At 39.8% G+C, this 72089-nt stretch overlaps 1 protein-coding gene, 1 non-coding gene and 2 pseudogenes across 3 annotated transcripts; 2 read left to right on the forward strand and 2 right to left on the reverse strand.

Annotated features, from left to right (window-relative positions):
- Window positions 1-31303: 31303 nt before the first annotated feature.
- Window positions 31304-31737, forward strand: LOC115898202 (annotated as a pseudogene).
- A 970-nt stretch (window positions 31738-32707) lies between these two features.
- On the reverse strand, window positions 32708-32933 carry LOC115898533. Its single transcript, XR_004058247.1, has one exon. It is a non-coding gene; the product is annotated as a small nucleolar RNA U3 (small nucleolar RNA).
- An 11199-nt stretch (window positions 32934-44132) lies between these two features.
- Window positions 44133-45060, forward strand: LOC115898385 (annotated as a pseudogene). The gene has a single exon (XR_004058117.1). The product of XR_004058117.1 is annotated as a prostaglandin E synthase 3 pseudogene (transcript).
- A 1266-nt stretch (window positions 45061-46326) lies between these two features.
- Window positions 46327-55391, reverse strand: LOC104671238. Its single transcript, XM_030932026.1, is given in 5 exon segments — window positions 46327-46594; window positions 51582-51704; window positions 54358-54854; window positions 54857-54923; window positions 54925-55391. Coding segments are annotated over 5 exon segments (1422 nt in total).
- Window positions 55392-72089: the final 16698 nt, after the last annotated feature.

A 72089-nucleotide genomic window follows, 5' to 3' on the forward strand; every position in this document is an offset into this window, starting at 1 on the left:
TGCCAAAGATAAAATCTGCAGAGAGTAAGGAAAGAAGTTGGTGGAACTGAGGCCCGATGACTTTGGACGACTTCAGAAAACCAAGAGGCAAACTCAGCTTATGACTTTCTTAAAGGTATGAGTTCATTTTGGGGTGAACATAAAGAGGGTTTATGTGTATGTTGTCAAGGAGTCAAAGACTATAAAAGATTCCAAACCATCTAAGCACATATGTGCATGCACGTATACCCACACAGCAAAAATGCAAGCCCTTCCCAAAACTAGGTAGCCCTGCTTATTGAACTGCTCATAGAACCAACTCATGACCCTTTCCCAATTTCTCCTTTCCCCTTAAGAGGCTCTTTCTAGAAAACTCCTGCCCATCTCAAGCAGGACAGAGCTGAGCACCAGCCACATACAGAAGTGCATAAGAATCAGCACTTGTCTGCATACCAGGGCCAGTAAAGGACCTACTTAGCTCAAATTAGTTGTGGAAGGCCAGACACTTTTAAAGAATTGGAAAAAACAATGTTAAAAAAAAGAGGGAGAAACAAATTTTACCTCACCAAATAAAAAAATTGGTGTACTTTCTTATCTAATTGTATGAAAAGAGGAGGACAGTGTGAACATGACCAGAAGGATATATGGGGATACTATTTCAGACTTCTGACCGAAAAAAAATCGACAGTCATTCTTTTATATTAAGAGGAAATTGGAGAGGATTGCAAGGGTATACACAAAATCCCAAGAGCTCTTTACTTAAAGGGAATTTTTAAAAAATTAATTAGAAGAAAATAAAGTGGTGATGTGGGTGAGCACAGAAAATTATTTAGGGAAGGGAAGAGTCAAAAGCATGAGCAAAAAGGTAACCAGAACTCACAGAGCTATTTTGAGCATGAAAACCAAGTGAAAAATATCAAGTATAAGATTATTCTTATTTGACATTTTTATACAGCAGCAACTTATAAAAACATCAAACACTGACATAATCCTTCCTCTAGCATTTTAACACATCATTATACTGTTAACAACGTCAAATGGCTGTAGCTATTCATGTGACTTTTTAATAGATTACTTTTATCATAAAAACGTCATTTTTAGGATAATCTGCATTCTCACATTTTTATGTTCAGCTACAGTCTTAAAATGTCAAGTATGGGAGATACCTGTGCCTGCAATTCTTGAAGTTGTCCTCGAGATCTTGAGACTATCGGTATAAAACAAGCCTTAATCTGATGTGGCTGCTGTACTCAAATTATTTTTTTCTACAGTTTTTCTCCTTTTAAAAATAATTACAAGGTACAATGATTTGGTAAAGATGAGATTGTAGGTTAAAACCAGAATAGGCTGGAAATTAAGCCTGCTTTGGCCCACATGAAAAGCATCTTATAACATGTCCAATCATCCAGGGTTACATTCCCATAGGCGTGATTATATACGCAGCATTTGACCCTCTTGCTCTGTTAGCAATGATGGTAATGTATCATTTCACTTCCAGGGGCTAACGTGTGCCAAATGTCCAACCAAGTTTCTTTGATCATTCTTCTTAAATGTGAGGAAAACAAAGCAATTAAATAATGTATCAAAGATTAGGCAGCAAGTCGGCCACAGAAGGGAGATTAGAACTCAGCTGAGTCAATAGTCTAGTGCAAAGATTGGCAAACGTTTTCAGGAAGGGTGAACAGTCAGTTTTTTAGATGTTGCAGGCCAAACACACTCTATCACAGATACTCATCTCTGATGCTGTAGCACAGAAGGCAGTAGGGACTGTACATAAACAAATGGGTGTGACTGTGTTCCAATAAAACTTTATTGACAAAAGCAAGCAGTGGACTGTATCTGGCCCATGGGCTATAGTTTGCTGACCTCTGATCTCGTGGACTGATCTATACACTCTGTCAAAGATTGCAGCTCAATCCTAAGCAAACAATAACTTCCTTTAGATTCAATAACAATATCTAACGTTACTGAGATCTTATCAAATGCCAAGCACCATGCTAGGTACTTTATACAAATTATCTCATTTTCTCCTGTTTCACTAGGTACTGTTACTATTCTCACTTTGCAGATGAGGAAATTCAAGTTCAGAGAGATTATGTGAATTGCAGAGGGTCACTCAGCTTAAGTAATACAGACAGAATTTGAAACTGGGCATCTGGATCAAAGCCTAGATTCTAACCACCCACTGCTATTCAATGCATGTAACGTATAGGTGTGAAGAAAACACGAAGCCATAGAAAATATGAGCATTTTCCCAAAAAAGGATCGTGATGTGAAGTGACCTGTCCTCTTTAAACTGACAGAGCTAGACAGGAAACACTCTTACTGTCTAGGCATCTTGAGTTGGCCCCATCCTGATCTCCCTAATCGTGACTGTGCTACATTAAGCCCATAAACACCACACTGGAAAACAAGACCCTCCACAAGTTGAATTCTGCAGCCAGCTGATGCCCAGGTCAGTAGATGCTCTCAGCTGCCACTAGAAAGAGGCTGTTGACTAGGGCAGCAAGAAGAAACACAGTAATGAGTTTAAACAACAAACAAAACTGGGGAAGAACATAACCCAGTACAGATACCTACAGAAAGTCTTGTGTGCTAGATCTCTCACTTCATCCTCCACCACTCCATAGCCCCATGGAGATAAATGAAAGACTCTCCACATAACTGGCAACCAGTATGTGCGGTTTCCAGCACCTATTCATCTAGCACATTCCTAACTCACAACACCCTCTGAAGCTGGCAAGTGTTATTTTAACATTGTATTACAGATGGAATAAGAGGGGTCATTATGATTGAGTGAATTGCTTAAGGGCACATGATAAGAAAAGATTCAATCCTAACCTTCTAAGTCAGTTTCGGGCCTCTTTCCACTCAGACTGCCTTCTCACCTTCCAAGGTGTCCCATGGTGATAATTCCGAAAGGCCGGCCATATCAAAAATCGAACGGCATTATACAAACATGGATATTTGTTCTTGTTCTTGAACTGAAAGCATTGAAAAGACATGCAGAGTAATCCAAATCTTAGGTGATCCCCTCATCATGGTGAATTTCAGGCAGACTGCCCATCATAATGAATTAAGGAGGGGGGATCTCTGGTTAAACTGAGCCCCAGAGGCCCAGAATGCACAAGATCAGCTCTCAACCCTTTTCACCCAAAAATACTCCTGGGATCAGGGCGACCTTAGTTGCCTTGGTCATGTCATGTCCAAGCCAATGTTTGAGTTGGAGGTCATAGGAGGAGGAGGGGAGCACCTCCACTCAGCCTCCCTGCATCTTTCCCATCATCACAGGAATTTACTCTTTGCCTACCTTCCCCAGCAACTCACTTCACTCCCAGACCCAAGGCAAAGAACACAAAACGTCAAAGCAAGATCTACCTTTTGTCAACTAGATTATTTGACTATTCCTTCAAACACTGAGACAAGCCTCTAGTCTAAGCAAAGTTAGTGGGAGCTGCATATAAATAGCTGAGGACAAAGCTTGTCCCTATTTATACAAGATAAAAACTGTTTATCATTTCTCCTTAAAGCAGATGTGGGTGCTCTTTACATGCACACAGAGGCATTGCTTTTTCAAGTTTCCTTATTGAAGAAGAAAATGCCTAATTTACATGTACAGCCCACAAATTATATCCATGCCAGACAAGTAAGCAGATGAAGATTGTGATTGATATTCCAAAATTTCCATCCTGATTCCCCCATCCTCAGAATTAGCCACTCTATAAATCAAACCGACATACGAACATCTGATGTCAAAACCAATAGGTCACATCTGCAAAAAGCATCAGAAACAAAGAACTACATTATGTTCTTTTGAGTCCAAAAACTACTCCTACTATCCCCACCACCATTTCCAACATTACCTTAAAATACCCTGTCTCTTCTCAGGAAATATAGGTTTTCATATGTATATGGGTATAAACAATGGCCATTTTCTTTTTCCTTCCTTGGTGAGCAGAAAACTGGGATTGGCACTATTTTCCAAGGTAAACCTGAATGAAACCTCAGCTGTTTCTAGGTAAACAGCCACTAGTGAAACACACATGTATATTGTTGACCAGTAACCTAACAGAGATGAAAATCCTCATCTATTATTATTTGGTAACAAACATTGTCTATTTCCCATTAGACTATGGATTCAATCTCTGAGGTCTATGAACTTTGACCCCTACTAACTGTGGAAATTCCTCATTTTTCAAGAGCATTTCTGCTGACCTGGATAGTGAAGTATTTTAAAGTTAAAGGCACAGACTACAAATACAGGAGCGTCCCCTTAGGAAACTCACTTAGTGATTCTGAGCATCAGGTCTTCTCTCTCTAGAGGCTCTAAGCATGGAAAGCTGGGCTGTTTCTCCTGCATGAGCACAAATTGCTGACCTGCCATCCTCAGAGCATGTGTTCTGAGATCTTTTCTAGTAGCGGTGATGGGTTTATAACAATAAAATTTTTAAATTTCGGTCCTCTTTCCACTCAGACTCCCTTCTCACCTTCCAAAGTGTCCCACAGTGATAATTCGGAAAGGTAAACCACATCAAAAATCAAATGGCATTATACAAACATACTCACAGACCATCACAACCAACTTTCTCATTTACAGCTATGGAATCTGAGCTATGAAGAAGGTGATTTCAAGGTCATCTACCTTGTAATCAAGCCACCCAGGTCTCCTGATGTTCAAGTTCCATTCTTCCTCTCCTCTTTCTCCATTTTCAGCTGAGTTATCTGTACACTCACAAGGCCTCCTTGATGACCTTGGCACACACTTGCCAAATGACTGGTAAGGATGAAAACAAGCTTTGGTCTTTCTGAAGCTAACTAGCCCCCAAAGGCATCATGAGGTGGTCCATGGCTCACTCCTACTGCCTGAGCCAAATGACTATAGCATGATGCACGTAGTGTGAACCCAGTAAATACTCGTTCAGTAAATAAAATAAGCTGGTTAGCCCGGACCATAGAGCCTAATGGTTTATTTGGTGGTTAAAAGAGGCCAATGTATTAGTTTGTTCTCACGCTGCTAATAAAGACATACCCAAGTCTGGGTAATTTATAAAGGAAAAAGGTTTAATGGACTCACAGTTCTACATGGTTAGGGAGGCCTCACAATTATGATGGAAGGCAAAGAAGTAAAGGCATGTCTTACATGGCAGCAGGCAAAACAGCATGTGCAGGGGAACTGCCCTTTTATAAAACCATCAGATCTCATGAGACTTACTATCACAACAACAGCACAGGAAATCCCGCCCCCATGATTCAATTACCTCCCACCAGGTCCCTCCCATGACATGTGGGGATTATAGGAGCTACAATTCAAGATGAGATTTGGGTAGGAACACAGCTAAACCATATCAGCCAATACATTGTATTAGAGCACATTGGAGAAATGAATATACCTTTCCCCATGTTGGGTTGGCTGTGTAGGAGCCATCACCAACTTCAGGGCCACAGAGGTCCTTGCTTTCTCATTTTATGGCTAAAGTTTCACCTGTTATGGGAGAATTTCTCAAATGCTGCACCTTTTTCTGTAGTCTTACTGATTTACCAGAGCCTTCTGCTTATTGACCCTACATGACTTCAGCCCTCTATCTGAAAGACCCATCTTTTTTAATATGTATGTCTTATGTTGACCTGCAATGTAAGTGTTGTCCAACTAGATCATCCCAATCAACCTAGTGATGAGTGGAGTAACGTCTTGCATCTAAATTGTTCTCATGGTCCATTGGTTTGCTAACTGGCTTAAATTTTTTTTTAAGTAGAGAAAAAAATTCTACAGAAATAAGGTCAAGTAGGAAAGAACATTCTCGTGTTTGAGAAAAAACTTGGCAGTGTGGAGTCAGCAACCTGGGCTGCAGTGCCAACTCTATTAGGTAGTAATTAATAACAACAGCCAAGCAGAATGAGTGTGATGACAGGTGGCTTCATTTATTGCATATTACTTACATGCCAGGCTACATTCTTAGTGCTTTACACACAATCTCCTTTAATCATAGTTTTCAATGTAAGCAAATTGGTCTAATGCCTTTCTCTTTCTAAGGCTTTGAGTCTCAGATCTGCCATGCTGAAATAATAGTCACATCACAAGGTGATTGTGAAAATTAAGTGAGATAGTACAGACAAATGCAATTATTAAACGCTAAAGTGCCTTAAAATATTCCTTAGTGTTACCTTTATTATTAGAAAGGTTCCATTTCTTCTAGGAACATTCAAATATAAAGTCCCCAAGCCACCGCTGAGTTCTGACCGAGTGTAGAGACCTTTGGGTTAAATGTCTCCTGGCAGTGGGCCTCAAATACAAACCAAGGAGGCCAAGTACCATATTTTAAAAACCAGCTTTCACAACATTTGACAGAAGTTTCTAAATTGATCATTCTAACATCAAGATTGGAAAAGTCAGTCTTCCAACGATGAAGCTAAAAGAATCTGCTTGGTTTTGGCCCCCAGTAGATGTTTCCATAACAGTAGAAGGAGATACCAGCATCCAAGTGGGCTTTGCTCTCTGGAAACATTCCCAGACTGACCATGCCCTGGAAACCTGCTCCCTCCCACAGGCTCCCTCCAGCAGGGAAGGGTCTCTTAAAGAGGCTTCAGGCCTGAGTGCTTCTCTCTGGGCTGCTTGCTCTAGAATAGAGTGTCCTGGTACAAAAATACACCTTGTTTTTAAAACTGTTTTTAATGGATTTTTTTCCCTGCTAGTTATGATTTTAAGTGTTTTCCCAGGATTTATTTTTAAAAATAATCCCCTGTCCCTTCAAGAGCTGAATTGAAAACTTTTACATTTTCCCTTGTTCCTCCCAGCACTGAGTTCCTGAGAAAGTGCCTAACTGAGTGATGCAGTCCTGCCCGAAGAGGCACTGCACTACACTGTGTTCTCAAAGGAAGGAATGCGTTTCACATGTCTACACCTCTGCAACTTGGGAGAGTGTAGCTTTCCTATGTAAGTTGCTTGTTTAGGTAAAATTATTCACTTGAAGACATCAAGCTGTATGTTCTACTCTGTTGGATTTTCAAGAGGCCTCATAACCACCGCCTTAAAGCACTGAACACCATCAGCTGTGGTGGACAAAAAGTGTTGGTCCCCCGACCAACAAAGAAAATACCACACAGAAGTATGATATTCTGCCACCATGATACTGATAGGGCGGAGGAAGACCTTAGAGATACATTGTTTTTAACGGGGAGGGGACTCTGGATTTGAATCCTAGTTTCACTCCTTATTAGCTGTGTGACCTTGGGCCAGCTATTTAACTAACCTCTCTGAGCCTGAGTTTTCTTTATTATTATTATTATTATTATTATTATACTTTAAGTTCTAGGGTACATGTGCATAACATGCAGGTTTGTTACATATGTATACTTGTGCCATGTTGGTGTGCTGCACCCATCAACTCGTCAGCACCCATCAATTCGTCATTTATATCAGATATAACTCCCAGTGCAATCCCTCCCCCCTCCCCCCTCCCCATGATAGGCCCCAGTGTGTGATGTTCCCCTTCCCGAGTCCAAGTGATCTCATTGTTCAGTTCCCACCTATGAGTGAGAACATGCGGTGTTTGGTTTTCTGTTCTTGTGATAGTTTGCTAAGAATGATGGCTTCCAGCTGCATCCATGTCCCTACAAAGGATGCAAACTCATCCTTTTTTATGGCTGCATAGTATTCCATGGTGTATATGTGCCACATTTTCTTAATCCAGTCTGTCACTGATGGACATTTGGGTTGATTCCAAGTCTTTGCTATTGTGAATAGTGCCGCAATAAACATACGTGTGCATGTGTCTTTATAGCAGCATGATTTATAATCCTTTGGGTATATACCCAGTAGTGGGATGGCTGGGTCATATGGTACATCTAGTTCTAGATCCTTGAGGAATTGCCATACTGTTTTCCATAATGGTTGAACTGGTTTATAATCCTACCAACAGTGTAAAAGTGTTCCTATTTCTCCACATCCTCTCCAGCACCTGCTGTTTCCTGACTTTTTAATGATTGCCATTCTAACTGGTGTGAGATGGTATCTCACTGGTTTTGATTTGCATTTCTCTGACGGCGAGTGATGATGAGCATTTTTTCATGTGTCTGTTGGCTGTATGAATGTCTTCTTTTGAGAAATGTCTGTTCATATCCTTTGCCCACTTTTTGATGGGGTTGTTTGTTTTTTTCTTGTAAATTTGTTTGAGTTCTTTGTAGGTTCTGGATATTAGCCCTTTGTCAGATAAGTAGATTGCAAAAATTTTCTCCCATTCTGTAGGTTGCCTGTTCACTCTGATGGTAGTTTCTTTTGCTGTGCAGAAGCTCTTTAGTTTAATTAGATCCCATTTGTCAATTTTGAGCCTGAGTTTTCTAACCTGTAAAATGGAAATAATGATAGTACCTACTTCATCACATGGTCATTAAGAATAAAATAATGAATGTGAAAGTTATTTAGGACTTGCAATAAATATTAGTGCTGCTGCTATACCCACTGTATTAGGTTCCCGTGGCTGCTAAAACAGATTATCACAGACTAGGTGGCTTAAAGCAACAAAAACTTAGTGTCTCACAGTTCTGAAGGCCAGAAGTTCAAAATCAAGAAGTTGTCAAGATTGGTTCCCTCTGGAGGCCCTGAGGGACTGCCTCCAGGCCCCACAGTTGTAAAGATCACCCCCACCCAGTTCTCTATAAGCCCATGGGGGAGGCCAACATGTTTCACACCTTACTCTATGCCCCTGGTTTATTCTAAAGGCCACACTGATTTGGCCATAATGGGGTTCAGAATGCATTACCCCAGAATATGGCACTTTGACATTTGAGAAGCAGAAGAACTCTCGGACCTCCTCCTGCCCTTCTGCCATGGACCAGGCCATAAAACCTAGAAAAGAGTCTTCTGACCATCTCCTAAAGTAGGTAGGTGAGAGGTACCTGTTAAAAGAAAAACTTTAGCCAAATTAAATTTAAAAGAGTTTAACTGAGGAGGGGCACAGTGGCTCACACCTATAATCCCAGCACTTTGGTAGGCCGACGCAGGTGGATTGCTTGAGCCCAGGAGTTCAGACAAGACTGGGAAACATAGGCAGACTTCGTCTCTTTAAAAAAAAAAAAAAAAAAAAAAAAAAAAAAAAAAAGAGTTTAATTGAGCAAAGAACCAGGCAGCCTCCTGAGCCAGAGTAGGCTCAGCTACTCCAGTGTGCAGCCATGTGGTGGGACAGAAAAAGGAACATGACAAACAGAAAACGGAAGTGAGGTACAGAAATAGCTGGATTGGTTGCAGTTTGGTGTCTGTCTTATTTGAACAGGGTTTGAACAGTGGTCACCTGTGATCCACTAAACCTCGGTGGATCTCGGCATGAGAGTAGGCTACGGTCTGTAAACAACTGCATTTAGGTTATAGTTCATGATGTATAGAGAAGCCTTTAGGCCAAACTTAAAATATGTAAGGAGGCAGCTTTAGGCTAAACTTGATTTAACGTACCCATCTTATACAGAGAGGAAAGGAACATTCTTATCTCTGAAGACACAGAGACAGAAGAATCTGAATTGGCCTCAATTCCTCTCCTCCACCCCAGTTTATTACCATTAGATCATGCTCCTTTTGCCCACATCCTACTTCTCCACAACTATCCACTTTTTCATCAAACAGCATGGAAATACACAGATTTCCCTATTTCTTTGGGTCCTCATTTCTGAAGGCTTTTGTGTCACATAAAACTTGTATCAGATAAATGTGTATGCTTTTCTCTTGTTAATGTGTCTTTTGTTATAAGTGAGAAAAATAAACATTTTTCATCCTCTACAGTTTCTGGCACCCAGCGAGGGACAGCGGAGACACCCCATTCACTCCAGATTCTGCAGATGAGATCTGGGACAACTGACAAAAAGCTGGAGAAAGGTAAGAATTCTTGCCAAGGTCAGCTCTACTGGATCTTTATCTGTGGCACCCCATGGAGAGAAGAAGGTTAAAAAATTTTTCTTGTCCCCTATTTCCCAAATTCTGGTGATCAAGAGAAAATCATTTGTTTGAATTGTGACTCCTATGTAAATGTGATTTGGGGTACCCATTCATTATTGATCCTTTCCCTCCCAGGGACAGCTATAACTTTCCTATTTGTCTTGTGTCCTGAGAGCTTAGCTTGACTTTCTACCTGTCAGGGCATGCAAATTGTTGGCATTGTAGTCCATAAAATTAAGCTGTAAAACGCTAAAGTTAGACCAGCCAGGATGCCAATCAACTTCTGCTTTGCTTTGCTTTTCTGCATTTTGGGGTACATGGAGAAAGTTTGGAAGATGCTGCCCTGTCTACATAAGGACATTACAATCTTGTAACCTCATCTGAATCTTTGGTCATACAGTCTCTCATATTCTGAAGATTCACCCGGTACCCCAATTGTTTAAAACTCAAATACTCTGTTCTCTTGAATCGATGTTAACCATGAGTAAGTTACTAGGCTACAGGCCTTACAAAACCATAACAACAAAAAAGAAATCAATATTAACAATAAATAATTATAGAAGGAAAATTTAAAATAAATTAGAAAGGTAATTCTTTTATTAATTTGCCTGGAATTTTAGCTTGAGGAAAAATGGACTTAATGAAAGGAAAATGAGGTGGAAGAAGCTTTGAGTAAAGCAGATGAGGACTTCTGGGTATTTTCAAGGCTTTAAAGGTCAATTTTATTCTATTCCATTTTGAATTTACAGATTTTTTTCCAAAAGAAGAAATATTTTATAGCTCTTTACATTTTTTAAACTGCATTCAATGTAAAGTTTCATTTATGAGAGCAACCAAATGAGTGGAGATTTTATAGAGCAACCACACTAGTTGAATTCCAGCAACTGATAAATTGGCAATTGGGAAGAGATTACTGCTGCCCTAGCTCAAAACCTCACTACCCAGAGTTGGTCAGGGGCATCAGCATCACCTAGGAGCTGGTTAACAATGCAGAATTGCAGCTCATGGTCCTAGGGAATCGAAATCTGCATTTAACAAGATCCCAAAGGGGTTCACAGGCAGTTTGAGAAGCAGTGCTTCTGCCACTGAACAAGGGTGTCTTTTTTTTTTTTTTTTTTTTTTTTTGAGACGGAGTCTCGCTCTGTCGCCCAGGCTGGAGTGCAGTGGCCGGATCTCAGCTCACTGCAAGCTCCGCCTCCCAGGTTTACGCCATTCTCCTGCCTCAGCCTCCCGAGTAGCTGGGACTACAAGCGCCCGCCACCTCGCCCGGCTAGTTTTTTATATTTTTTTAGTAGAGACGGGGTTTCACCGGGTTAGCCAGGATGGTCTCGATCTCCTGACCTTGTGATCCGCCCGTCTCGGCCTCCCAGAGTGCTGGGATTACAGGCTTGAGCCACCGCGCCCGGCCAAGGGTGTCTTATGAAATAAAATGTCTAACCAAGGGAAAGTGCTCATGAAGAATATATACTTGATTTTCATTTCCAACAACAACATCGCAAATTGAGCTAGGAAGATCCTCTTGACAAAGATACAAGAGGTGTAGATAAACTATTAAGTGTTTTCTAAAAGCCAAACTCAAAAGACAAAGGGAAATTTCCAGATACCCCCCAAAACACAATGAAATTCATAGCACATGAACTAATGCAGCAGAATCCCAGGGGGTATCAGACATGGTGAGAGGCTCTAACAGCAAGGGACTAGAATCATGAAATCCCCATGAAAATCAGAGATGAGGCCTTGAACCCAAGTGTGAGCTAGAACTCACACAATGCCTGCCTTGTGTAAGGGAAACAGGAGAACTTCCCAAGAGGGCCCAGGGTAGAAGCAAAGAAGCTTCTTTGGGGTCTGGTGGTCCCCAAAGCCCTAGTGTGTGCCACATAATCAAATAAATATCATCCACATGGTGTTGGAATCTTAAACTCATAAAATACTGCAAAAATTCATCCTAGACAAATGAAACCCTTGGGATACCCAGCCATGGCAAATATAAAACCTCTAAAGATATTTCCACAGAACTGAACATACATGATTCACACAAATCAAAAATAATTCCAGTTGAGAATGAGCCCACACGCAAAAATTAAAGCCACATAAAAAAGGGATTCATTATAAAGGGACATTATCAGGTACTATAAGCAGTGGATTAGCATGCCCCAGAACATGAGATAATAGAACAATTCAAAAGGGACTATAGTTTGAGTTTAGCTTCAAAGCAATTTACTAGCAGACAATTGACAAATTTTTTTAAAACGTGAGGCTAATGGATAGCTTACAGATGAAGAAATTGAAGCTGAGAGAGACAGAGTACTAATAAGGATTGAGAACTTATAATAAATTTAGTCCCAGTACCTTTTCTACCACATCACATTATCTGTTTGTTTCTTTGTTTGTTTGTTTGTTTCTGTCTTGTTTCATTTTTTATTTATTTATTTTGTAGATACAGGATCTCACTATGTTGCCCAGGCTGGTCTTGAACTCCTGACCTCAAGCCATTCTCCCTCCTGGGCATCCCAAAGCGCTGGGATTACAAGTGTGAGTCACCATGCTGTGACACATTATTTGTTTCTAATAAATGTGTAACTCATACCTACCAGTTGAATCAACTCTTTGACTTATGTAAAACAAAAGAGAGAAGTGATTCTTAGATGTAGAAAGGAGAATTCTCATCCAATTTATTTGGTCTCCATCGATCCTATTTCATATACACAGAAAGCAAACAAATAAGTAGGAATCTTTGTGTGCCCAAGAATTTTTGTTGAGAGAAAAAGGAGGTGACAACAATTTTAAGGCAGTTGAACAAAATGGGAGGTAATAGGTAAATAGACACCTGAATGTCCGGGATATTTAAACGACAAGGATTTATACTTAGGAGTTGCTTTTATTTTTCCAAAGCAGAATGTCAGGTAATCACTGTAACCTGAGCTGAGCTGAACTGAGCTAAGCTTTTGCCTTTACTTCCAGAGCATTGGCATGGTGTCTCTGAAAACCTACTGCAAGCAGCAGCTCTGACCCACCAACCCTCACCCAGGGTGCTAAGGAATTGTTGTACAGCTCAGGGATTGCTGCAAAGCTGTAATTTCTCATTTCTTACCCCTTCACTAAATTATAATTTAAATTCCATCATTCAAAACTGCCTGATCTTGGGCCAGATGCATATATCACAAAAAGGCATTAAAATCTGACCTTTTATATCCCCAATAAGAAATGTCATGAGTCCATCACAGAATCATAACTCCCTCTTGAATTAGAGCTAAGAAAGATTTGAACTTCAAAGGGGAGCTCTTCAATTACAGGCAAATCTGAGGACTTTTCTGGTAACCTCTTAAAATTCTGAATTCAAAAAAAAAAAAAAAAAAAAGATGATTTGTATTTCAGAGCAAAAGCAACCGTGAGTAAATAGCAGTCTGTCAAAGGATGCTACATGTGAAAGCGAGAAAAGAGCTCATTGGTGCATTTCTTTGAAGTCCGTCCCAGGATAACTGGCAAGTCAAAAATCAGTAACATTTCAGCAGAGGCCCTAAAACCCAAAACAATTATCCGCAGGCTCTTCTGCTGGCTAAGATTTACATCTAGTGGGTTCATCAGGACAGATATCACAGAGGCTCTGCAAAGATTACTATGGGGCTTAGTGACTTTAGAGCTTGCTCTTGGAATATTTATCATTTTAGCTCAGTCAATAGCTAGTCCTTTGCCAGTGGGGAGATACGCAAGCAGTCTGATCAGACTTGATCCTTTCAAAAGATTTTTGTTCCACAGAACACTGGGGAGCAACCATCTTCCCTCCAATGCCTGTCCAAGCCTGGGAGAGTGAACGGGAGATATTTTAGACCTTCATAAAAATGATTCACTTAAATAAGAAAGAAAAATCTTAACTAAATAGGAAGACATCAGGATAGAAAGCATCCAGAGAGAGAGGTTTAAGAGCAGTACCAGTTTGTTTTGGCATGATGGACAATAAGGCAGCTTATTCTAATTGTGACTTGTGGGGCAGTTCTAGTTGAGGAAGGTAGACCGAGGCACTTCCACCTACAGCCACATAAAAGCAGAGCTGGTGTCCAAGGGAAAACTATGACAAAGCAGGATGGTTTCTCACAATCCATTTTTGTCTTCATTCATTTAATAAATAAAGCTCCAACTCTGTATAGATTCATCTCTGACATATGTAAAATAATATTTGAGCTGAGCTTTAAAGCATAGGTAAGATTTGGACATACAGACAGACTACTGGAAAGTACAGTATTTTTCTCTGTACAACAAACAAGAAGCCAACTAAATCACTGGGCTAGAGTGTTTGCCACCTTCACTGCATCTATGAATCCCCTGGGGAGAATGTTTAAAAACCAATGCTTGGGCCCCACCCTCAGCTATTTTGGTCTAATTAATCGGGGATGAGACCCAGGCATGAGTAGTTTCATGTTTTTGAGGACTGCCCAGGTGATTCTAACGTACAGCCAGCACTGAGCATCTTGAGCTAGAACACAGCAAACATGGAACCAGTATTTACCTTTGGAAGTCAATATGTTCCTACTAAAACTTGACAAGAATCCAGCTGCCAGTGTGCCATGGCTCATGAATTGACACAATTTCCTTATAGATAAGAGTAGGGGGAGAGAAAATAATAAAACACTGACTTCAACATAGCCAAAGTCCTCTGCGAATTCCTTTTCTCAGAAGAGGCAATAACACAGAAACTTAATGGACACAATTTGGTGCTCTGGTGGACTTGCCGCCAGAACAGCTCCTAGTGAGAGGAGCTGAGGGAGGAACTGGCCACGTGGAGTCACAGTGGGCAAGCTCAGGGTGTGCACATGCTGCTTTGAAACCAGAGTCAGGAGCACCTGATGGTCTCACCATTGCAATGGCCTCTGTGACAATTTAATAATGAAAACATGGGATTTTCTCAGTGAGAAGGAATCTTTCAAAGTTTGAACTTTAAGAGGTTATAATGTTCCAATCTTAAATGAGTCGAGTGCTTGCACTGGGCAACCACAGGGAGTCTTAAGTGTGAGGCTTGGGACCATGTCTGCAATGGATTCACATTGCTTTCAAGTGGCCTCCTACTATAAATAGGGTAGCTTGTGTTCTAGTTATCTATTGCTACATAACCATCCACCCCAAACATTCAGTGGCTTACTATGTTGTTCTCTCTGAGTTCTGTGAGTTGCCTGGCTCAGTTGGCTAGTTCTCCCTTGGTTCTGTTACACAGCTGTGGTCAAATAGTGGTTAGAGTCTTCTGAACCCTCAACTGGACTGGACATCCAAGATGAAGCACTCGCATGGCTGGTTAGCCATTAGCTGGGAACTCAGTGAGAACTGTCCACTGTAGTGCCCATGTGAAGCCTCTTTATGTGACTCAGTTCTAAGAGACGGGAAGTAGAAGCTTCCAGTCTCTGAAATCCTAGGCTCAGAAACTGGCAAATACTGCTTCTACCATATTCTATTGGTCAAAGCAGTCACAGAGCCTGCCCATATTTACAAAGAAGAGATGAGATACAGACCCCATGTCTCAAGGGTGAAATGTCAAAAAATGTATAGCAGACTTCAATTCTCCACAACTTGTGAGTAGATTAGCCCTTCTTATTCTCAACACTGTATATTTGAGCTTTAAAAAGATATTTTTACATGGTTCTCTGATAGCAACTCCCACAGCAAATATAAAAGGGCAATAACTATACTATTACTCATTGCAGATGCGTTGCCTGTAAGTTTGAGTTGTTTTTTTCCAGCAGTCAGGATGAGTTGGTGTCAAGCATCTCTTCTCTCTGTTCAGTCCCCTTGGTGGCCAAAAGCAAACATATGCAAAGACAGGTGACCAGGATGAGAAACAGTCAGTGAACCACGGCACAGGTCAGAGCCACACACAAGGGCCAAACCCATAGCTTGGGCCTTATAGCCACTCTAGAATTTTTCCACAAGTTGTGACTGTTGGAATTCTGCCAACGTCAGCCCCACAGTCCATAATGATCCAGTGCCCAACAGTTTCTGCATCACTAAATGTTTGTGGGCTCAGAAATCAATATTTAATCACACTTAGCCAGAGCCCAATATTCTGTGCACTCAGCAGTGTATGTTTTTGGTTGCTGGGTATATAAAAGTTAACATGAGAAGCAGAACATTCATTGGAATGAACTGCATTAAAAATATTACCACTGTGGTACAAATCACTGTTAATGACATTTATTGAGTGCTCATTTTGCAAGGGTCCCACTCTACCAAGAGTTTTAAGATGGTACAAAGGAAATGGAAGACAGTTTTTTTTTTAACCTCAGAAGCTAATGTTTCTCCTTTTCTTCCCTCAGCCCTTCACTAGAAACATAACAGCTGGATTACTTCCCAAAATCTTTGTCAGTTTTAAAATCCTGTTCAGAGTAATGAGAATATCAGCTACACCTGATTTCCTGGTAGGCAATTGCTAGTTCAGCGAGGAGCACATTGAGAGATCAAATAGGCTTTCTCAATACTCAAACCTTCTGAACTGTTTGAAAATCACAAAGATCTAAGAATCCTGATATTACAATCTGGTCCAGGGCTGGTTGGCACGGGTGTTTTAGGCAACATGCTAATGAGGTAAGTCTAGTCTTCAAGTGCCTTAACCCAAAATTCACATAGCGGGTCCTATAGTTAAAACATAAATGAGGGGAGTCTATGTGAGGAAGTGAAAGTAATTAGTACAAGGGCTCCACTGTGCACAGCAAACCCACCCAAAATTCACACTGCCCAACTGCAGATATTGACATGGAGATCAGTGGAAACACACACACTCACAACTTTGGAAGTTATATTCTGCAACTTTGCCTTGTTTCTCTAAATAAATTCATCCTAAGAAAGAGAAAAGTAGGTCTCCAACATCCCAGGAGATAAACTAGTATGATTGGGTAGGGCTTGGCCTTCTCCTGTTGACCATAAACAATTTCACAGGAAATCAACATCAGACAAGACCACTCCATGGCCATGTTAGAACAAGATGAAACAGGACCACTCGGTAACTACATCTGAACAAAAGCAAACCACAAATACCAAAAATCCCTCTCTCCCTGCTTATGTGAGTGAGTTCTGCTCTGTTCCCAGTTAGAGCTTTAGCTTTGCTGCTCTCCCTCAAGATTTACTGACAAACGTCCAATTCAGAGTGAACTTCCAATCCTTGGATCCTCCCCAAGTTACCCAACTAAAGCCCAGATCCTACAAATCATTTCCAACATTCTCTTACTGAAGCTTGCCAGGCTCCCCATGGAGAGATGAGTAATAAACACAACTTTTTCAAGTACAGGTATGGTCCTTCACTAGAGAGCATTGACAAGAAATATAGATTTGGAGTGAAGGTTGGAAAAGTAGAACCATGGATGTCTTGCCTTTGGGGCAAGACACAATGGGGCACTATTGATAGTGTAGCATAGCTGGTGTTTTAGTCAGGGTTCCCCAGAAAAATAGAACCTATAGGATACATAGTGAAATATCAAAGGGGGCTTATTAGGGGAATTGGTTCACTTGATTATGAAGGCTGAGAAATCCCATGATAGGCCATATGCAAGCTGGAGAACCAAGAAAGCCAGTAGCATGGCTCAGTTCAGGTCTGAAAGCCTCAGAACCAGGGAAGCTGGTGGTGTAAGTTTCAGTTTTGATGCAAGTCCCAGAGTCCAAAGACCAGAGAACCTGAAGAGTTTACATTCAAGTGAGGAAGGGCATCCCAGTTCTGGCAGAAAAATAAAGTTCACCCTTCCTCTGTCTGCCTTTTTGTTCCATCTGAGCCCTCAGCTGTTTGGATGCTGCCTGCCCACATTGAGGACATATCTTCCCCACTCAGTCCACCAACTCACACATCAATCTCTTCTAAAACACCTGCACAGGCACACTTGGGGCACATTAGAATGACAGCCCAGTCATTCTAATCTAATGCAAAGCACCCTGGTTTCCCTTTCAGCAGAAGTATGGGCTCAGTGCCTACCGAGTATTGGGAATAATTATTGCTTTACCAGCTATCCAAGTATTCCTTAACCCAGCCAAGGAGGCATGCAAAATCAACCACCACAACTGGAAAGGTGGCTATGTAGCCATTTTCTTCCAGGTTGCCATTTTACAACTGCATAAAAACATCAGTACTACCATTGATACAATCTGTATGAGTCTATGTAAACATTGGCTGTGCTGTTGGAATCTGCCTTCACCCCTTAAAAAGTAGATGTTCTCTTCAGTCCAAATTGGCTTTCCTTACACATATAATCTCCACACCTTACATGCTATATGTATCTTTATACTCAAAGACTTCTATATTTTTCATTTTGAATACAAAATAATGACATCCAGACTCTCATTTGAAGATTTGTGGCAGACTAGAGCACCACCTGTTCTTGACATTTTTTCCCAATCAATTAAGCATTTAAATTGTTTCTCATCTAAATTGAATTTGTCTTTTTTTAAAATCCTTTTTCTTTCCCACAGCCATCAGCCATATCTTTGTAAGCAACTGTTTAATATGCCTAAGAATCAAAAGTGTAGTTGTAGGGAGGTGGAAATTAGAGAGGATAGGATAGAATGGTGAAGAAAAACTGTAACCCAGTACTAGGCCTGGAACTCACCTTGTATAAGGTGAGCTTGGACAGGACCCTTCGCCTCTTTGGACTTTAGTTTCCTCCTCCATAAAATGAGGTGAAGATGAGGTCACTAAACTTTCACAAGGTAAAATTGTCACTGTACTCTTATTGCACACTTTCACTTCCTCATGTCTCAGAAGAAGAGCAGGAGCCCCTTCTTCATTCTAAGACTTTCCCTTCCATTTGAGACCCAAGTTCATCCTCCCTGGCTTCCATCAGGATGTTGTTCTTTTTTTGAATCTTTAATTCCTTTTTTTTTTTATTAGCTTCTTCTCTTTTTCTACCAAAAGCCCAGCTTCCAATTCACTATCAAGAACCACTAACAAACCACTAACCACACCTATGGTCTGTGGCACACACCTGTAATCTCAGCAGTCTTCCAAGCTGAGGTGGGCAGATAACTTGAGGTCAGAAGTTTGAGACCTGCCTGACCAACATGGCAAAAAGTTCACCAGGTGTTGTGGCACATGACTGTAATCCCAGCTATTTGGGAGGCTGAGGCATAAGAATCACTTGAACCCAGGAGGCAGATGTTGCAGTGAGCCAAGATCGCACCATTGCATTCCAGCCTGGGCAACAGAGGGAGACTCTGTCAAAAAAAAAAGCAACCAATAACAGTTGACTTCTACGGCTTCTTTCTCCACAATTCAACTAGTAGATTGCCCACTGGTTCCACATTCCTTCCTTCAGAGCAGATCCATTTGAAACCACCCCAGTTTTCAAGTGACTGGGAAAACAGGAATCAGAGATTCTGATGGCTCAATTTAGACTCAAGGAAACATTTTGTTTTCAAATGTTGGAAATGAGTTAACACAGCAGCATTACAAGGTATAGTAATCAATATATAATTATGTTCAATTACTTGTTTGAAACAGACCATATTTCTATTTTTCCATTAAATTAATTAGAAGCTTAATGAAAATCTGTTTGGAACACATAATTTGGAATTCAATTTTTAAAATTTAATTGGCATTTAAGCAAGTGGTTTTTTTTTCAACCAGCTACCAATTCATTTCTCTTGGTTTATGGTTTTCTTTATGGTTGATTTTGTTAGACTAGAAAATTATGGTAATTTAGCTCTTCCCTAAAAGAAGCTAGGTGGAACTTACAAGGCCTATGCTGGTGAAAGATACCAGAAAATCCAGTTTTTTATAATTTTCTTTAAGATAGAAAGTATGGCATTTACCCATACCTATATTTTGGGTGTTATCCAAAATAGCAGGTAAGGAAACTCTAGGTTTGTCACCTCTGCTCCCACACTAACCAAGCCCTGGATCTACTTTCCTGACAATACTCAGAACTACGGAATTGGCAATGAACAGGACTGGCCAAAGCTGCAGCAGCTTTCAAATTGCTTTTGGTAAATGATCTCATTCTATCCTCATTACCCTGGGTAATCAAAAGGGGCAGATAAGTAATCGATTTTCTCTTCCCAGTTTCCTAGTAACATATAAAAGATCATCTTCCTCACCTTCATTCATGAATTCCAAAGACATTTATTGTGCATTTACTGTATGCCAGCAGCTGTTCCAGGTCAGTGGTTCTCAAAGTGTGGTCCCCAAACCAACACCATCAACAACACCTGGGAACTTGTTAGGCACATTTTCAGCCCTACCCCATATGCCAGGCTTTGAGAATGGCTATTCTAGACTTTCAGCTGCAAAGGTGAGTACTCTTGTCGTGGCTTCAAAAGATAGACAAGTGAATAAATCACTGCAGTATAATGAGCTACATCCACAGTAATAAGAACGTAGAAGAAAAGCAAAGTGAGACAACCAATGGCATTCAAGAGAAGGCCCACCGACCTAAAGCATGCCCTGTGAAGACCACAAAAAAAGGAGTAGAACAAGCAAAAGCTCTCTAACCAAGTGTGGGGTCTCAGGTAGACATCTACCTCCCTGGGTCCCAGGGTGCTCACCAAGGAAGTGATGACCACATCAAAGGTGCTGAAGCAGAATCTAGTCCAAATAGACAATCTGTGAAGCTCCTTCCATGTTCTGTGACTCTCTGCCCCCATTTCCAAGGAGATTATGGTCAAACCTGAAGTCAAATATCAAGAATACATGAAAGGATAAATGAAGAGGTTGTTGTGGTTCATTTTCTTTGGGGAAATCCTCTGTGTGGATGGAAGATGAGAACCAGAAGAGCCTTTCACTTTGTTCAATACCAGTCCCTTATAACACCAACAGCTTCCTATTGGGTAAAAATGCAGTGACCATCTTCATCTTTCTGACCTTGGCTATCAGAAAAGGGGCCTGAAGACCTTTCTGTAGTGTTCCTCCATACGGACTTCCTGGTGGGACACTCCATGCAAACGTAAACACATATTTCTTAGGAACAGCTGCCATCTGGATAGTGCTTTTCCATTTGGAAAGTGACTCATCTGTGTTATCTTTTTTATGCTTATCAACAGTCCTGTGACCCAAACATCTCTTTCATTTCTCACTAAGAAAAAAACTAAAAAAACTCTGAAGGAGTGGTGTTATGAGTTCAATTGTGCCACCCCCTCCAAAAAAAATCATTCATATGGGGAAGTTGTAACCCCCAATGCCTCCGAATGTGACCGTATTTGGAAAAATGGTCATTGCAGATATAATTAGTTAAGATGAGGTCATATGGAGTAGGGCGAGCTCCTAATTCAATGTGGCTGGTGTCTTTATAAAAGGGAAGATTTGAGCACATATGTGCACACAGGCAAAATGCTATGTGACAGATGAAGGCAGGGATGGAGATGATGTTTCTGCAAGCCAAGGAATGCCAAAGATGGCCCGCAAACCACCAGGACTGAGGCAAGAAACATAGATCAGATTCTTCTTCACAGCCCTCAGAATGCATCCTGCCCACTCCTTCATGTTGGACTTTGTTCCTCCAGAAGTGTGAAATGATAAAGTTCCGTGGTTTAAGCCACCCAGGTTGTGGTACTTAGTTACGGCAGCCTTCACAAACTAACAAGCAGATTCACCAAAATCTCTGAGGGACATTGGGCACAAATGGCTTTTGTGCTGCCCCATTGGAGAAGACACAAAGAAGAATCAGTGCCCCCAGTTCTGCTGCAGGCCACACAAAGCTCCCGTGTCTCAGGGACTTCTGTCATTAGCAGTGATGCCCAGGCTCATACTCAAAGGAAACAGCAGAACTGGCTGGCACACTGGGATGCTTGAGAGACCTAGCAGTACCTGAGAAGGAAGAATCCAAGTTGAAGGGAAGAGGGAGTGCTGAGGCTGCCACTTGTCTGGGAAGGCGTGTGACAACCTCATGCCCCATGGGAGTCCCATGAAATATTTGGGGGTCGTTACTTAGCAGGAAGCACAAATTCCCCATCAATGAATAGACTAAAAGTCACTGAAACAACCAGTTTAATCTGATCAACATTTTAATGAGGAAAATGACCCACAACTGTGAGTTCTCTGCTGGGATTGCTCTGTTCATCTTGGGAAAAGCAGTATACTCTCACTTCCTATATCATTAAGAGAAAGTTGTTAACCGGAATCTTTTTGTGTCTGGAGAACACGGCAGTTTGGCAGGATTGCAGAGAGGATGGGAGGAAATGCATTCTGAAAACATTAACAACTTCAGTCAGCTATTTTGACCACCAGTCAAGTATAGCTTATACAACGATTTCAAGATGAAAAATGGGAAATAAAATGAGAAAAGGAAAAAAGAAAAACTAAAATAAAATTATGATGTAAAAATATTGAGTCAGTCGCTTGCAATTTTCTATGTTTCCTAAATAAAATGTATGCTTCATTGCAAAGTAGGGCATTTTTTAATAATGCAAGATCTTGTTCCTTTTACAGAGTCTTAGAGCAGGACCATAAAAAGGAGTGTGGGAAACATTCAGATGGAAGCAACAGGCTGGATAACTAAGCTGTCAATAAACGTAAAATATATTATGTATGTATGTAAATTCAGGGCCCCCCAAATCAGTTTGTGATCAGAGACTCTCATGGAGCACTTGAGAATATTAACTTAAGTTCACAGCAGACACATGGAGAATGGAGATTCTGGTGGTTTAAAAGAAGATATAATTTACAAATATTATTAAAAGTATAACATTCCAGGGTGTGTATTAATTATATAGTTTTAAAAGATATTTGAAATTATTTATTATAACTATATAATACTATAAGAAATAAATATCATAGAGGTTTTCATAACCCAGTACTGAAAAATTGCTAAAAACTATCAATTCTGGGTGTTAGAAATATTTGTTGCTTATATTATTCTTTGCCATTTTCTGTTTTTAAAAACGTATCTCTAAAGCATTTTTATAAAGCTCTCTTATCCTCATGTCTAACAAACATTCTGACTGCAGATCTGACATTTACTAGCATTGTGAGTTGGGGCAAATGTTTTACTCTTTCTGCATTGGTTCTTCATCCACAAAGTGAGGCTCATGATAATGTAAGGTTACTATGAGGATTAGATGTGTTGTATATAAAGAGGTGATGGGAATAGCAAGCATGCCCCAAATAGTGATTACTCTTATTCTTGAATCTCCTCCCCAGTGTATAGTCATTCAGCCCAGCCAGGAACACTTTGAACTCTGATGAGAAAACCTCACCTTCTAGGCCAGTCTGTTACGTTTTTACATTCTTCATTGTCAGAAAGTCCATTTACTGGTCTTCCTATAACCGTCACCAATGGTCCTTGGGGTTACAAAATTCTTCCACTCAACATTCTTTTGGCATTAACTTCAGCTAAGAACCTTCCACTCCCCTATACCTTTCCCTATCTCCAAAGCTTCTCTTTTCCAGGTTAAAATGTCTCAATATCTTTATCATCTTAAAAGACATTTAATTTTGAGTTCCTGTACCATCATGGTGAGTTTCCTCCAAGCATACTTCCTCTGACCTTTATCTCTTTAAATTGCAACACCTGGAGCTCAGAATGAAGCTGAACTTGCCTCTCCATTCCATATCTTTACTCTCAATCGTGGATGGGCAAACATTTTCTACAAAGGGCCAAATAGTAAATACCTTCAGCTTTACCACCCATACAATCACTATTAAATTACTCAACTTTGTAATGCAAAACCAGCCATAGACAATACCCTGATACATAGGCATGGCTATGCTTCAATGAAAGGTTTTGGGTTTTTTTGTTTTTTGTTTTTTGTTTTTGCAAAAACAGTAGGCAGGCCGTATTTGACCAACAGGTCATAATTTGCTGACCTCTGTGTTTGATGATATTCTCCCAGTAAAGAAGGAGTCCCAGTGGCCTTTTTCAATAGCTTCATCACACTATCATATCTTTTGTCATACTTGCCACTGAGCTATGTCTCCAACAACATGGCATCAATCTGAGCGCCCTTCTAAGTGCAAAGAAGGACATAGATAAAAGAATAAGAGTTCGCCAACCTCATTGTTGGTACATGTAGCAGAGAGGAGCATGTCAGAACACTGCAGAACAGATCCTTACTGCCAGTTTCTGCACAGATACAGCAGCAACTAGTCTGCACATACCCATCCAGATGCCACCATAACTGAGCTTAACACAGACAGAAGTTAATGAAAGTTTTCTACAGATATGCAGGAGATTCGGAGATCACAAATGGAGACCTTTGCCTTCATCTGTTACACATTATCTTGATAGATTCAGTTCACCTCTCCAAACTGTTGGGTCGTTCTTGGATAATCATTGTATTATCTAAATGTGCAGAGTCACATCTGTTCTTCTCTGTTGTTTATAAATTATTTTCTTCATTATTCATAAGGTGTTTGCATCATTCAGGTATTTATATGGTAGTAATTAATTAGTTGCTAATGAGGCACAAAAAGTCATCCAATTCCTTTCAGCAGTAGTTCATAATTCAATCCAATATTTTTTGTTTACTCTGACTCAAGAATGCCCTTAATTAAGATTTGCTGTAATTTCCTACCTAGATGATTCAGCTTCTATAGCGTCACCACCCTATTACCAGCACGCAAGTAAAAAGAACACTGGAGTGTGAGTCAGAATGCAAATACCAGTCACAAATACCAGTCCCATGTCCGTTATTTTTTAAGTGGAGAGTTTAAATAAGCTAATTAAGTTCTCTTCAACTGTATCTCTTCATGCATAAAATAGAGAAAATAATACTTTCCCTTCCTTCCTCACAAGGTTAATTTAATTGTCAAACATGGACATGGATTTGAAGATTATTTTCTCCGTATATGTAATATGCTTATTATATAGAAAGATACTTACATATACTGTTAGTAGAGAAAGTAGGTCACAGACCAGTATTACCATATAATCTCAATTTTTCTAGAAAGAACCACAAAAAAATGTTAATAATGGTCATCTCTCTGTAGTAGAACCATGAGTGAAATTTATCTTGCTGCATTTTGCTTATTTGTAATTTCTGTTTTCCTACAATGAGCAATTACTGCTTTATAAAAATAAAAGGTCAAATTTTAGAAGAACTGTTTATTGAATTATGAAATAACACATGTTAATTCTATAACATTAGCAAAATACAGAATTGTATAAAAAATCACAGATATTAAAATGCCCTTGCTGGACTGTTTATACAACCCAGAAAAGAGTTGCAGTAAGCCATCTCTAAGGCTGAGTTCTTACATCCCACGGTTCTTGATACTTGGTGAGTTATCCTAAGCAGCTGAATAACTATATGCATCAGTCAACATTTCTGGTAAATTTCCACGGCAGTTTAAATAAGGAATTAAAACTGCCATGGCCCATATAATTAGAGTTGAATCATAGAGAGCTATTTGGGTTGGCACTGCTAAAACTTCTGTTGTGATGCTCTTAAAATGAACAACAAATAAGAAGGTTGGTTTTTGGAGGACCTACATTTTAAATAATTTGGAATAAATAAATTTAAATATATAAAGAATATATTTTTAAAAACCAGAGTAAACAAGACACTAATTCCCTTAAAGAGAAGTGAGTTAAAGGTAAACTTTGAAAAAGTCAGATCTTACATTCTGTGCTGGAATTTTTTCAAATGGCTTTTAAAGCCTAGCTATTCCATCAGAGTCACAGTCACAAAGTCTAGCTATTCCATCAGAGTCACTCTAAATCAGTTTCTAAGATTAAATATGGATAAAAACACTAAGACTAACGCAGAGTAATATGAGCTTACATATGGTGCAAACAAATTTCCTCTCCCTCTTGTATTATCACCAAATGGGAAACAGAATGAAATTTGTGATTGACTTTTTTAATAGAAGAAGTGCACTTTTCATTCTCCTTAAACCAAAAATCCCTGAATGGAAGAATTACAGTGTGATCATAAATGCAGATAGAATCACAGCATTTTTTTTCTTTAATCTTTTCAGAAGGCTTTCTGCATTAGCTAAAGCTATTAACTAAAAATAAATCCAAAGGGAGAAAATATTTGCAAATTATGTATCTGATAACAAACTTGTGTTTAGGTACGGTGCATTAAGAAAAACCCTTACAACTCAATAAGAAAACAAATAACTCAATTTTAAAATGAGCAAAGGATCTGAATAGACATTTCTCTAAAGAATATATACAAATGGCCAGTAAGCACACAAAAGGATGCTCAGTATCATTGCCCATCAGGGAAATACAAATTGAAACCACAGTAAGACACTACTGGCCGGGCGCGGTGGCTCAAGCCTGTAATCTCAGCACTTTGGGAGGCCGAGACGGGTGGATCACGAGGTCAGGAGATCGAGACCATCCTGGCTAACACGGTGAAACCCCGTCTCTGCTAAAAAATACAAAAAAACTAGCCGGGCGAGGTGGCGGGCGCCTGTAGTCCCAGCTACTTGGGAGGCTGAGGCAGGAGAATGGTGTAAACCCGGGAGGCGGGACTTGCAGTGAGCTGAGTCCGGCCACTGCACTCCAGCCTGGGCGACAGAGCGAGACTCCGTCTCAAAAAAAAAAAAAAAAAAAAAAAAAAAAAAGACACTACTTTGTATCCACTGGATGGCAATAATCAGTAATATGGAGAATATCATGATGGCAAAGATGTGGAGAAATTAGAACCTGCATACTCTCTGCTTGTCAGAATGCAAAATGGTACAGCCACTTTGGAGAACAGTCTGGCAGTGCCTCAAAAGGTTAAACATAGAGTTACTATCTGACCCAGCAATTCCCCTTTTAGGTATTTACCCCAGAAAAATAAAAACTTATGTCTGCACAAAAATATGTCCACGATGTTCATAGCAACATTACCCACAGTAGCCAAAAGGTGTAAACAACTCCATCAAGTGATGAATGGATAATATGTATAGCCATACAATGGAATATTAGTCTGACACTAAAAAGAACAATGTACTGATCTATGCTAAGACATGAATAAACCTTGGAAATGTGCTAAGTGAAAGAAGCCAGTCACAAAAGACTACATATTGTATGATCCTATTCACACAAAATGTACAGAATTCATGCCATTGCACTCCAGCCTGGGAAACAAGAGTGAAACTCCGTCAAAAAAAAAAAAAAAAAAAAAGTAAAATGTCCAGGATAAGAAAATCTGTATAGACAAAAAAAATTAGTGATTACCTAGGGCTGGGAATTTTTTTTTTTTTTTTTTTTTTTTTTTTTTTTTTTTTTTTGAAACGGAGTCTCATTCTGTTGCCCAGGCTGGAGTGCAGTGGTGCAATCTCAGCTCACTCCAACCTCCACCTCCCGGGTTCAAGAGATTCTCCTGCCTCAGCCTCCTGAGTAGCTGGAATTACAGACATCCGCCATCATGCTCGGCTAATTTTTGTATTTTTAGTAGAGATGAGGGTTCACCATGTTAGTCAGGTTGGTCTTGAACTCCTGACCTCGTGATCTGCCCACCTCAGCCTCCCAAAAGTGCTGGGATTACAAGCGTGAGCCACCGCACCTGGCACTATACAGGAGTCATCTAACTTCTTTCCCTATCTTTATTCCCATTCTCCATACTCAAAAGTTCCACCTCACTTACCAACTATAGAGTCTTTAGGACCCACTCACTGAGGAGCTGGCTTCCTCTCAATCCTCAGTATAAGGGATTTAAGATAACCCCGTCTCTGTTCCCATGGAAATACAGACTTCTTTTTGAGAAAGGAAAATGTCATTTGGATCTAAAATTAAGTATTTTGCTTATTCAGACACTGTGCTATAAATCCACCATCTGAGTTTATAAAGAAGCCATATTTATGATTAAGGAATCTCAGCAAAGACTAAGGTCAAGGTCTCAAGTAAGATTAAATTGAACACTCTGCTCTATCTTACGTGGCAAATTTTCCCTGTTACATATCCCTGTAAAGAGATTTGGATACCCCTATGGCGAATTATTTTACTACGGAACTTATGTTTACCCATTTGAAATGTAAACTTTATGTTTATATGAACATCCATGTCAAGATTTGTATCTACTGCTATAAACAGTAATAGCTCAGGAACTGCTTTTTAATGCGCATGTAAGGTGTTACTGAACTTACAGGTTTATTAAATTATTATTATTATTATTATTATTCATTTCCTACCTAGCCCTAAGCCCTTTGCTTTTTTTTTTTTTTTTTTTTGAGACGGAGTCTCGCTCTGTCGCCCAGGCTGGAGTGCAGTGGCCGGATCTCAGCTCACTGCAAGCTCCGCCTCCCGGGTTTACGCCATTCTCCTGCCTCAGCCTCCCAAGTAGCTGGGACTACAGGCACCCGCCAACTCGCCCGGCTAGTTTTTTGTATTTTTTAGTAGAGACGGGGTTTCGCCGTGTTAGCCAGGATGGTCTCGATCTCCTGACCTCGCGATCCACCCGTCTCGGCCTCCCAAAGTGCTGGGATTACAGGCTTGAGCCACCGCGCCCGGCCGCCCTTTGCTTTTTAATACTATAAAAGCCCCTACACATCTTCTGGTTTTTGAAATGGCTGTTTTAAAACTGTTAACTGTCTGCTGAAGCATTTTGCTAACAGTTTGAATCAAAAGTGCTTCTGATATTGCTGAAGCTAAAATAGGAGGTGGAACTTCATCTTTTCTCCTACTCCAGTGACCTTCAGCCCCTCTTCTCTACAGACTGTCATGCCCATAGTCACACCTTAGACTCTTCTTGCTGCTAGATGTTGGAGAGAGCTGTCCATGCTATAGAGAAGATATTTACCAACAACTTGTGGTCTTGGCCACCTTTCCCCAAACCCTGTGAAACAAATACCTTGGGTTGGGCTACAGCATGGGGAGCACCTTTTCCCCATGAGCTAGTAAGCCTCACACTAAAGCAGAGTATGAGGCCCAATCTGCATCTTGGATCTCTCCACACCCCAGGCAGCTACAAAGAAGAAAAAGACAGAGTGTGAACCCACAGTGCTAACCTTTTTAAGTTGCATAGACAAGAAAGAGAAATGAAGAAAAGATGGGCAATGGTCCTACAGAATAAACCCTGGTCAGCTAACCACTTTGGTCACTTGAGTAGAAGAGAGAAGAGAGTAAGTCATATCCATGAACTGACATCTTTTTTCAAATTGACTTCACTCTGAGTAAATGTGGCCTCATCAGTACCCTGGAATCTGCCAAATAGATTAGCATGTCTTCTACCTTGAGGAAAGGAAGAAGGAAAGGGCATAATGGAGCCTCCCCTCTCCTAGAGGTCTATGATTTGGAATATTCAACTTCTGAAATCCATTGAAACCAATAAATCCAATAGATCACTAACCTCCTTCAACACCTCCATTTCACTTCCATGATTCTTTCCCAGCGTTCTTGCCCCTTTGTCTCTCCATCTGACCTACCTTGGAATCCCCAGCCTTTGTGAAGACAAACAAACAGCTGAGCCGAGCTGTAGGAGACCACATTGCACACAGATCGGCGACTCAAAGACATGTTGCACCACTTCTTTTCAGATTAACACCTTCTTCCATTCCACACAGATGTTTTCCAACTCTCCAACACTCTTATGAGCCTTCTTCCTTTTTTTCTATCCACCACCTTTTCCCCTAGCAGATGTGCTTGACTCCCTCTCTACAGCAGAAATAGGCCTGTGAAGAAAAAGCTGGTGAAGTTGATGAAATTCTTGTATTTGAACCAGTTGTGCTTTCTTCCCTCCAGTCTTGCAGAAGAAGCTCCTCTTCAAACCACTAAGCAATATCCATGTTGCCTCTGAGTAGCATCTACTTATGCTTTTGTGATGTTGCTAAAAATAGAAGTCCTGATCTTAGTGTATGTTTGATGTGCACTTCTTTTACTATGAAGGAGGACTAGCATCTTTTAAACAGTTTTGTGTACATTGAATCTTCTTTACCAATTCCTTCCAACCAGCATTTTTCTCTCATTCTTTTTCACATTCTTTTTCTTTCCTTGTTATTTTTCTTCCTTTCTTAGTTGGCCCTCTGTGTTCTTTGCTATGTTTGAGCACTGTCTATTCTCATTTGCTTTCTTTCCACTTTTGCCTTCATTTCTGTGATGGTTTTACCTTTTTCTTAAATTTCTTTGTTGAGTTCTTCCAGCTTACATTTTATCATCTCCTATGTCTCACTACCTTTTCCTTGGGCTCTTACATATCTGAAGTTCCTGTTTCATAAAAGCAGTTGCTTTATTGATTATTTTTAATTCACACAATATATATGCAGTGTTTATCTGCTTCAAGGCAGTATTTTTCTCATGAGTATTTCTTGTCTAACATTTTTTTCTGTTCCTTCTTCCCTTTCCCTGTGGTTCAGAGTTAGGTGGATTTTCACTTTTTGATTCTTCATTATTGAAAGAGATAAATTTCTTCAGACCAATTCTTTGCAGGTGCTTTCTGGGAAGAGATCAGTGCCAGGCTCCAACCTGGCTAGAATTCCTCATCCCCCAGGGTTTTGTGAATGGTGATGATGGGCAGCGGTGGTTCTTTCTCACAATAACAACTTTCTCTTCTCCCCTGATGTCGTAGAGATGGTCCATTTTCTCTACATACAACCTTTCAGTGTGACTTCTCATTTGGCTCTGCTTCCTCCAATTTTTAAAAGCAAATAGTGTGCAGAAGCACCTCTGCCCCTTATCTGTGTACCCTGTTGCAGTGAGGGTTTGGGGTTTTGCACCTCAAGGAGTACTCCTTTTACCTTTGATGGCTCTTTGAGATCTACAATCTCTACATTCTCTCTCTCCATTCTTATCAATTCTTACCTTCTCTGTTACTGCTTTGGGAATTTACAGCTCCTTACTTTAATCATAGTGGAGTTCATATTTTTGGTTTTTGCGTTCATTTTTTGCCTTTGGATGATTTTTAGGAAAAGCTGGAGGAAAGGCCAAATATGTGCTTTAATATCTAAGGCAGGTCTGTCCTTTTATACTTTCTCTGAAACCTCGCTCTGTGTATATTTTCAAGCTCTTCTATTTTTTTCTCAAGTTTATGTAAGGAAATAAAAAGCCTCCCTGGTATCCCTTGTACTTAATGTACTTATCTACCACTGTGTCTCCTCTCATTCACTAAATATTTATTAAATGCCTACTATGGATTGGGCATAGCAGCTGGTATTAGGGTTTTAATGTTGATCAAGGTCAATGTCACCTCTGCTCCCTCTGAGCTTATAATCTAGGAGAGAGAGAGAGCTGAGAATCAAACAAGCAATACAAATACTTTAAATTCACTCTCCCACCTTTCATTTACTTTCCAGTTCTCTGTAATCAAGCTTCTGTCCCTCAACTCTGCTAATATTGTTCAGACAAAGGCACCAGAGAAAATTCCATTAACAAATCCAGTGGAAGATCTTCAGTCTTCAGCTCACCGTTCTCCTCCATGGGGCAGTTCACCATTCCTCTCTCATTGAAACGTACCCCAGATTTCCGTGACCTCTCATGCTCTTTGCCCTTGTCATCTGCCCTTGATTTCTCTGTCTACTGACAGCTCCTCCTGCTTCTCATTAGCAGCGGATATTCTGGGAGCACTGCACTAGCCAGCATGGAGGAACATGGAGATTCTGAGCTGACCCCCAGCTGCAGCAGGCTGCGCCCCGGCAGTGTTCACAGCAGCTGTGCTCCCTCACGGACCCTTCAAGGGTGGCTGGATGGACACCCACACTAAGTATTTAGAAATGATGGAATGAGGGACAAGAGATGACATCCAAGTTTATAGAGCATTCTTGGTTTACCTGGACCTCATGGAGAGTAAAAGTTCGCATGAAGTCAATTGTGTGTGAGAATGCCAGAAATGCAGCTCATCTGCCTTGCACTGAGCTAGAAGGGGAGGGGCTGCAGACTGTGGTGTCTACCCCCTTCACTGCCTCCTTCAGCCATAACCACTCAAGGGAGATCTTGAAGGCATCTTGGAACACAAAGATGTTCCAAGTGGCATTACTTTTAATAGCCCAAAATATAAACCACCTAAAAATTTAGGTCAGGAGTCAGCAAACTTTTTCTATAAAGGATCAGAAAATAAACATTTTAGGGTTTGCAGACCATACTGTCTCAGTCATAACTTGTCAACACTGCTGTATGTAACACAAAGCAGCCACAGACAATATATGTAAACAATATGGGCATGGCTGTGTCCCAATAAAACTATTTATAAATGTGGTACCATTGTTTGCCATCCTCTGGTCCAGGAAACAGTCAATAAAAGGATATATATGAGTGGTATATTAAGTACTCTTTGAAAATTAGTAATGAATATTATTTAAAACATGAGAAAATGTTATATTAAATAAAAATTGCAAGATACAAAAGCGTATGAATGGCTGTAATCATGACTGAAATAACACATCCAGCATAGGATAAAAAGATGACAAAGTAAATCAAATTGCTCACTGTGGTTGTAGTAGGATGGCAGGACAGTAAACAGATAACTTTGTCTTTTCTCAGTATTTGTTTTCATTTGTATTACTTTTATAATAAGAATTTTTTACCTTAAAAAAATTTTTTAAGTGGGTATGCACTCCAGAGCTTTGTTCTTGGTCCTTTTCCCTTTTCATTCTGTGTGTCTTCCCTAACTATCTTCCTGCACCCTTACAGTTTAGCTCTACTTTCTATGACAAACAACTGTCAAATCTATGTCTTTAGCTCAGGCTTTTTTCCGAGCTCCAGATTCATATTTTAGCCACTTACTAAACCTCGATACCGGGGTGTCCTTCCTTCAATTCCAACTAGACAGATACAAAACTTCAAAAGTAATAATATTTGAAGTAATATCTCTGAAGTAATATCTCCAAAACAATTACTCAGCCAATATCCCCCTGCCTGGTTTAGTGGCTTTTCTGTATTCTGCTTTGCCCAAAACTAAAGCCAAGCATTTACTCTAAATCCTTGCCATTTTCTGATAACTTTATATGTATTTTATTTTTCCCTTTTTCTTCTTTTTTTAACTGGAACCACTCCACCTGCATTCTCCCCTTCTTCCTCACCCAAAGGAAGAGGAGAACGATCATCAGTGGCAAGTGGCAGTAGCAGCAAAGCAACTCCACTAGCCAGCTTCGCACTCAGGATCACCCTGCACCTTCTCCTTGTGGGTTCTGCTGCTCTTCTGCAGCTCTGTACGCATTTAGAGAAACTTCCCTAGTAACAAACTATAGAATTCATCCATGAAGTGTAATCTCTCAATGTATTTTAATTCTGCTCCCTGGCTTCCAAGCCCACTATGACTGCCCTGGTCCAATCCCTGGTTGTCCCAGGCCCAGATGACTGCCATCGCCTCTCAGCTGGTCTTCCTGCCTCAGTCTCACTCCCTTCCAGGCAATATTTCCACCAATCTCAGGGTGATCTTCCTAAAATCCAAATTTAATCACAACAGACTCCTATTTAAATCCTTTAATTCCCCCTGCTCCTTCTTCTGGATAAAATATAAACTCTTATCATAATTTTAAAAACCTTGCATGATCTGGCCTCTGCCTACCATCCCAGAGTGATGTCCTGCTGCTCCCCTCTGTCCCCTGCCCTATACCTTATGTGCTACTATGCCTCATTACTCCTTCTCAAACCCACCATGACAGTTCAGCCCTGTACCATCCAACATGCTTTTTCCTGGGATATACTTCCTGAAATATTTCTTTTCCTGGATCACACTTCCTGTATTTTTCTAGCTACATGTATCATTCTACAGGATTCACCTCAGTGGCTCCCTCCCCACCGAAACCTGGCCTGCCCCACAGCCCACCCTACAACCTTGTCTCCTCTGAGCTCCTGTTTGATATCCTAGATGCATCTGCCCCATTGCATTGGAATTCAGTATTTGTTCATCTGGCCTTTGACTAGGCCAAGAGCTTCTTGAGGGCAAGGACAGGGTCTTACTCATCACTGCACACTTAGTATGTTCCAAACAGCCTAGGGCTTAAACGCTTGTGAATGAATGAAGGAGCAAGAGATTGAATGAACTGTAGTGAGATTATGATGCAGGGAACAACCCACACTAGTTAGTGGGGAAAGGCATTTTGTAACCTTGGTGGTGTTGAAAGATGGGAAATGCAGTCTTTCTCTCTGGCTAGTAAGTGATTTACAGTAGATCTTTTCTGAAGTGTTAAAAGTTAAATCAATTTCCAGGAAAACATGACTGGTGATGTAAAATATGTCGTGAGGGGAATATTTTCCCTCCTAATACTTTCCATGCACATGAAAGGGAAAAGTGCCCCCACCACATATGCATGATGCTGTCATCTAGAAGTTCATGCTCTCATGTTTCTCTAGGCCCTTATGTGCAGGGTAGCAAATGAGTATGTTGGCCAGGGATCAGTTCACGCACAAAGTTGGCGTGTTCTTTGCTGTGTAATGAGTCATCTCCCTGTCGTTACCTGGTCAGCCCCAGCTCTGAGACAGAGCAGATAGGAAGGGACCCATTTGACATACATCCTAGATGCATCTGTTCCATCGTGTTTGAATTATACTGGACTGATCTGGGCGGGCATGAGGAATAGTGCTCCATTTAGGCATGGAGTCACCCGTAGGGCCCTGTCTACTATAAAAGACAGCTATTGGATCCTGGGAGTGCCCATGATGAAGCCAAAAGAGGTATCAGGCCACAAACATAAGGAATCCATGGGTGTTGAAAAATATTGATAAGATGGACATTGTGTCCTATGATGGAAGTCCCACATGAGAGCAAAGGCAGAACCTAAGGCCGTGGTCAGAAGTCAAGGTACAGGTTCAAAGTGGACCCCAGGGAGCAGGCAAGGCAACAGCAGTTTCCTTAAGAAACAAAACATACACTACAAGACAATGGCAATATGGTATTGATCCTGGTATTTTTATGCATATAGATAAGGACTGTGTACTGAACATTTTTTTGGTTTTGGGTGCCCAGAACCATTTCCTCATATGGTAGGTAATAGAACCTATCTTTCCTGTGGAAAGTGTATTCCTGTGACTTGAGTGAAGCTAACCTCACCCAGCCTTGACCCCATGGCGGGCACATGGCCCAGACCTGACCTCACATTCCTCCCCAGGATGCTGGGTCTTCAAGGTGGTTGATTGTAAGTGCCAGGCCTCTGGCAGCCATGTTGCTTTCCCGTCTGAAGGATGAACAGGCAGAAACAAATACAAGTGTGAGATGCAGAGAGAGTCAGAGACTGGAGAAGAGCATTTGACCCCTGAAGCAAGAAGCAGCACTGGAATTTCTTTTTAAAGTCTGAATTGGGTGTCTATGGCTTGCAGCCAAAGGAAACCTCCCTCTAGAGGCCAACCCGTGTTGCTCTTGATAGGAGGGCGGACTTCATCGATGCTTGGGGCTGGATTTGCAGTGTGAGCAGGGCACCAGATCTTCCAAGAAATTTTCACAATTCTCTGTGTGACTACCACATTTTATGCTGAGATTTTGTTTCCCAAAAGATAAGTCTACATTTTTAGTCACTGCTGTTATGTTCTTTCTTACGCCTTTGGGTTTCCCATCCTTATCACACTCATGTTCAACCCTCTGAATGAGAGAAGGGGAAGGCATTGGCTGTATAGCAACTTTAAGACCACTTGAAGCCACCTATCCAAAGGATACTAGAAGTCATCCTCTGAATATCTGGGGTGTTCTTGCTTAGTGGAGGGCAAGGGACTCCTAGACCAGAATTACCTATGATCTGAGAAGTCAGCCTAGACCTGATCTCCCTTAGAGTTTCATTTCACCCTGAAACTAAAGCTGGAAATAGAGCTCTCCTTAGTCCTCCTCCTGCAGGATCACATAATGGTCCTGTATAATTAGCCTGAAGACATTCCCTGCTGTTAGTTTGTCACAAAAACAAGCAGAAAGCACTAGAAAGAAGAGTAGTTATTTAGAAGTAAGTAGCAAGGGAAGGTTGGAAATGTTTGATCTCATATATAGATACGGCTTTGTGTTCTCCAAGTAATTACTTTTGGTTTACTTTTTTCGTAAAGTGCATTGAGATTGGAAGGTTAGTAAAAATGAACAATAAAATTAGGTACTAAAAACAAACGAGGCTCTCAAGGGATAGAGTCAAATAAGAGAGAGAAAATCTTGGCCCTACACTAGTTGCAAAACAGAGTTTTGTCAGCCCCTTCGGTATTTGTCAGACCTTCCCTGCTAACATCAAATGAGAGAGGCGATCTCAAAGTTTGGGTCAAAGCCTTTGATTTTCAGATAAGAGATCACATCAACTTTCAGAGAAAATCTCAGATGTCCCTGATATTTCTTTACTATAAAACCTCCTCCAAGGTCTCGATTCCAGAAACGTTTGAATCGCATTTCTGCAAGGTACAAATTAATAGCCCTTACAAAGACTGTCAGAGATTTTATTTTAAAACACTATTAAATGTAGAAGGTGGTAGCCAAATTGGAGAGGATGTTTGATCCTCTCCCAATTTTCCACTGCTGCAAAGCAGAGACTCATAGTAAATCATTCTTTGCTGTCTGTTCTCGCGTTTTTTAAGAACAAGAAATCATTTTAGAAGTTTTTCTCTTTTCTTCCTTGCAAGAGCTTTGTAACATCGGCACACAGCTTGTGAAACAGAGGGAGAGAACAGAAACCACATTCGGAAGTAATCATCTCACCAGCACTGTAATGGATTATATGTGATAAAGGGCCCATGGACTAAATTAGCGTGAGGGTATTTCATAAAAAGTTATGTAAATCTTAAGTGGAGGTAATGCTCTTCTCCTTAAACTTAGGGATGAGGAAACGGTAGGCCCCAAGACCTTGCTACAAAACAGTAGCTTTGCTGCTTCTTGTGCCACCAGATTAAACAGACAATTGGAATGAAACTACCACCTCATATACTCACATAAACTAAGTTTTATTGTCAACCTGGACACACTGAAAAGCATGAGACTAATGGAGCCAAACTTCCCACAGTTGTTCAGTCAATTTGCTATCCTTCTATTTTTTAATTTTTGGTGGGGGAATAGGGAAGAGCAAAGTTGCCTTTTTCTCAGCACATACTCAGTCTGTAGATAATAGAAAGTTCTTATTCCTTTTAAACTTGCAAATGAGATTCTTTATCTCAGAGGCCCAATCGCCACTCCAAAGAGAATATTTTTATTTTCAAGAGATTCTGCTTTTAATTGGCTACTTAGAAAGTCTATTTTAGAAACAGACTTGCTGGAGTTAACTTGTTCTATATGGTTCAAAAAAGAAAAAAATCTACCAAAAGGAAAACAAAATGGACATTGAAATGCTGTTTCCAGCGATAATAATACTTAACAACTTGGGGGGTTGAAGGAAATCGGTTCCCTTTAATATCTCAATTCGCACTTCGCCCTGTTAGCACTAATCGGTCCCCTTTAATATCTCAGTTCGCACTTCGTCGTGTTAGCACTATGCTAGTCGCATCATGCTCAGAGGCAATCAGACACTTGCAACGATTGCTTTTTAAGCACCATAGAACTACCTGCAGTAATTTGGTTGTTTTCAACCATTCTCTAAATAAAAATATCCCTTTAACCCAAAGGTTCAGAGTTTATGAGTTGTTTTTTTTTTTTTTTTTTTTTAAGAAACTAAGATACACATTCCCATGCATTTTTATCACCTTAGGCTAAAAATATAACAGAAGCAAAGACTGAGAAGGAGCTGGAAGAAATTAAGAAGAGTGCTTTCCAACGTTTGGAAATTCCTTGAACAATAATGCACATATAATGTATATGCAATAACTCTGCAGTAAAGGAAAAGACATAAAGAAATGAGGGACTGCATAAAAGCCTGGGCAATTCTATGTTTTAAATAATAAGGTGAAACAGCAAAATGTTTTGTTCTATGTGGTATCCGTTCAACTGTAATTCTATACTCCACGTGATGTGAAAATCTAAGTTCGAGCAAAGTTGGCCTTCTTTTTTTCTTTAATCCACACTGATATTGTGCCCAGAGATGGGGCTCTAGCTGTTGAGGGACTGGAAGAACCTCAGGGAGTGAGTGATCGACTCAACACCGAATCCTCTGTGTGCCAAGAGGATCACTTTGACCCTGAAGCCATTGCAAATTTTTGCTTTTTCTTGTAAGTAGCGTCTGCCCCCAAGTGGTGAAAGTGAGAGGCTGCTTTTACATCCCAGGACACCTTCCTCTGGCTTCTAGGGCAGCAATTTTTGTAGCGACTGGCTGCCTTTTATCACCATCCTATCTTTGAACTGCTCTTCGTTCTTCCCTCCCCTCTGTCCTACTTCCCCCTTTTCCTCTTCTCCTTCCTTTCGTCTTCTGTTTCTTCCCCTCTACTTCTTCCTTCCCCTTTGCTTTCCTGAGCCCTCCACTGTATTATTCAGTGGCCCAGACCCCCTGTCTGGGGGAGGATCTGGACTCTAATTTAAGGAATTCAGAAAAAAACAGTTTCAATAAATAATTAGAGAATAATCACTTTAAGGGATAACAACATGACATCGTAGATCCTGAATCAGAAACTGAGAGACCTAGCTTTCACTGGCCCTTGGCTCTGTCCCAGAAATAGGATATGGATATGACATGTTTATATGCAAAGCAAGAAATCTAGGCATAAGCCCAGCTTCATAGAGAACCAGGAAACAGAAAGACAAAATGGGTTCATCTGCCCTCTTTAAAAAAAAAAAAAAAAAAAAGCAATAAAGACACAGAATGCTGATCCCACCGGCTCCCGCTGAGCCACTCCAAATACATGCAGTCTAAGCAATCGAAAACCAATGCTCGTATGGCAATACAGCCTCAAGATAAAGCTCCTTGTTTCCCTTATGGTCCTATTACAGGCAGCCTGTCATCCCTTAAGGCCATCCTGAGCAACCAGTCCACCCTGGACATCATTTTCATCATGTCACATCCCTACCCAGAAAACTTCAAAGGTATATTGCCTTCAAAGTCCAAATACCTTGTACATTATTCAGGATCTCTCTCTCTCTCTCTCTCTCTCTCTCTCTCTCTCTCTCTCTCTCTCTCTCTCTCTCTCTGTCTCTCTCTCTCTCTCACACACACACACACACACACACACAACCATAGTCTCAACCTACTCAAGTTCTCTACTCCAGCCACATTTCTCTCCTGGGCATCCCCCAATGTCCATCTTTTTCTTGCCTCTGTACTTTTACATGTGCTGATTCCCAGCCCAGAATAGTCTTACTCAAAGCCCACAGCCTTTTGTGGAGCTTATGTCAATCTGGAAGTCCTTTTTTTTCAACACTGAAACTGTATTAGTACACAAAGCAAGATATGTCACCCAGGGAGATGGAAGTTGAGGGCGCTTTCATACCCATATGAAAGCCTCATATCAAGATATAATACACATATTTTAATACAACTGTAATTTACAGAGCTATTAATCTTCCAAGGCAGGAGGTGGGGTGAGGGTAGGGAGGGCAAAGTGTTCATAAACTACCAAGGAAGAGTTCTAGTGGTTTATGCTATTGCCAGAATCCTGAAATGGAATTATGACCCTATAACTCAAAGTTAGCCAGCTCTTTTCATTCTCTAATGGATGCCTTGGAGATGTGGCGTCCTGCTCAATTTCCCTGTATACTCTAGATTTCACTCCCTTCCAAATACACCAGGGAGCCTCCTAACCACCTCATGTGACAAGTTGTTTGAGCTATGTCTTCGTTTGGGAAATGCAGAAGGAAAACTCCCATACCCCTCTCAATCTAAAGATTCTGCATAGGATGGGGGCAGGAAGACCTCTCTTCCATAGCAGCAGATAGAAACCATGAAGCACCCACCCATGGCCTCCAGATCTGGCAAAAATATCCACAGGTAAGGGAAGAACTAAATACCACTTAAGGATTGCCCATCGTTTACCTTCTGGATGCACAACTAATATAGTATTACTCACTGTCATCCATGAACCCTCTGCATCGTAATCACCTGGCATGGTTCTTGGAAATGCTGGTTCCTAGGCTGCACCTCAGACCTATACAATCAGAATCCAGGGGGTAGAACCTCAACATATGGAGGTGTTATTAATAATTGAAGTCATTCTTACCCATTTGAGCATTTGAGCATCTCTTTTTCAGGCATTCATTGTGTTTTTCTTCATTGTGCTGAAGGCAGTACTCCAGACAGGGCCTGCCTCAGACAAAACCACAAAGGGCTAAATGTGTCAAAACTGCTGCTTCGTGAACCCACATCTGCCCTTGGACCTGCTGCTCCCAATCTCTGGCCCTGTGGCTATGTCAGTGCATTCATCCTGACCCGGGGCCCACTGAAAGCCAGCCTGGACTTATCTTGCCCATGCGAGCATGTGTGAGCACCTAGGCCATTCCTTTCACCTTCCTGTCTAACAAATTGATTTCATTTGTGCCTGGTTTTCCCAAGATTTTGCTATTCATTAGATGATGGTTAATCAATTTAATTTAATGACTAATCCATATTAAAGGGTTAATGTTGGTATTTGTTACTCTTTGGCTGAGTCGAGGGACATATTCTGAGACAGATGAAGAGGGGCTTGGCCTTCTCAATCACACCAGTTAGGTTTATCCTGTCTCTACCGTTTGCTAGGAGGTCTCAAATTCTATGCAATTTTTTTCTAAAGTGGATTAATAATCCCCCCACTTATCCCCAAAGAGTGGAGCTTCAAAGCACTCTAGGAAATGAAAAGTAGTACATAAGCAAAAGAATTTGTTATTATTCATCTCAAGATCAGCCCTGATTTATGGATATTGTGGAAATTGTTTTCCTGATTTTCACTCTCCTGGTAGTAATAAAAAAATTCTGATGAAGGTCCTTCCAGCCAAGTCTATGTGGAATATATCATTTGATAAGGTGGCCAACGTTCCCGGAGCTGGCCCTGCCTGGGCTCATCCTCTGTGTCCTCTCCAACCTCATGACACTTAGGCTCATACCAGCCGCACCATGTGAATATGGCCTATTGAGAATCACCTAGGGAGTCCTACCCACCACACTGCACAGAAAGGAAATAGCTTCAGAGAGGTGATGGGAGGTACTGGCAGAGATGGAACTAGAACCTGAACCTTCTGACTCTCAGCACAGGACACTACACTGCCTTGAGGTCACTGTTTCCAATGTATTTTCAGATGTCTTTGGGACATTTTTATGGTTCTTGGGGATATGCCCACCTCATCCGTTTCCATCCCTTTATGTCTCCCATTCTCCTCATCGCCATGCTATGACCAAATTACCCTCTAGATAGTTCTTCTCCTCAGCTTTCACTTTTGATGTTAAGAACATCCTCTAGGAGTGGCACGGCACACTCAGATTCTCTGTGAGCAAAACTCACACCCTGTGCTTTGCTGGCCGTTATCTGTGTAGACTGTTCTTTCTCTGGAGTTTCATGCCACACTGACATTTGGCTGCCTACTTGCTGCTGAAAGGCTTACGTGATGGATGAGCGGTTAGACTGCACTAGTCTGCTCTGTACACAGCTACGGCCTCACATGGATGATAGGAAGAGCTGGAAGGATGGGAAGAGATCTTAAAAGTCATGACCAACTCCTCCAAAGAGATAGACAAGAATCCCACATGGAGTGTGTTGCAATATGTTCAAGGAGCTTTTCTAAAATCTATATTTCAAAAAGACTAAGCTCAAGCCTCTGCCCTTTAGACTACATTAGAACACTAAAATGAGCCCCACAGATGGCCTTTGTACATCAACTCCTGGCATAGTGGGTTTTTTTCAGCCCTAGAATTCCCTTGAACTTTGGAAAATGCTAATTGAAATACAAGGCATATGTTCTTTAGTGTGAGCCAGTGAGAGAAATCTAAGGGCTGGACAATGCTGTCAAATAAATATGATGCACAATAACAGTGGCTGTGTGTAACTGGTAGTGAATTTGAAAACCAAATCTGAGAACATTTGGTGGCTTGATTAATTTGCTTTGCCTATCCGCCATCTGTTGTTGTCTCCAGGAGCTCAGGATGGGGCGCCTGCTTGCTTCTGCTGACTTAGGCCACCTGGAAACTCTCCTTCTATAGGGAGTGGGGGTGGACTCTGGGGAACGAAAGTCCCCAGCCCTGCTCCTCTGATCCCACTGTGCAGCTGGGAAATCAGGTTTGTAGAAGCAGCTCCTCCCATATGCTTCAGAATTACCTTTACATCTTCTACCTCTGTTTAAAACCAGTGTACATTCATAGCTTCACCTGTTTTATATCTTCCCATGCTAAAAAATTGCAGAGAAAAGTGAGGTCACTTGGTGACAATCAGCCAATTGCTTCTTTTGAGCTGAAATGTAGAATGTCACATTTGAATTGTGCCACCCGCCCCGTCCTTTTTGGCTGAATTAACTCATTCTTTTCAGAGCAAAGCTTTTCTGACACAATTCAGTATCCATAACTGATTAAAAACTCTCAGCAAACTAGGAGTAGAAGGTAACTTGCTACTAAGAATCTAAGAATATAAAATTTCTAGAAGAAAATATGGAAGAAAATTATTGTAACCTTGGATTAGGCTAAGATTTCTCAGATACAGTAACATAATCGTGATCTACAAGAGAACACATTGATAAACAGGACTTCATTAAAACTACAAACCTCTGCTTTTTTATAAACAGTATTAGGAAGAATTAAAAGATAAACCACAGTCTGAGAGAAAATATTTTCAAAGCCTATGTCTGATAAAGGACTTTCTCTAGATGTATAAAGAACTCTCAAAACCCAATAATAAGAAAACAATCCAATTAAAAATGGACAAAAGAGGCTGGGCACAGTGGATGGCTCACACCTGTAATTCCAGGATTTTGGGAGGCAGAAGTGGGTGGATCACCTGAGGTCAGGAGTTGGAGATCAGCCTGGCCAACATGACGAAACTCCGTCTCTACTAAAAATACAAAAAGTTAGCCAGGCGTGATGGTCAGCGCATATAATCCCAGCTAGTCGGGAGGCTGAGGCAGGATAATCGCTTAAACCCAGGAGGCAGAGGTTGCAGTGAGCCGAGACTGTTCCATTGCACTCCACTGGGTGACAGAGCAAGAGCTTGTTTCAAAAATTAAAAAAATTTTAAAAAAAGGACAAAAGGACAGATGGCAAATAATCACACACAAAGATGCTTGATGTTACTCATGATTTGTGAAATGCAAATGCAAATTACAGTGAGATATCACTAAACTCTTAAGAAAATAGCTAAATAGCTATAACTGAAAAAAAAAAACTGATCATGCCAAGTGTTGCTGACACTATGGAGGACTTAGAACTCTCATACACCAGTGGCGCAAAAGTAATATGGTACAACCACTCTGCAAGACAGTTTAGCAATTTTATTAAAAGTTGTATGGGCATATAGTAGTTGTATGGATCAATACAGTGAAAAAGATCAATTTCATTTAAATGCTTAAAATTATCACTTCCTCCGAGACAACTGAATGTAAGTTTTTCAAAATTTACATTAACATCCTTACTGTCTTCAACACAAAATTCAATGAAGACATAGTCCCTTCAATCATACCATTTTGCAGAAGCAGGCTGCATTGTGAACGGGGCAGTATTGTGAACATACAACTACTATATTTATTAAGATAAAAGAAAGCATATATCCATCCCAGTAATTGTACATAAATGTTCATAGCACCTTATTTTCTGTAATAGCCCCAAACTGGAAAGAACCCACTTATTTATCAACAGATGAATGTTTAAACACACTATTAGAATATCCAAACAATGTAAATACTAACGAAAATGAACGAACTATTGATACAGCAATATGGATGAATCTCAAAATAATTCTACTGAGGACAAGAATCCAGTCAAAAAAGAAAGCATGCAATAATTAGGATTACAAAAGAGCAGAAGTAAACTTTTGGGAGAGATGGGTATGTTCATGATTTTTATTGTGGCTGCTGTTTTACAGGTGTATACATATGTTAATATGTATCAAAGTGGATACTAAATATGTGCAGCTCATTGAGTAATTATTGAGCAATTATGCCTTAATACATCTGCTAAAAAAATCTGACACACGTTTTACCCAGAATATACAAAGAGCTCTCACACCTCAATAAGAAACAGCACAAAATTTGGCAAAATATTTGAAGAGACATTCCACCAAAGAAGATATTTTGAATCATCCATAACCATACTATAATGATTAAAATTACAAAAACTGGTATAACTCAAACTCTTATGCATTGTTGGTGGAAATGGAAAATGGTGCATCTACTCTGGAAAACAGTTTTGAACTTGCTTATAAAGATAAATCCACACTTAATCAAACATAACCATGCAACCCAGCAATTCCACTCCTGGGTTTTTCCCTAAGAAATGATAACACATGTCCACAAAAAGCCTCCTCGTCCATGAATGTTTATGGCGGCATTGTGCATGGTCACCAAAAACTCAAAACATCTCAAATGTTCATTAACTTGCAAATGGATAAACAAATTGTGTTCTCTATATATGATGAAATATTATTTAGCAACGAAAAGGAAGGAACTACTGAACCACAACAGAAGTTGTAGGAACTGATTCATTCTCCGTCCTCGCGCCGTTTTCCTACACTTGCCTCTTCTCCCCGACCGGAGGAGCCGCTCTTTCCGCGCGGCGCATTCTGGGGACCAAGGTCGAGCCCGCTGCTGCCGCCATCGCCTGAGGGAAGCGAGAAGAGGCCGCGACCGGGGAGAAAACGCGGAGTCGCCACTGGAGAAAAGTCGACTCCCTAGCAGCAGCCGCCGCCAGAGAGGCCCGCCCACCCGGTCGCCCCTCCCCCTGCCCCGTTCACAATGCAGCCTGCTTCTGCAAAGTGGTACGATCGAAGGGACTATGTCTTCATTGAATTTTGTGTTGAAGACAGTAAGGATGTTAATGTAAATTTTGAAAAACTTACATTCAGTTGTCTCAGAGGAAGTGATAATTTTAAGCATTTAAATGAAATTGATCTTTTTCACTGTATTGATCCAAATGATTGCAAGCATAAAAGAACGGACAGATCAATTTTATGTTGTTTATGAAAAGGAGAATCTGGCCAGTCATGGCCAAGGTTAACAAAAGAAAGGGCAAAGCTTAATTGGCTTAGTGTCGACTTCAATAATTGGAAAGACTGGGAAGATGATTCAGATGAAGATGTGTCTAATTTTGATCGTTTCTCTGAGGATTCACAAGACAGTGAAGATGAAAAAAATGCCAGATCTGGAGTAAGGAGTATTGTCATCACTTGGATTTTGAGAAAGAAAAATAACTTCTCTGCAAGATTTCATAATTGAGAGAATTCCTGAGTTGATAGCTCTAAAGGCAGATGCTGTATTTGCCGACTTTAACCCATTTTTCAACCTGTTTGTTTTTTAAAAGGCTTCACTAAGGGTTGATATGTACCATTGTATGGGGCAATTTTAAGTCAGCTAACATGCTATGGTAAAGAAGCCTGCTCGAAGATGCGAGACCTTACTTCACCACAGTATTTCACAATAGCATCTATAAAGTATTGAAGGTTAACTGAGAAGGAAACTACCCATTACACTATGTACGGTACAATGCCGTGTGTCAAAAACAATCACCCTTTGGCTTACATTAATAAATGTAATAAATGGCTTACAATAACCTTATGCATGAACATTTCCCAGACTTTCATGAAGCTGTTGAGGTCCTAGGCAATTGATGCAGCTGTTGTGATAAATAGAAACATCTCACCTAAGTCTCCTTTTCTTCATAACATAGATACTGACATGATAGGAAGCTCTCAGCTTAGAGAAAGAGAACTAAATTTTAGATTATAGAACATGGATTCAAAAGTGGCTGGAACAAATTGGCTGACACCTTACTGGTAACCTGCTGTTCTCCTGGTGTTCCTTCAGGACTGTTCCACTAAAATTTATTTTTCAAAAAATTTACTTCACATTATTCTATGTAAGTGATCACTTGTCAGTGTTTCAGGTGTATCTTAGCTAAAAATAAAGAATGCCCTAACTTAGATGGTTTTTGAAGCCTATACATTTAGTATTGTTTGACCCTTAAGCTTTTACATCTCTTAGCATGGAGGACGAAGAAAGCTGTACATTGTTGCTTGAGAGTCTGTACATTTAGACCAGATTTGTATTTGCACTGTCAAGTATGGCAAATGAGTGAAAAATGTTTAATACACTATTGGATTTTTTCTTTCTTTTTTTGATTCAGCTTATACCAGGGCTGAAAACCTCAATTTATGTTCATGACAGTGGGGATTTTTTTAAATGTCTACATTCTTTCTAATAAACTGTTGGAAGACTTAAAAAAAAAAAAAAAGAAGTTGTAGGAACTACAGTTCAGATATGAATGTCAAAAACATGCTATGGTAAAGAAGCCTGCTCGAAGATGCGAGGCCTTACTTCACCACAGTATTTCACAATAGCGTCTACAGAGTATTGAAGGTTAACTGAGAAGGAAACTACCCATTACACTATGGTACAATGCCGTGTGTCAAAAACAATCACCCTTTGGCTTACATTAATAAAAAATCACAAGCTTTAATAAAAGACACTTAAAAATAAAAATGGATTGAAAATTTTTCTGATTACTAAAAGATAAATTACTTTTCTGTTCATTGAATATCAGCCTTATTAAGCTTGTCATATAAATTATTAAATCATGTCATACTGCATAAACAAATATTCATTTCAGAGTTTTAAAGAGAAATGTACATAAAAGAACAATGAATTTTAATAAATCAAGGGTACATAAGTCCTTTTTCATCCAACTAGGTAAATCGCTTCAGATTTTCTCTAGTACCAGAGTGTACCCACTCAAACTCTTTGAACCACTTAGGGCAGAAGAATGCAAGTCCTGCCCAAGCAGACCCAGCGGCAAAGGTGAGGGACCCCAATTGCAGGAGTATGTGTTGCTTGGGCTCCTGGGGGCCACAGTTGGAGCTGGCATCCCTGGGGACCAAATACACAGCATGCAGCAGAAGAGACATCCTCAGAGCTGGGAAGGTCTGGATCGGGTGTATTCGTTTCTTAGGGCTACTGTAAGAAAGCACCACAAACCGGGTGGTTTAAAACAACAGAAACTTGTCTCACAGTTCTACAGACTCAAAGTTCAAAATCAAGGTGTCAGCAGAGCCATGCTCCCTTTAAAGTCTCTGGGGAATAATCTTTCCTTGCTTCTAATTCCTTTGGTTGCCAACCTTGGCATTCCTTGGCTTATGCAAGCCCTGCCTCTGTCTTCACATGGCCTTATTTCACCTGTGTCTCCTCTGTGTTTTCAAATTTCTTTCCTTGTAAGGACACCAGTCATAGGATTTGGGGCCCATCGTAATCCAGTATGACCTCATTTGAGTGCAGTGGCACCATCTCTGCTCACCGCAGCCTCTGCCTCTCAGGTTCAAGCGATTCTCCTGCCTCAGCCTCCCGAGTAGCCAGGATTACAGGCTCGCACCATCACGCCAGGGTAATTTTTGAATTTTTAATAGAGATGTGGTTTCACCATGTTGGTCTGACTGGTCTCAAACTCCTGACCTCAAATGATCTGCCCACCTTGGCCTCCCAAAGTGATGGGAGTACAGGTATGAGCTGCAGCACCCAGTCTGACCTCATCTTAATTTGATTACATCTGCAAAGACCTCGTCTCTAAATAAAGGCACATTCACAGGTACTGGGGTTAGGAGTTCAACTTTGTCTTTTGGGGCTGCACACAGTGGCTCACGCCTATAATCCCAGCATTTTGAGAAGCCAAGGCGGGTGGATCACCTGAGGTCAGGGGTTTCGAGACCAGCCTGGCCAATATGGTGAACCCGTTTCTACTAAAGATACAAAAAATTATCCAGGCATGGTGGTGGGCGCCTGTAATTTCAGCTACTCAGGAGGCTGAGGCAGAATAATTGCTTGAACCTGGGAGGCAGAGGCTGCAGTGAGCTGAGATCATGCTACTGCACTCCAGCCTGGGCGACAGAGCGAGATTCTGAAAAAAAAAAAAAAAAAAAAAAAAAGTTTTTTGGGAGAACAGAATTGATCCATAACACAAGCAAAGTGACTAAACCCAGGAAAAGCCAGCTGTAAAACCAAGACCACCCAGTAAATGAGAGCTGTCTAATGGTCTAATGCCCTTATGTCTCCTCCACCCTCTGGCCTTGGCCTTGGGAAGCAACAGTCAGCAAGAGAGAGGTGGTGGGGGTGGGCCAGGAACAGGACAGATGGTCACACCTGTCTTCCCCAAAAGAAGAACTGCACACTGTAATGTGAAAAAAAGAAGCCAAGAACTGCACGTTGTAGTGGGAAAAAAAATGTTCTATCTTTAAATAAGCACTAAATTGTTAGTATCTTGGACTAAGCATTCTAAAAAAAACTTCTTATTTTGGAAATGTTTAAGCATACAAAAAGAGAGGAAACAGAATATCGAGTTGCCTATGTACCCATTGCCCAGCTTCAACAATTATCAACTCATGGCCAATCATTTTGTTAAATCTACACCCTCACCCACTCCTCCCTCTCATAGGCTTCTTTTCACGTAAATCTCAGATATATAATCTGGAGATATTTCATTCAGTTATTTCAACATGTCTCTGAAACATAAAAACTGTTTTAAAAATAAAACAACAGACACTGAGGCCTACCCAAGGCCTTTGGTAGGTAGGAGGGAGAGGGGCAGAAAAAAATAGCTATTGAGTACTAGGCTTAGTACCTGGGTGATAAAACAGTCTGTACAACAGACGTCCATAATATGAGTTTACCTGTGTAACAAACCTGCACATGTACCCATGAACCTAAAAGTTTAAAAAATAAAAATTAAAAAAAAACCCACATTATTATAACCTCAAAATTAAAAACAATCCCTTAATATCAAATATCTACTGAATGTTCAAATATTCCTGTTTGATATGTAAAACTTTTCATATGTTTTCTTTGTTCACCTGAAGATCCAAAAAGATCTCTTTACACATTGCAATTAGTAATTTAGTCACTTTTAACCTGTAGGTTCCTCTCTCCTCCTCACCTTTTATTCTTACAACTTTTTGTAAAGAAACAGTGTTGCTAGGTGTGGTGGCTCACACCTGTAATCCCAGCACTTTGGGAGGCTGAGGTGGGTGGATCATGAGGTCAGGAGATCGAGACCATGCTGGCTAACACGTTGAAACCCAGTCTCTACTAAAAATGCAAAAAATTAGCTGGGTGTGGTGGCAGGCGCCTGTAGTCCCTAGCTACTCTGGAGGCTGAGGCAGGAGAATGGCCTGAACCCAGGAAGCAGAGCTTGCAGTGAGCCGAGATAGCGCCACTGCACTCCAGCCTGGGCGACAGAGCGAGACTCCATCTCACGAAAAAAAAGAAAAAGGAAAAAAAAGAAACTGAGTGTTTGTCTTATAGCGTGTTCCAGTGTGGCTACTGCTTATTGCACTCCATGCTGTTCTCTCCTTTCCCCTGTATTTTCTATAAATTGGATGTTAAATCTAGAGCAGTGATTCTCAAAGGTAGCCCACTACAGTTGTCTGGGGAGCTCTTAAAAACCCTGAAGCCGGCCAGACACAGTGGCTCCCACCTGTAATCCCAGTACTTCGGGAGGCTGAGGCTGACGGATCACCTGAGGTCAGGAGTTCAAGACCAGCCTGGCCAACATGATGAAACCCTGACTCTACTAAAAACACAAAAATTAGCCACGTGTATTGGTGGGTGCCTGTAGTCCCAGCTACTCAGGAGGCTGAGTCAGGAGAATCATTTGAACTCGGGAGGCAAAGGTTGCAGTGAGCTGAGATCATGCCTCTGTACTCTAGCCTGGGCAACAGAGTGAGACTGGGTCTCAAAAAAATTAAATAAATAAGTAAATACATACATACATTAAAAATCCCTGAAGCCCAGGCAAATCCAAGAGCAATTATATCAGAGACTCTGGGGGGAAACTGAGACAGGAATTTTTTAAACTACCTCAGATCATCCCAGTATGCAACCAACATTGAAAACCACTGATTGTTTTGAGCATATTTAGGCTCAGTTTTTTCCCCTCTGGCATAGGATGGTTTGTTGTGTACCTTACACTGGATATTCAAAATTTCCAGATGGACCCTCTGTCTTACAAGGAAGAAAATGTGGAAGTGTCCATCACCTATGACTGACCAGAGAGCCTCTAGAATGGCCCTATTGTTCATCTAGTGGCAAGAGATGATTACCTCCCACTCGACAAGTTCTGAAGAGATGATGGGAAGAAAAATAAAGCGTGTTTAATCATGCTGCAAATTGTCCTTGATCAATGAGCCAGTAACACATAAGTGGATAGAAAAATATGTAGAAGGGTCCGCACAAAATTAATATCATGACTACCTCTGGGAAGTGACTGCGTTTGGTGTGGCAGTGGTCATGTGTGTGTGTGTGTCCATGAGGGGTTTTAGCTTTACCTCTGGCTTGTAAGCTTTAGATTGAGAATACAATCGTGTATTAATTGTATAAGTCAGTGAAAAGAAAGAACAAATGATGGCTTTTTAACAAAATTTCGTATTTTTTATTTAAAAACTATTTAAAAAGTACTCATTACAGAAAATTTGAAAAATGGGAGAAGAAAAAAAAGTCATCACCTATAAATTCCCCACTCAAAGATAACCATTGTCGTGGAATTGGAGTTTATTATGTTAAGCAAAATAAGCCAAGCACAGAAAGAAAAACTGTATGTTCTCATTTTTTGTGGGAGCTAAAAATTAAAACAATTGAACTCACAGAGACAGAGAGTAGAATGGTGGTTACCACAGGCTGGGAAGGGTAGTTGGCGATTGGGGGGAAGTGGACATGGTTAATGGGTACAAAAAATAGTGCCAGCTGCGGTGGCTCACACCTGTAATCCCAGCACTTTGGGAGGCCGAGGCAGGAGGATCACTTGAAGCCAGGAGTTCGAGACCAGCCTGACCAATGTGGTGAAACCCCTGTGTCTACTAAAAATACAAAAATTAGCCGGGAATGCCGGCATGTGCCTATAATCCCAGCTACTTGGGACACTAAGGCAGGAGAATCATCTGAGCCCAGGAGGCAGAGGTTGCAGTGAGCCGGGATCACACCACTGCACTCCAGCCTAGGTGACAGAGTGAGGCTATCTCAAAAAAAAAAGTAATAATGAATAAGACCTAATATTTGATAGCACAACAGGGTGGCTATAGTAAAAAATAATTTAATTGTACATTTTAAAATAAAAGGGTATAATTGAACTGTTTGTAAGACAAAGGATAAACACTTTAGGTGATGGATATCCTATTTACCTTGATGTGATTATTACACATTGCATGCCTGTATGAAAATATCTCATGTAACCCATAAATATATTTACCTGTTATGTATCCACAAAAAATAAAAAGAAAAACTTAAAGCTGAAAATAAAACAAAAAAGCCAAAGATAACCATTGTTAGTATTTGATCTATTTATCTCCAGAGTTAACGTTATGTATTTTTAAACTTATGGACAAAACTCCTTCCCTTGATTTTTTAACCTTCCTCTCTCTGGCCTAGTCGCAGCCACTAGATACCCATATATTAATATTTGTCCTCTGTCCAGGGCCAGGCACAGTGGCTCACGCCTGTAACCCCAGCACTTTGGGAGGCCAAGGTGGGCAGATCACCTGAGGTCAGGAGCTCAAGACCAGCCCGGCCAACATGGTGAAATCCCATCTCTACTAAAAATACAAAAACTCAGCTGGGTGTGGTGGCAGCTGCCTGTAATCCCAGCTACTCGGGAGGCTGAGGCAGGAGAATGGCTTGAACCCGGGAGGCGGAGGTTGCAGGGAGCCGAGATCACACCATTGTACTACAGCCTGAGTAACAAGAGCGAAACTGTCTCAAAATAAAATAAAATAAAATAAAACTTTGATAATATTCCATAATACCTATTTTATTACTATTTTATAATAATCGACATTTATTGCTATGTTATGATCATCGACATTTATCATTTATCAGTTGTAATTCTCACAAAAGCATGATGATGTGAGTTCTTTTATCATTCCCATTTTATAGATCAGGAAATAGGTTTGGAAAAGATAAATACCTTGCCCAAAAATGTAGCATGTCCAATCTTCTTTCCCCAGTTAGATGCTGGGATGAAGCTGGCCAAGGGAGTGTCTTCTCCCTGAAGTTGCAAGTATTCCAGAACCAAGAGCCCTGCAGAGTCCTGAGTTAAAGAGAGAGCCAACAGTGATGTTTCAGAGAAGGGCAAGAGCTCAGAAGCTGATCCCGGAATCCACACAGCAGACCCTGAGAATCTGTCAACTATGGAGATGAAAGCAGGGATGATGCATGGAAGGGAGGGAAGTTTCCAGGCTAACACCTGGGGTAGTGGTGTCACTCCTGTCTGTGTTTAGCATGCCCAGAGGGGCCAGGTGTGGGTGGCCCGTCCAGAGCTGGAACCAACCCATTTCAATGCACTGCTTAGTACAGAATGCCAAGTAAAGGCTTTTCTTATTTCTTTGAAACAGTGCTGCCAAGTAATTGTCATAGAACATTTATGGGTCTGTCCTTCCGCCCCTCCCTTCCTGCTTTCCCCTGGAATAGCAAGCAGAGCAGGTTGTAAAGGTCAGAACCTTTTCCTGGGTGCTCTGGAGTAAATAAAGCCATTTCCTCCTGCCTACAATGATGAGGTACTCCTGGTGGGGTAATCTTGACCTCTGACCTATGGATTTGTGCACCTAGAAAGGATTTACTTTATTTAGTTAAGAGTTTGGAAGAAATGCTTTCTGTGTGCTGCATAAGTATCCAATGTCTGTTTCTTAATTATGTTTGCTTTACAGTTACCATGGAAAGAATAAAACCAAATGAAAAAATGTAGCAACATGGCTGTCAACAAAACAGAAATCTTAAAGATATTTTAAGAGGCAAAGATGCTACTTAATTATTTTTTGTTATAGACAGCAGCTAGTAGGCTAAGAACCTTTTAGGATGTTTTCCTCGGTATGGCCAGGCAGAAGAGCTATTTTGAACAAGTGGCAGCAGAGGGCTAAATGCAAATTTTCACTTTAAAAAGATAAAGATAAATATTAAAAACCAGTTTGCCCTTCAATCTCACACTAATCACCAATTCTCAGAAACTGCCTTTTATATTCTTCAATGTGGACTACAGCAACTTCAACTGGTAGGTTAGTTGTGATCAAATCACTTTAAGGACACCAGGAGAGTTCTTTTACTCAAAAGCAAATGACTTTTTAAAATGGCCCAATTTTAAGAGGGATGAATATTTTTAAGAAGCAAAAATTACTTTAAAACAAGGTAGCTAATTAAAAGTCAAGCGTCGTTCCATATTGAATGTGCAAAGCGTTACTAAAAGATGGGAAAAATTAAGCATGACATTCTTATTTTTAATTTCTGCTGGCGTGTATGCTGATAGTACAGAACATTAGAATAGATAAATTACCACGTATTCCACTTTACTAAGTCTCCACTCAAAGTTCCTACGTTTACAAATATGAGTAAAAGAGGCACAAAAATGTAGGGGATGCTGTTTTCGCTGTTCATCTGCACTCAGCTGCGAATTCTTCTAATATCGGATGCACAATGCGATGAAATGGGAATGCTTATCTTCTATACTTCTATTTATTTTCATAAATCGGGGAGGGGATGTGGTCTTGATTCATTTACTATCAGCGTTTTGCAATAAAGTAGATCAGCATAAAACATAACTGAAGAAGTAGAATTCACTTTTCCTAGGACAACGGACCCTTCCTCCTGTTTCTATAGTAAAGCACATCATTTTGCTATTAAAAATGTCCATTTTCCACAACTGACTTTTCCTTAACTCTAGTCAACACTGCTCTTCAAAAGAACCTAGCCAATTACTGTACCTTGTAGGCAGAGTTGCAAAATTTTTACTTCCTTAGGAAACTTTTCCATTTTTTAAACGCTTTCCAAATTAAGTAGGACTGACATTAACTGTGATCTTTTTTTTTTTTTTTTTTTTTTTTTTGAGACGGAGTCTCGCTCTGTCGCCCAGGCTGGAGTGCAGTGGCCAGATCTCAGCTCACTACAAGCTCCGCCTCCTGGGTTTACGCCATTCTCCTGCCTCAGCCTCCCGAGTAGCTGGGACTACAGGCGCCCGCCCCCTCGCCCGGCTAGTTTTTTGAATTTTTTTAGTAGAGACGGGGTTTCACCATGTTAGCCAGGATGGTCTCGATCTCCTGACCTCGTGATCCGCCCGTCTCGGCCTCCCAAAGTGCTGGGATTACAGGCTTGAGCCACCGCAACTGTGATCTTAAGTATCGGTTTAGTGGGGTTTAAAAACAAACTTTTCATTAACGCTTTCCTCCAATTAAAGTGACACAGTAAGTGGGACTGACACAGATTTAAGGATTACAGCTTTATATTAAAGGTCGGTCCAAAGATGGTAACTCAGCGTTCATTTGAGACCCTTCGACTTTTGGCCTTTAAAAACTGTTCCCCACTGAGTCCCCATATAGAACTACATTTAGCAACGGGTCTCCTCCTGATTTCCTGGTACTAAAAGCCACAATCACAAGGGCTGTTTCGTCGGTTTGTTGTAAAACATTTGCTCCAGTCATCTCTCTGGAAAACAGACTTTCTCTACCAGGGAGCCGCTGAGGTGAGGGTGCTCACGATGTTTAAAAACAAAACCACGCGTCTACGCGGTAGCTGCACCGCAGGAGTTAAGTGCCAGGGGTTTCTTCCCAGGACTGAGACCGGCGAGGGCTGGGCCGGGAAGCAGCCCCCGGGCCCCGGGCGAAGGAGAAAAGAAGAAGGGTAAAAATAGCCGGGGGCCACAACCCACGTGCAGCCGCAGGAGGACGGAGCGCGGGCGCGCGGAGAGGGGTCCGTACCTCCAAACATATGCGGCGAGAGGTGAGCTGGTGAGGAGCCAATCACTGGGCGCGGCCCCCCCGGCGCTCCCGGCGGCGGCCGCCGCCGCCGTCTTCAGGGCTGCTGTGCACCGAGTCCTGCCAGCCGTAGAGGCCGCTGCTGCTGTTCGTGATGCTGAAGGAGGACTGCGCCGCACTGGCCTCCCACGCCACGCTCCCCATGGCCCCGCCGAGGCAGCGGCCGCGCGGGGCTCCCGGGGCCGCGGCGGCGCAGGCCGCAGCGCTGGGCTGGTGCGCATTGGGCACCTGATCTGGTAACCTCCGCGCGGGGGCGGTGAGAGGGCCCCCGCCGCCCCATTGGCCCCTCGGTTGCTACTGCAAGGTAGATCCGAGCCCAAGTACGCGCGTGGGCGACCGTTAACTGCTGCTGGGCCGCTTCGTTTGGCGCTCCTGTCTGCCCTGGCCCGGGCGGGCCCCCGCGCTGCTACCTTAGAGCTGAGAGGGCAGGAGCGAGCGCGCGGGAGCTAGAGAGCAGGGCCCAGGCGCCCCGGCCGGTCCAGAGAGGTCCCCGCGCGTACAGGGCCGCCACCCGGCGCCCCCTTCTCGGGGCGATGGGCGAGGCCGGCAGCTTGACGCGGGCGGGGGAGACGAGGAGACGCGGAGATGAAGGGGTCCCGGCTGCGCGCACCCCTTGGTGGCTCCAGCAGGAAGGGGCGGCTCAGTTGGCCGTGCGGCTGCCGCTGGTTTTGGTTCTGGTGCGCCACGATGGGCTGGTGTTCTCTGCTGCCGCGCTTAGCGCCCCGAGCCTCGGCACAGCCTCCTCTCCGGCGGCCGCTGCTACCGCCGCTGTCCTCTGGCTCCCAAGGCGGCTGGCGGCTGAGCGGGAGGCGCTCGCCCAGACTCTGCCGGGGCCACCTTCCCTCCTCCCCCAGCCACCCAGCTGTTATTAACAGACAAAGAGGAAAAACGGGTGGCGCGCGAGGGGAGGACGAAGAATGGCAGGGAGGGGTGGCGCGCGCTTCCCGGCAACCGTCGCCTCGCTCCCCCTGCGACATTAATTTCACAGGAGATTAATTTCTTATTTACAAATAAAAATAAGTTTAGAACAGAATGTTTTAAAAAGGTAAAAGCATTCACTGCATACTATATGCCAGCACTATACCTAGGACATAAATGACTGTATATGTGAGCTCTTATCTCACTTCTCTTGTAGCATAGCTATTATTAAACTCATTTGAGAGATGAAGTGATTGACAGCTGTTGAAGGAGTACTTGAGACCATAGAAACCATAACTTGCGGAGTCAGAATTTGAGTTCAATTCTGACATCAAAGCTATGCTTTTCCTACTATATCAAGCTGCATAATAAATCTAGACTTTGTGAGACGTGGAAAGATGTTTATGATGTTTAGTGATGCATATTACATTAACACTGATAATGTGATCTCATTAGGTAGTATTGAGTAACTCTAATTTCATGTTTTAAATGCCTAGGGGGAGGACTGGAAAGATAATTACCAACTTTTTTTTTTTTTTTTTTTGAGTTGAAGTTTCGCTCTTGTCGCCCAGGCTGGAGTGCAGTGGTGTGATCTTGGCTCATTGCAGCCTCTGTCTTCCGATTTCAAGTGATTCTCCTGCCTCAGCCTCCTGAGTAGCTGGCATCACAGGCGCCTGCCACCATGCCCAGCTAATTTTTGTATTTTTAGTAGAGATGGGGTTTCACCAGTTGGCCAGGCTGGTCTCTAACTCCTGACCTCGTGATCTGCCCGCGTTGGCCTCCCAAAGTGGTGGGATTACAGGCATGAGCCACGGCACCTGGCCAATCACCAAAATATTAAAAATGGTTAGCTCTTAGAGGTGCTTGCTTTCCTTTTTCAACTCTATTTTTTTTATTTTTCCCCCAGTGATCTCACATTAGTTTTCCAGAATGTATAATGTTATTTTTGAAAAACCTCTGAGACATGAACATTCTGTTAGAAATTTTTTTGTTGTTATTTTTCCTTTGTCTTTGAACTGTTAAAAATAGCTTGCAGATTGGAAACAATTGGTTAATTAAATCTTCTGCTTGGTTAAAATGGTAATGCACACAGGTGCTATTATTCCATTATGTTCCAGTTTTTATAATATATTTTATATATTTTATGAAGGAATAAATTCAAGGATCTAAATGAAATGAATTTTGAAATGTTTCTATAAATCTTTGTATTTTTCTATTAATCACCATATTTTAATTATATACTTTTATATTGACTTAACAGTTACTATTATTTATATTACAGAATTGGTTACCACATATGTAATATTTTTCTATATAGAAGCATAGTGTATAATTTTGAAGTGACTGATTCACAAGTGAAATGATCTAAATAAATTTGTCAGAGTTTATAATGTCTAAGGCAACCATCACAAAATGGTATTTTGGAAAGATCATTATGAAGAGAATGTGTTTTCCTCCATTATCTTTTTTTTAGTCTTTTTAAAGGTAGTCATAGGCTCCTGGTATTGCACATTCATGGGAATAATGAATTTATTTGGACTAGAGACTAAGACCTGCTGAAATGTCACCAGAGTAGAACCTCTTAATGAAGTTGAAAGCTGTGAAGGCATGTTTCTTCCAAACATGCTGTCATTTGTAAACATTCATAAACATGTAATAATATGATTCACTTTTAAGAATTAATGTAAAATACTGTTGTTCACTTAAAAAAATTAGAACTGACTCACCTCAATGAGTATTTTACATTTTAAAGTAGTTTTCTGAGAAGGCTGTGTACTTACAAATTTGAGTGTAAAGTTTGGAATTTGAGTATTAGCATATCCCATTGTAATGCAATCTTGACTATAAGTTAGTCTTCTATTTCAGAATGCAAAGATACAGAAAGATGTGTTTTGGAGTAGTTTCAATATATAAATTTTTAGGGTAGATTAAATAGTCAAATATCTATTTGTAATAGCTAATATAAATTTAATTATGCATACATATTTTAAAAATTTAAAATTGCATAGATATGCAATAATAGATTGATTTAGAAATATTACTTTTTTATATATGCTCATAGTTCATGTGTGGTATTAATAAAACTCTTCCTATTTATATTCTACATTGGTTTCTTTGTCAAAGAACCACTTTTGGAATCATCTAACAGCTTTCCAGGATACATAGTGGTCACTTCCATTTAAGATGTTTGCATTTCAGCACTTTTACAATTCAAGTACGGTGCTGTCCCTTGAGACTCTCGTTCAGAGCCACATGTATCTCTTTTCATAACACTAACACTGTTGTTTTTTCTTAATTTCTTCAAATTTTTAACAACATGACTTACTATATTTTATGAATGAATTTTTAGACTTGTTTGTAACAACATTCAACTCTTGGGATATAAACTAAATCTATTTTCCTTAAATTTTTTGCTGATTCCCTCAGTAAAAATAGAATTGATGAGGATGTTTGAGGGGCAATTATACTTTTTTGTATACGATGTAAAGGATTGGAGAAAATGCCTCATAAAATGAGAGGCTTAGCAATGATTCAGTCAGCTGGAAGGTGTGACCCTGTCTGAGTGGTGAAAATGATCACCTAAGTATGGTGTTAGTTACATTCCCTATAAGTGATAGGTTCGTGTTTGGCACTTGGGACACAGAGATGAACCAGCTAGGCGTGAAGCCTTACCTTCATCGAGTTTATGCTGTAAGGGGGCTGTTAGCAGTTACAACTGTGATGGATATTACAAATAAGAAAATAAGGTTCCCGACATTAGGAGTAAGAGAGGGTATTTTAAGAATAGGGAATAGCATATTCAAATGTCCTGAAGCAAGAGAGAACTGACTCAGAGGAGAGATCGGAGAGACGGGGGAATCAGAAGGCCAGCCTTCAGACCTTGGCTCCAGCCAGTTAAAGTGAAATAACCTTTGACAAGTTGAATATTCTATGTTGTTTTCTCAATCATAAGAAAAGTATTTTTATACCTGCTAATGTCATAAACTTGTTCTGAGAAAAATGTGGGATGATTGTAAAGTACATATTGCCACACACATGCACGATCTTCTATATGGAATATACTAAGATTCTAGCTATACATAATAATGGATCAAATGACTGGATCATTTCATATAGACTAAAGCTATATCCTGAAGTCAAAACCATACCTTAACTCTTCCTAGAGCCTAGCAAAAGATAAAAATAATGCAATGGATTTTCTTTTGTATTCATTAAGTGGTTCCACAGACAGTTCCAAACACTTAACCACTAGCAGCATCAGCTAATAAATGTGAATCCCCACAAATCATTAGAGTGTAATAGTAATTCTTTTGAGGAAAGTACAAATGCAGTTATAAAAAGTGTAAAGTATAAGTGTAACTATATAATACCTCAATAATGGTGAGCTTACATATGTGTATGTGTAGATATACACACATATATATACACACATACATATATATGTGTCTGCGTGTACACACACACACACACACACAAACTCTTATAAAGGGTAAAGAATTAAACACAGCAGCAATCTGGAAAGCAAATGCTTTCAGCAAATTCCTGAGCTCATGATTGCAAAGCACCGAGATAATTATGCCCAATTGCTTTAGAGTCGTATATTCATTAAACACTGATTATCTGTATCTTTTCAAAGGATTGGGAGATCCTGCTTGCTTTTATGTTGGTGTAATCTTTATTTTAAGTGGACTGATGATGGGATTGTTCTTCACGTATGGAGCATACCTGAGGTAAGACTACTACTGAATTAAGAGACCTTCCATTGGGCTTATACAGACTGGCTGATATTTGTTGATTAAATGAAAAGGAAAATTAACGAGATTAGATTCATATCAGGAAAGTTTGTGGATTTGTTTGATTTTTTCAGAAGCTTAACCAATATCATGTAACCAGAAACTGGAGATGTCACTAAAATTCTATCTCAAAGGCATCCCTTTTATCCTGTAAGGGTTTTTTTTTTTTTTTTTTTTTTTTTTTTTTTTTTTTTTTTTAACTAATTAAGATTTCCTAACAAAGGCTTTAATGGAATAGCTCCTAGTTCATGTGTTAAATTAATAAAACATGGAGGAGATCTTTGGTTAGCAGTAACAGCAGCTTATTTCTAATTGTGTTCTCTAAGGATGAAATTAAGAAAGCAGTAGGAGGCCGGGCGCGGTGGCTCAAGCCTGTAATCCCAGCACTTTGGGAGGCCGAGGCGGGCGGATCACGAGGTCAGGAGATCGAGACCATCCTGGCTAACACGGTGAAACCCCGTCTCTACTAAAAAAATACAAAAAACTAGCCGGGCGAGGTGGCGGGCGCCTGTAGTCCCAGCTACTCGGGAGGCTGAGGCAGGAGAATGGCGTAAACCCGGGAGGCGGAGTTTGCAGTGAGCTGAGATCCAGCCACTGCACTCCAGCCTGGGTGACAGAGTGAGACTCCTTCTCAAAAAAAAAAAAAAAGAAAGCAGTAGGAAAAACTGTGTATCACATGTGGCGGGCACTTACATCTGCTAGCCTGTCTATCTTGGTAAGAGTACCATGATGAAGAAGCAGTAAGACTGGTCTCAGGTGATAAGTTGAAATTAATTTCAGTGGTCATGTGTTTTGCTCCCACACGTAATTGCTCCCTGAGATAACCATATCAGCTAGTTTTTGTCAATGAAAACTAAGGTGAAGTCAGTTTTGGTTACATCTAGGAAAGTATCTGCCTTTCTCACAAAAGGACAGACTTAGCTGCCCCTTCTCTGTTTCTTCCTGCTTTGATTACACTAGGATGTCATGCCCAGAGCTGCAGCAGTCGTCTTGTGACCATAAGGGAAAGGCCGTAAACGTAGGAGATGTATCTGGCCTACCATCCTTCTGCTGCTGAACCAATGCCAACAGATACTTACCTTTCATTTTCTTGTTGAATGATGTAATAAACAACATCCATCTTGTATAAGCCACTTTTGTTAGGTTTTCTGTTTCTTTCGGTGGAACATTTTCCTAGCTGAATCATCAGATTTCTTTACAAGGTTATTCTTGTCGTGTAAAACATTTAAAATTAAAGTTAATTAATAGCTTTACTCTTTGAACAAATATTTGTTGAGTTTTCATAGGCTTATGTCAATTTAGAGATTAGTAAATATCCACACTTTTTGTTTTAGGAAGTTTTCAGCATAAAAAACACTAGCATAGAATCAACGAAAACTATTAACATAAGTCAGTGTTGTACCAGGGATACTATCCAGCATAGTACATAAAAAGAAGAGTAGCGATAAGTGTAAGGATTGGAAAACTTGAAAAAAAAAAAAAGTGTTCTTAAAAGTAGATTACATCATATATCTAGAAAAATTTTAAAAGTTTATGGATACAATGTTTGCAATAATAAAATTTAGAATGTTACTAGATGTAAACATTAATATTAAAATTCAAAATTATAAATTTTATACTTTAGGATTAAATAGAAAATGAAATTTTGAAAGGATGCTATTTAGAATAGCATTAAAAGCATGACGTTCCTCAGAATAAAACCAACAAAAGATATATATGACACCTATGGGAAAATGATTAAAACATTCCTGAGATATGTCTGGGAAAATCCAAGTAGAGAGATATTCCACACTCATTGATTGAAGACTTAATATTAAAAAGATTTATAGATTCAGTGCTCTACCAGTCAAAATTCCAACATATTTTTTGTTGACTTTGATGAGCTGATTTAAAAGTTATGCAGAAATAAATGCAAAGGGCCAAATACAGTCAAGGTATTCTTGAAAAAGGAGGATTTGCACTATCAATTGTTGCTATATTATAAAGCTAATGTAAAAAGACACTATGATATTGGCACAGGAATAGACAAATGGATAACTGAAATAGAATAAGGCCCAGAAGCAGAAATGTACATTTAAAGGCATTCAATATATAGAAGAGTGGGTATCGCAGATTAGTTGGTAAGAATAGGCATTTTAATAAATAGTGCTGGAATAATTGGGAGATCATATGGAACAAAGAGAAATTGGAACTATATAAATAATAAATCCAAACTGGATTAAACACTCAAATATGAAAGACAAATTTATAAAAGTGTTTAGCATATAATCTAGAAAAAGTCACTTGGAATAAGAAATGATTTCTTAAACAAGATACAAAAATCCAGCCATGAAGAAAAACTGATAAATTGGATGAGAAGAACTGCAGTTCCTCAAAAGAACTATAGGATAAAAAAAAACCTCCAAGTGAGTGAAGATATTTACAAAGCATATACCCCACCTACTATCCAGAAATTCCATTCATTAACTTGGTAAATATTTATTGAAAGCCTGTTGTGACCGGGAGCACTGTTCTGGGTGCTTGGAATACAGAACAGAAATCCCTGTCCCTGTGAAGTTTATGTTAGAGTGGGAAGATGAAGACAAAGAAGAAAGACAACCTGATAGAAAAATGGACAAAATGTTTATGAACTGATATTTCCCAGAAGAACACCAAATGGTCAATAAACATATGTAAAGTTGACCACCATCATTAGTCATGAAGAAAATACACATTCAAACCACAGTGAAGTACCAACACATATCTAATAGATTGATAAAGGAGTTTTCATCCACCACAGGTGGACACATAAATTGGTACAACTATTTTGGTGAACAGTGTACATTATCTGGTAAAGTTGAAGGTATAGATACCTTGTAACTCAGCAATTCTAATTTAAAGTATATATTCCGAAAAAAGTCTTGCACATGTGTACTAGGAAGTACATACAATAATATAGTAGCATCATTTGCAAAAGCTTCAAACTGGAAACAACCCAAATATCCATTAACAGAGAAATGAATACATTTTGGTTTATTAACATGGTGGAACAGTATACAATAATGAGAATGAATGAACTATACAACTACACACAACATGCTTGAATCTTACAAATATAATTTTGAATGAATGAATCTAGGTACAAAATTTAAAAAAATACTGCATTCTTCCATTTGTATATTGTTTAAAAACTGATTAAAGTAAATCATAGCTTGATATGTATATAGAAAGAGTTATGTTGATAATCTCAAAAATCAGGTCAGTAGCTGATTCTTATCTTGGAGGCTGGCAAGTGGAGACTCAGTATAATCATTTCTCTATTTCAATTAATTATATGGTGACTACATGGATGTTCCCTTTAAACAGTTCTATGAGCTAGAAATTTTATGCACTTTTCCATATGCCATATAGAAAAATGTAAGCTCGTTATTTTGAGGGAAAAGAATTGCTTTGAGATTGTTTGGGCAGGTTTAAAAATGTTCTTTTTTTAAAAAAAAGTTCTGTTTTGGGGCCAGGCACAGTGGCTCACACCTGTAATCCCTGGGAGGCCGAGGCGGGCAGATCATGAGGTCAGGAGATGGAGACCATCCTGGCTAACATGGTGAAACCCCATCTCTACTAAAAATACAAAAAAAAATTAGCCAGGCATTGTGGCGGGCACCTGTAATCCCAGCTACTCGGGAGGCTGAGGCAGAAGAATCGGCTTGAACTGTGGAGGCGGAGGTTTGCAGTGAGCCGAGATCACACCACTGCACTCCAGCCTGGGTGACACAGTGAGACTCCTTCTCAAACAAACAAAAAAACAAAACAACATCAAAAGAAATGGTTTTTATCTTTCATCTGATTTTTATATTCTGCATTATTGCTTCTCTGGGACTCAAGTAAAGAATATTTGCAGTAGTTCAGAAAGTTATAAGTTAATGCTCCATGAAACTGTTAGAATCTTCATCTCTCAATCCCTTAAATCCAATTTCAAAAGATTAAAATTTGCCTTTATTCAGAGTATTCAAAGGATGTGATCTAGACTCTAAAGTGCTAGTCTGTTTCTTAAAAAATTATTTTATGTGGTGGTGCGCGGTGGCTCACACCTCTAATCCCAGCACTTTGGGAGGCCTAGGTAGATGGATCATGAGGTCAGGAGTTTGAGACCAGCTTGGCCAACATGGTGAAACCCTGTCTCTACTAAAAGTAAAAAAATTAGCCAGGCGTGGTGGCACGCGCCTGTAATCCCAGCTACTCAGGAACCTGAGACAGGAGAATTGTTGGAACCCAGGAGGTGGAGGTTGCAGTGAGCTGAGATTTCACCACTGCACTCCAGTCTGGGCAACAGAGCAAGACCCTGTCTCAAAAAAACAAAAAGAAAAGTATTTTATGTTCACACCCTGTGTATTTTATTTAGAAAGTATTTTAGCTATAATAAATTATAAAATTGAGATTAATTTGTATGTACACTTTTTAGAATTGTACATTCAGGATTTAAACATCAACTACATGGGTATGGTTTAGTACTATTATGTTTTAAGTATGATTTAAACTATGATTTTAAATTCTGAGGTAATTTTGTGAAAAGCTCACTATATTTTCCACGAATTTTGATTGTATACTCTTATTTTATTTTACAGTGGTACTCAACTAGGAGGTCTTATTACAGTACTGTGCTTCTTTTTCAACCATGGAGAGGTTTGTTTTCTAGAAAGCAATTTTTAAGAAATAGAAGGGATTATAGAGGAACAAGGAAATATACTCGTCAAAACAATGTATAATTGTATACTACTTATGACTTCACAATATTTTAGAGACCCTTGTGTTATAAGTTGATACTTTAATCACGCTGATTGAAATGTTTAAATAGCTAGAATTTCAAACGTGAAATCTCTTGCCTTACTTTTAGTAAATATATACATATACATATATTCTGTAGAGAAAAGGAAATACTGTACTTGTTGAGTTGAATCACGTCATGCACATTATCTGATGTATTCCCACTAAACTTTTTTTGTGGGTGGTGGCAGCCTTATCATACAAGTTATGAAATTTAAATTTAGAGAAGGTTAAGTTATTTGTCCACATTCCACATTTGCTGCATGATGAAGCTGGATTTCCCATTCTATGTCTGTCTGCCTCTAAAACCTCACATATATATATATTAATTTATATTTTATAAATGATAAAATTATAGTTACATTTCATAAAATATTTTTATATATATAACATATATATTCAACTTTTTTATTGTGGTAAGAATAAGTAACATGAGATCTGCCCTCTTAACAGATTTTTAAGTGTACAATACGGTATTAACACAATATTGTATAGCAGATCTCTAGAACTTATTCATCTTGCCTAAATGAAACTTTGTATGCATTGCACTCCCCTTAACAACAATGAAAGAGGCCTCAAGCCTGACAGCAGGGACACAGTTAAGGCACTGCCTCCTGCTCCCTCACTTCCTTCTGTTACGTCATGCTGTCTATTCAGTAATGCAAAATGCTGAATTCAAAATAGACATTAACTTGCTAATTCAGCCCAATGAAACACAGTCCACCTAAAAAAGAGCTCATAGAAGCTTATTTCAAATATGATGGATTCACTCAACAAAATATTGAGTACATACCATGTCCATGGTCTGTTAGATGCTGAGGATATGGCAATGAAAAAGAGAGAGATTCTGACTACTAGCTCTTGGGAACAAAATATTTAATATGTTATGACGCAGGTTACATAGGGTAGAAGTACTTTTTTTTTTTTTTCAAGATGGAGTCTTGCTCTGTCTCCTGGGCTGGAGTGCCATGGCGCGATCTTGGCTCACTGCAACCTCTGCCTCCTGGGTTCAAGCAATTCTCCTGCCTCAGCCTCCTGAGTAGCTGGGATTACAGGCATGTGCCACCACGCCCAGCTAAATTTTTGTATTTTTAGTAGAGATGGGGTTTCACCATGTTGGCCAGGCTGGTCTTGAACTCCTGACCTCGTGATTCACCTGCCTTGGCCTACCAGAGTACTGGGGATTACAGGCATGAGCCACCACACCCGGCCAGGGTAGAAGTACTTTTATCCATTGCTGTTGGGTTAATTTTTAAAAATCAGTTAGATAAAGGAATCATAAAAATTATACATGAAAGCCATATATATTATTTTAAAGCAAACAAATGCATTGTCATTCAACAATGTGCTGATATAATGACAAAGCTTTTTCTTTGAGTGTGCCAGGAAACTGTTGGTATAAGTTGACTTTCTTATATGTATCATAATTCCTCTTCCAACATTTACAATTTTGGTATCATTACTACTTGCAAAACTGCCTTTTCTTTCTCAGACATGAGATTTTTAGCATTTTGCCTGAATGACACTCTAACTGAAGTTTTATATTCTTGCAATTTTGTTTTTGGCTTAGGTCGCAAACATAGCTTCCTTAAAAACATAAAAAGTTAGTAAAGCTTCATAAATAATGGAAGTCCAGAAGTCTAACAAAAATAAGATTAATAAAACTGGTATTTACAACTAAATCTTTCTTGTTATGTTACTCCATTGATAAAACAATAGAAATCATAGACTTATTTTTCATTGTTCCAAGCAGCAGATGGAGAAAAAGTTAAATTCTGCCAGATAGAGTTTACAGCCTTGAATTTTAATATTTAGAATCTAGCAGTGACTTGAAAGTCTATTATCATTTGGCCAAGAGTCATTCATCTTTATGCAAATAAATTTGCATTAGAAATGGCTATATACCTACAAAGTATGCGTTATGCCAATATATGTAATAACCATAAAATGTATTTTTTTCACTTTTTTTCAGATTTCAGTTATCATTAGTTTCATTTTGATGTTTGGAAATTTAATGTACTTATCTTCTTCTTATTCTTCATCTTTGTTAATGACATGGGTAAGTGTTTAGTTCATAAAGTTGGGTTTTTTTAACTTACCAAATAGCATGTTTTCCTGTCTAAAACAGGTATAACAGAATAAATAGGCCCTTTCCTGATTATCATTCAACATGACACAGTTCTTCCCAAGCAAACCTGTCTTATCCTTGAAAAATATTACAGTATGAAGTTTTTCTTTTTAAGACAGTGCCCAAGTAAATATTGGAAAATTATTATAAAGTAATAAGACTTACTTTAAACATATCCCATTTTATGATAAAAATGACTTCTTTCTCCTAAGTCACTTGAGGAGGTTAAGTACTCATTGCAGTGACACTGCCACTGCCCAAAACATTTTTGGAACTCCTCTGAGTTTCCTTCACAGATACGGCACATTCTTTAGAATGTCTTCACTGATGGCAAATCTTTGCCTTTCAAGAGTGGATTGGATTTTTGGAAATGACCAAAATTTTGTGAATATTTTGTGTAATTGGGCTGGGAAATACAGATCTTGCTCAAACGATGGTGTGACGGTAAAGTCATAAGACCAATTATTTTGCACCTACAGCTAAATTATTTCTGAAGGCAGTTTAGAAAGTGTAGTTCCAAACTACTTTGAGCAATGGTAAGACAATTAGAATAAGTGTGTAGTCTGCTCACAGGAACTACATGGAATGACATTCATTTGGATATGTGTTTGGAAGGGTGGTTTAGTGAATCAGTTCTATTACATTGTAGTCATATTTCTGATGTCTATAAGCCAGAACCTAGAATATTCTCCTCTACCTCCCATGTCCACACTGATCAGAAATGGTACCAACTACAGTAATGCCAAAATACAGCACTTTTCCACGTATGGTGCAGTGATTTAATCTTTTGGGATTGCCCTTATGTTTTAACATTTTTGCTTTCCATATCCTTTTTCCTTCATAGTAATTAATCCCTCCTCTTTCTCTCCCCCCAGAAAATGCTCTTTCTTTCCAACATTTTGCCAAACTATTTCACCATTACAGAGTAGAGGACTCCTAATAGTGTGCTCATCTACCTCTTTTAATGAAAACTTTCTTATTTTGAAATATAGTACAGATAAAAACTCCTTAAAGCAAATGTTTTGTGTGCTAACTTAGTGCTGGCTGATACTGATGAGTACAGTCTCCCCTCAGTGTCTGCAAGGATTGATTCCAGGACACTCCCAACCCCTGTGGATACTAAAATCTGCAGATGTTGAAGTTTCTTATGTAAAATGGTGTGTTATTTGCTTATAATCTATGCACATCTTCCTATGCACTTTAAATCATCTCTGGATTACTTATAACATCTAATGCAATGTAAATACTATGCAAATAGTTGTATACTGTATTTTCATTTGTACTTTTTAAACTGTTGTATTATTATTATTATTTCAAATATTTTCTATCTGCTGTTGGTTGAATCTGCAGCAATTGGAACCCATGGATGTGGAGGGCTGACTGTGTTATGTATTATGTGGCAACATTCTTAAACCACCATTATATCAAAATTATAATTTTCTTTTTTTTTTTTTTTTTTTTTTTGAGATGGAGTCTCGCTCTGTCGCCCAGGCTGGAGCGCAGTGGCCAGATCTCAGCTCACTGCAAGCTCCGCCTCCCGGGTTCACGCCATTCTCCTGCCTCAGCCTCCCGAGTAGCTGGGACTACAGGCGCCCGCCACCTCGCCTGGCTAATTTTTTATATTTTTTAGTAGAGACGGGGTTTCACCGTGTTAGCCAGGATGGTCTCGATCTCCTGACCTCGTGATCCGCCCGTCTCGGCCTCCCAAAGTGCTGGGATTACAGGCTTGAGCCACCGCGCCCGGCCAAAATTATAATTTTCTAAATGAGTGTAGAAGCCCTTCATGTGACCTGTCCCAAAGCACTCGCTTGTACTGTCCTAAAACAATAATGACTGTCTTGATTGCTATGATAGTAACTTTCCAGCATTCCTTTATAGTTTCATTACTTAAGTTTCTCTTTTTAGCTACAAGTTTCCTGCGTATCTGCCTGGTTTTATCCTCATGAAATGTATTTCTTGAAGAACTGGAGTCATAGAACATGTGGAGGATTTCATTGTCCAGATTTTGCTTTTTGAGTTCTTGTGGTGTAGCTAAGCATGGTCCTTTGTCTCATGGTATAGCTTAATATATTAGAAACGGGATCTGAAACTTGGATTGCTTCAGGCTTGATCACTTTGGCAAGTCTATAGTATTGTTCTTCCATCAAAAGGCACATAATGTCTCTCTTTATGGTACTAGCCCTCAGTGCCTTATGATGGATCTGTTAATTCAATAGGGATTGCAAAGTGGTCACATTCTAATCCGTCATCTAAAGTTCATTTAAGAAAAGTTAAGTAAGTGTTGATTTACCTCTTTATTTGCAAGTTTTAAAAATAATGAATTGATTCCCTGTCATCTTCCAAATGTGGGCTCTTTGGGCTGTGTATGTGTGTTTTTAAGTTTCATTAGGAACATAGGAATTTAAACATTTTTTATGTATTTCAAGTTAATTGAAATTATTATCTTTACTCATTCTCAGATTGTTTCTTTGTTGACCAGGGGAGCCTCTTTAGGGTTCTCCTGAGTTCTCTGACGTGACCCTGGTGGTCTGATAGCATACTTGTGTCATGTATGACAAGTTTTTCCAGGTCTCTCTTGTGGACTCCTGCCCAAAACCTGGAGGAAGCCATTCCTGCGAGACACCCTCCTTGCGTTTATTGGGGAAATGGTGTTTTAAGACAGCAGTCTGGGACCCAAAGATGCTCATTGCTATTGAGTAGGTCATTGTTTCTAGGCCTTACTAGTGGGCAGAGCTAGGAAATATTATAGGGTGCAGGCTCTCTTTCTTTCTTTAAAAATCTACCATGAAAATTTGTGTGTATGTGCCTGCATTTATGGTAAACTAGCTCACAAGTTCTGAATTTCCAAATCAAATTCAAGAATATGGGGTTTTTACATAACTCTTTCTATCCTGTATTTGTATTTTTGTTTCTCTTGGGTCTCAAGAAGCCCATGGATGATAGAATATCATATATCCATTTGCCTTCTCCCAAAGTGTATGCATGAGAATTGCTGTACTGCACCATGCATATGATTATGAGAAATAAAGAATTTTTTGCATATCCTTCTTTCATTCTCTTAACCCATTTTTTTTTACTAATTCTGTATCTATATTGTCAGAACATAGAATATTGCATACTGTACTTTCTGCCTTATAAACCTTATTTCGTGTTTTTATGTGAACAAATACACATTTATTTATCAACAGTCTTTATGTCGTTATCTCCTAGTTTTCTTGGTTATTTTAGTCTTGTTCTACAAGAGAGTTCGTTCCATTCTGATGTGTTTGTCACATTTTTACTTGAAATGTTTGTTTTGTCACCTTTTACTTGAAAGTGAAGTTGGCTCTGTGTAAAATTCTTGTCTCTTTTGTTTTTACTTTTTCTTTCTTTTCTTTTTCATTTCTTTTCTCTTTCTTTTTTTTTTTTTTTTTTTTTTTGAGACAGAGTTTCACTCTTGTTGCCCAGTTTGGAGTGCAATGATGCCATCTTGGCTCGCTGCAACCTCCGACTCCTGGGTTCAAGCGAGTCTCTTGCCACAGCCTCCCGAGTGTCTGGAATTACAGGCGCCCACCACCACTCTCAGCTAATTTTTGTGTTTTTAGTAGAGACAGGGTTTCACCATGTTGGCCAGGCTGGTCTCGAACTCCTGACCTCAGATGATCTGCCCTCCTCTGCCTCCCAAAGGGCTGGGATTACAGGTGTGAGCCACCACAACTGACCGTCTCTTTTATCTTTTGCGCTGACTACTTGTTTTACTTCTGTCCAAAAGGGTTGCTGTTAAAAGTGTTTTAAGTTTTGATACATTATAAATGTATCACTTTCTTTTGAATACTTTTTATCTTATTTCTTTTTTTATTTCTAAAAGTTTCTTCTCTTCACCTTTTATACCTCTTAAGGCATTATTATTATGTTCATTTCCTCATATTCCTTCTGCTTGAATTTTTATGTCTGAAATTATTGTTTTATTTCAAATTCTTTGATTTTTGTCAGCTCATTTCTCAGTTTTTCTAATTTTGATTTGTGTCATTCTTTCACATATTTTAGTATTTTTAAATGTCTTATTTTAAATGGCTCATTTTGAAATATAAATTTTGTTTAATTATTCAGTCTTTCATCCTTAAGTAATGGTGTTAGCTACAGGATTTTTCAGAGAAGCCCTTTATCAGGTTGAAGCAATTCCCTTCTGTTCAATTTGCTGAGTTTTTTCAAAAATGAATTTTGAAGATATGATGTAATCATATAGTTTCTCTTTTCTGTTTTGTTAATGTGCTACATTGTATAGGTTGATTTTCAAATGTTATAACTTCTTTGCATTCCTTGAATAGACCTTACTTTGGTCATGCTGTATTATTTTTTGTTGGATACAGCTTTCTAAAATTGTGTTTATAATTTTTGCACCTACGTTCATGACAATAATTGGTTCATACTTTTCTTATGATATCTTGGTCTTTTTTGGTTTCATGGCAGTGCTGGCCTCATAAAATGCGTTATGAAGTGTTCTCTCTTCTCCAGTTTTCTGAAGTATTTGTGTAAAATCATAATTTCTTCCCTAAATATTTGGTAGAATTTACCAGTGAAACCATCTAGAACCTTCTTTGTAGGAATGTTTTTTAACTACAAGTTCCATTTCATTAATAAGATGTAAGGCTATTCGTGTTATCCATTTCCTCTTGAGTGAATTTTGGTTGTATCTTTCAAGGAATTTTTAAATTTTATTTATGATGTCAAATTTATGGACGAAGCCATAATATTTTCTTTCTTTTATCTATCTACAGTATCTGTAGTGATAGTTCCTCTTTCATTCCTGGTATTAGATGCTTGTGTTCTATTTTTTTTTTTCTCTGATCAGTCTGGTTAGAGGTATATCAATTTTATTAATTTTCTCAAGGAACCAGCTTTTGGTTTCATTGATTTGCTCTACTGTTTTTGTTTTCTGTTTCATTGATTTCTACTCGATCTTTATTACCTCATTTCTTCTGCTTACTTTGGGTTTTGCTGTCCTTTTTTTCTAGATTTTTTTTTTTTTTAAGGTATAAAGCAAGATCATTGACTTGAGACCTTTCTTGTTTTTTTTTTCTTTTTTAAAAACAGGTGTTTAGTGCTATAAACTTTTCTCCAAGCGCTGCTTTATCAGCATCCCACATATTTTTATAAAGTGCATTTTTAAATTTGTTTCATGTTATTGTCATACATTTTACTGAAACATATGATATAGAAATCTCAATAAATTTTTGTTTTTATTTAAACAGTAAATTACCTTTTAAAAGTATTTGAAATTTTTAAAATGTTATATATTTACCCTGTAGTTACCATTTTCGCTGCCTTTTACTTGTGTACAGCCAGATTGACCTACTGTATTCCTGCTGTCTAAAAGATCTCCTTTAACATTTCTTTTAGCGCAAATCACCTGGTCATGAAATCTTTATTTTGCCTTCATTTATGAAAGATATGTTTCCTGGGTGTAAAATTGCAGGTTAACAGCAATTTTCTTTAAGAATTTAAAAGATGCTGTTTGACTTGTCTTGTTTGCATTTTTTTCTTATGAAATCTGTTGACACCCCTATGCTTTTGTTTGTAAATAATATGTTACTTCTCTAACTGTTCCCAGCTAGAGATAAGATTTTCTCTTTACCACTGATTTTGAGCCATTTGTTTATATAATGTGCCTTACTATAGCTTTCTTTATGTTTCTTGTATTTAGGATTCATTGAAATTCTTAGATCTTTAGGTTTATAATTTTTATCAAATTTGGAAAAATTTTGGCCATTGTTTCTTCAAATATTTTTCTGCCTCCCCACCTCACTTTCATTTAGGGACTCTCATTACATGCATATTGGGCTGCTTGAAATTGTTCAGTGGTTCATGAAGCCTATGTTTATTTTTGTTCTTTATTTAATTTTGGAGAGTTACTACTGCTGTGTCTTCAAGTTACTATTACTGGTTGTTTTTCTGCAGTATCTAACCTGTTGTTAATCACATCCAGTGTATTTCTCATTTAAGTCATTGTAGTTTTCACATCTAAAAGTTCATTTTGGATCTTTGAAGTATTTTGT

The sequence above is a fragment of the Rhinopithecus roxellana genome, chromosome 6 (genome assembly GCF_007565055.1).
Source record: "Rhinopithecus roxellana isolate Shanxi Qingling chromosome 6, ASM756505v1, whole genome shotgun sequence".
NCBI classification, from domain to species: Eukaryota; Metazoa; Chordata; class Mammalia; order Primates; family Cercopithecidae; genus Rhinopithecus; species Rhinopithecus roxellana.